General features: G+C 43.5%; 2 protein-coding genes and 1 long non-coding RNA gene across 3 annotated transcripts; 1 reads left to right on the plus strand and 2 right to left on the minus strand.

The window, feature by feature from the left end:
- Positions 1-21,504: 21,504 nt before the first annotated feature.
- Positions 21,505-26,988, minus strand: LOC136488802 (uncharacterized). The gene is made up of 6 exons (XM_066485613.1): positions 26,964-26,988; positions 26,831-26,913; positions 24,151-24,695; positions 23,947-24,013; positions 23,049-23,152; positions 21,505-22,782 (listed from the first exon to the last, which is right to left on the minus strand). Exons 1-6 carry the CDS (start codon positions 26,986-26,988, stop codon positions 22,755-22,757), a joined length of 852 nt encoding a protein of 283 aa, XP_066341710.1. The 3' UTR covers positions 21,505-22,754.
- Positions 26,989-28,259: 1,271 nt separating this feature from the next.
- Positions 28,260-32,427, plus strand: LOC136486696 (uncharacterized). Its single transcript, XR_010766921.1, has 4 exons — positions 28,260-28,650; positions 29,836-31,414; positions 31,493-31,570; positions 32,176-32,427. It is a non-coding gene; the product is annotated as an uncharacterized lncRNA (long non-coding RNA).
- Positions 32,428-60,109: 27,682 nt separating this feature from the next.
- LOC136484825 (transcription factor MYB52-like) lies at positions 60,110-62,473 on the minus strand. The gene is made up of 2 exons (XM_066481784.1): positions 62,121-62,473; positions 60,110-61,057 (listed from the first exon to the last, which is right to left on the minus strand). The coding sequence occupies exons 1-2, from the start codon at positions 62,281-62,283 to the stop codon at positions 60,393-60,395; spliced, it is 828 nt and encodes a 275-aa protein (XP_066337881.1). The 5' UTR covers positions 62,284-62,473; the 3' UTR covers positions 60,110-60,392.
- Positions 62,474-72,089: the final 9,616 nt, after the last annotated feature.

Here is a 72,089-nt window from a genome sequence, read left to right on the forward strand (position 1 = left end):
GGTTCCTAACCAAAACAAGAGTGCACGCGCATCCATGGTCTAAATATGATGGATAGGAACTCAAGAGTGAATTTACTTGATGATTAAGTTGACGAGCACGGGCATGAGTAATAGGACCAAAAACTGGTACTTGTGTTGGCGTGGATGTATCATTGGTGCTGATGTCCTCATCACCTAGTGTAGGAGTAGTGCATATGTGGGTGGTGTGTACATGATCTTAATTTGAAGAGCATGGCAAATCTTTCATAAGGGTCAACAAAGCTTGACAAAACTCACTGCAAAAGCAAGCAGCATATATGCAGAAGTTTTCCTAGTCTAAATAACATGTTTGGCTCTGGTGGGAATTCAAGCTTTGTCATATACGAACTCATCATGTAGCATTTTTATGTTTTTCAAAATATAAATTTCTAGAACTTTGGTGTCACTTTGTGGGGGGTACGACCCTAGATACCCATGGCAGACCACATGGGCTGCACCCCTAGGGCCGGCCCAGCCCACAGGACGAAGCCTTGCGGAGCACGGCGCTGCTCGGCGCGTCCTGCAAGACACCGGGAAGATATCCTGAAGACACTACGAGATCTGTTAGGATACGTATGATCCCATGATTCCTGTAATCTGTTATTACTTTCCAGTTATCTCCTAGATCTAACCGACTTGTAACCCTAGCCCTAGACTATATAAGGCGGGCAGGGACCCCCTCCAAACACACGCAATATCATATGATAGCCAATACAATCCAACAGACCACAGGAGTAGGGTATTACATCGCGCTGATGGCCCGAACCTGTCTAACTCTTGTGTCTCTGTTGCCTTCTTGTTCTCGATTACACGCATCTCTACCGATCAATCTACCTTCATGGGATACCCCTCGGAGGACTGTCAATGATATTCTGTTGATAGTTGGTGCACCAGGTAGGGGTGTGCGTGCTGTTTCCATGTCGAATAAGATGGTATGTTTTGTAGGCTCTTCGTCCCTCCCATAGCCTGGATCATCAACACTGACAGAGTCGGAGAGCTCATTGAGCCGGTGCAGATCGATTCTACGTCGATCACCCCAACACCTGCCACTGCAGATCTGATCTCGGAACCACCTCCGAGGTCGCCTTCATCGACAATTTGCCGCCCGCTCCCCCGCTACTCGAGGAGGCAAATCAACAATGATGATCTGATCGCATCCATCGATCAGGTTGTCCAGAAGCTCATCGATTGCCTCTCCATCGTGGAATCGGCTCTGACCACTCTGGTTCAGCGCCGACCACCCTCCGATTCAGATCTATCAGAGGCTGATCAGGAAACACCAAGGGTTATGACCCTGCCTTTTGGGCTCACCAGCGTCGTCGCCACCTATCAAGATGCCCTAAGGGGCAAATTTGTGGACCAGGTTGGAAATATCCATCCTCTCGCTGACCAGATCGCTGACCAACACTCGCCAACTGTCAACATGCTATACGTCGGCCGATGCCTCGAAAGCATCCCTCCAAACCATCCTCGACGAAAATCCAGACTTCGAGTCCCAGGACTCTATGGAGACTATCGCCGAAACCATGCCGTACAACCTCCTTTCTCTCCCTTCCATGGAGGCAGAATTTTCAATGTCAGCGTCGATAGCCCCCCATGGGTGGGGAAACCGAGGAGGACCATACCGCTCACATCAATAGGAACATCAACCATGCGCAGCACCAAGCAAATGAGGCTACCCTTTTGCTAGTTGAGGCTGCTCGCAACGATTAGCTCAACTCGCAAGGAAGGCCACGCCCACTCCAACACAACCCCGACGACAAATTTGTCCATGTTGACGGCCACGATGTCTACAAGACCCCAAGCGCCAACTTGGCCATGGCCGCCAATGAGCTTGCTCGGCTCCCGCAAACACCGGAGGTCGCCAAGGTCGTCGCCATGCTTAAAGCGGCGAACTGCCAGGTCAACGAGATCCTCCAGGATCAGAGACCTTCCTACTCGATGAGCTTGATTCGCCGATCCACCGCGCCAAGGTCTAATCGCCGCCCTAGCCAAAGTCGTTTTGCCGACCAGCACCGTGACGATGGACAACCTCTCTAGGGGGAGCTAGGGGCAACCGCATCAACCACCCTCGCCAACACGACCAGGAAGTCGACCAGGACGCCCGAGCGCACATCAATAATCTCCGAGACGCATGACATCATATTGACGAGCGCTGTTTCTCTCGCCATGATGAAGAAGTACGCCACTATCAAGAATATGAGCAAGAGTTCAGTAATCCGGACTCATCCCTCCAGCCAATCAACATCGGCAACGCCATAGATCACGACAGCGATGATCCCAAAGGGCCCCAAGCATTCACGAGGGCACTCCAAACACTCCAATGGCCCCGTGGTTTCAAAATCACTGGGGTTGAGCCCTACGAGGGATGGATGAACCCCACATAATGGCTACAAGCCTATGCCACTGCTATGCGCGCCGCTAGAGGAGATACAAGCATCATGGTGAACTATCTTCCCATCATGCTTATGCCAACTGTGATGAACTGGTTCACAAGCCTCGCCCCGGACTCCATTAGATCCTGGGAAGAGCTAAAGAAGGTCTTCACCAACAACTACATGGCTACGTGCACTCGGCCGGGCACCAAGCATGATCTGAATCGCATCTACCAGAAGTCGTCCGAGCTCCTCCATAGCTACATTAGATGCTTTTTCGAGATGATGAATTCTATTCCTAACATCACGGAAGCTGAGGTCATCACCGCCTTCGTCCGAGGACTCCATCACCGCGACCTTCACTCCAAGTTCAATCGCAAGCCACCAAAAGGGATTGGCGAGATGATTACGACCGCCGATTAGTACATCGATGCCGAAGAGGCCAAAGTACATTTCAACGAGGATGCAGTCACTCATTGCCCAACTCACCGCAGTGACGAGCGACCCAATGATCGATGCCACAGCGACCACAGTCACCATCGGGACCGTGATTGGCCTGAAGGGTCCAAATCTGGTCAATATCTCCACCGCCGACCAGACCACATCATCGCCACTATTGACGAACCTCACACCAAGCGCAACTACGATGAGCGGTATAAGAAGATCCTCAAAGGCCCGTGCCTTCTCCACAAAAACAGCAAGCATAAGGTGAAGGACTGCCTTGGCCTGGCTAAGGAATTCTAGGCTAAAAGCCGGACGACGATGACAACAACAGAGCCAGAGGCCGTCGACCACCTGGGGACAACAACAACACCTTCCAGGATCATGAAAAAGTGGTCACCACCATCTTCAGGGGCCTCGCTGCTACCGAGAGTAGAAGAGATCAGAAGCTCACCGCCCCCAGGTGCTTGCCGTCAACGTGGAAGACACCGTTGCCAACCCTAGCTTTCACCCCTGGTTTGAGGTCCCCATCACCTTTAGCAGGGCCGACCAGTGGGCGAACATCCCTTACACAGGGTGTTTCCCCCTTGTTCTTGATGCAACCGTCAGGAAAGTGCTTTTTAGGAAAGTACTCGTCGACGGCGGAAGCACCCTGAACCTCCTCTTCGCCGGAGCCCTAAAGGAGCTAGGCCTTGGGATAGGAGACCTCGCACCCTCCGACTCCTCCTTCTAGGGTGTGGTACCTGGCAAGGCATCCAAACCGCTTAGAGAGATCACCCTCCCAGTATAGTTCAGCATGACTAGCAACTACCGCGTTGAGCACATCAACTTCTACATCGCCGACTTCAACACCACCTACCACGCCATACTTGGTCGGCCAGCTTTGGCCATGTTCATGGCCATACCGCACTACGCCTATCTGGTGCTGAAGATGCCTTCGCCTGCAGGAGTCCTGGCCCTGTGGGCCAACCTCTCCATCGCCTATGCCTGCTAGATAGAGAGTCTCGCCCTCGCCGAAGCCACCAACCTCTCCATCCAGATGGCTAGCGTGGTCACCGATGCCAAGACGGTGCCCGCTGATGACCTGGAGATCCCAGTGATGGAGCCTCCATGCGCCTCCACCAAGTCCAAGGAAACTATGGTGGTCGGCCTTGGCCTCGATGACCCCACCAAGACCATGAAGATCACCTCAACCCCAAATAGGAAAGCATGCTCATCTCCTTCCTACGTGCCAATGCTGACGTGTTTGCTTGGAAACCTACAGACAGGCTGGGGGTACCACGGGAGAAGATCGAGCACTCCTTGAATGTCTCGCCGACTGCCGAACCGATCAAGCAGAAACTCCGACGATTCGCACCAGACAAGAAGGAGGCTATTAGGGTAGAAATAAAATGGCTCCTAGCTACCGGATTTATTAAAGAAGTGTATCATCCTGAGTGGTTAGCAAACCCTATTCTTGTTCAAAAAAAGAATAAAGAATGAAGAATGTGCATTGATTACACCAATCTCAACAAACACTGCCCTAAAGGCCCCTTCGGTCTGCCTTGGATAGACGAGGTTGTAGACTCCACCGCTGGCTACGAACTGCTCTCCTTCCTCGACTGTTACTCCGACTATCACTAGATATCCCTAAAAGAGGACGACCAGATCAAAACATTGTTCATCATGCCTTTTGGTGCGTATTGCTATACCACCATGTCCTTTGGGCCCAAGAACGCTAGGGCGACCTACCAAAGGGCCATCTAGATGTGCCTCAATCAACATATAGGCCACAACATTGAAGCTTACATCGACGATGTGGTCATCAAGTCCAAGACCGTCGACAACCTCATTGCCGACCTCAAAGAAACATTCACCAACCTAAAATGATATAGATGGAAGTTGAACCCTTCAAAGTGCATCTTTGGAGTTCCATCTGACATACTCCTAGGCTACATCGTCAGCGCCCATGGCATCGAACCCAACCCCAAAAAGGTATCCGCCATCACCAACATGAAACAGCCAACCTACGTAAAAGATATACAGAACCTTACAGGCTGCATGGCTGCTCTTAGCCGCTTTATATCGTGCCTCGACAAAAAGGGACTACCGTTCTTCAAACTCCTCAAGGCCTCCGAGCGCTTCTGGTCAGAGGAGGCAGATACAGCTTTCGAGCAGCTCAAGTTGTTTCTAACGAAGACTCCAATCATGACGGCGCCTCGACCAGACGAAACCCTACTGATCTACATCGCCGCCACTTCTTGCATCGTTAGCACAGCTATCATCATCGAACGCGAGGAGGCCGGACACACCTATAAGGTGCAACATTCCGTCTACTTCATCAGTGAGATCCTTAATGAGCCCAAAACTCATTATCCTCAAGTTCAGAAACTGCTATACGCTATTCTGATCACATCACGCAAGCTCTGTCATTACTTTGCATATTACAAGATCATTGTGGTCACCGAGTTCCCTCTGGGGGACATCCTCCGCAACAAAGAGGCCAACGGTCGCATCATCAAGTGGGCTGTTGAGCTCGACACTTACTCCATTGAATTTAGAAGTAGGCCTACCATCAAGTCACAGGCGCTCGCTGTCTTTGTCGCTGAGTGGACTGAGATCCAAGAGCCCATCCCCGCTACTTGCCCCAAGCACTGGGTGATGTACTTCGATGGTGCCCTCAACATCAACGGTGCTAGTGCTAGCATTTTATTCATTATGCCGACCAAAGACAAGCTCTGATACGTTCTCCAAATTCATTTTCCAGCCTCCAACAACGCCGCCAAATATGAAGCATGTCTCAACGGACTCTGTATAGCCGTCAAGCTCGGCGTCAAATGCCTCATGGTATATATAGACTCTACGCTGGTCATCAACCAACTCAACAAAGATTGGTCCTATTCCAGGGAGAAGATGGACGCATACTACGCCAAAATTAGGAAACTCAAAGCGAAGTTCTACGGTATCGAGTACCACCACGTGGTACGAGATCAAAATCAGCTCACCGACCACCTATCTAAGATAGGCTCTTCTCACGCCATGATTCAGCCTAGGGTCTTCATTCAAGACCTCTTTACGCCGTCTATTAAGGCAGAGAATGAAGTTCAAGAAATCCCCCCGTCGAGTAGTTGGTACTTATAGTACCTTCGCCGGCCACCGACTAGAGGGAACAGTTCATCAAGCACCTCACCAGCGCCGACGTACTAGCCAAGAAGACTAAAACTGAATGCATAATCCATCGCAGCAAGCATTACATGCAGGTAGATGGGAACTTGATGAGAAAAAGTGCCAAGGAAGGGATACTATAGAAATGCATCACCTAAGAAGAGGGAGTGGAACTACTCTTGAGATTCACTCTGGTTCCTGTGACAACCACGTGGCCTCGAGAAGCTTGGTCGGCAAAGCTTTCCAAGCTGGTTTTTACTGGCCCACGGTCATCACCGACGCAGAAGACCTCGTCCAATGTTGTGAAGGATGCCAATTTTTCGCCAAGCAAATACACGTGCCGGCGCAGGAGTTGCAGACCATCCTAGCATCTTGGCCTTTCGCATGCTGGGGACTGGACATGATCGAGCCTTTTAAGCCAGCGTCAGGTGGTTTTCGGTACGTGTACGTTGCCATTGACAAGTTCTCCAAGTGGATCGAATACAAACCGCTTGTTTTGGCTACTACAAAGAAGGCAGTCGAGCTCTTCGAAGATATCATCCATAGATTCGGTCTCCCAAACAGCATTATCACCGACCTCGGAGCTACATTCACTGGTCATCATTTTTGGGACTTCTACAAAGACCGATGCATCTCCATCAAATACGTCTCCATTGCCCATCCTAGAGCCAACGGCTAGGTCAAACGGGTGAATGGCATGATCCTTGATGCCCTCAAAAAGAGGCTATATAAAAAAGAGGAAAAGCATCTGGGCAGATGGCTCAAAGAGCTCCCAGCTATGGTCTAGGGACTACGCACTCAAGCTAGTCGCATCATCGATGTGTCTCTGTACTTTTTGGTCTACGGCTCAAAAGCCATACTTCTAGCAGACATTGCCTTCCGAGCACCTAGGGTGGAACATTATAATGAAGAGCAAGCCATAGCTGTTCAGACAGAGGATGTCGATAGGGCCAAAGAAGAACGCCAGATCACTTGCATCCACACAGCCAAATACCTAGAAGGCTTGCGAAGATACTACAACCGCAACATCAAAGGTCATTCATTTGCTATCGACGACCTCATTCTCCATAGAAAACAAAAAACCAAAGGGATGCACAAACTCTCCTCCCCCTGGGAAGGGCCTTACGTGGTCAAAGAGGTTATCCGACTAGGGTCTTACCGGCTATGTGACTTGGATGGAATCGATATCCCCAATTCATGGCACATCGAGCACCTTATACGTTTCTATCCTTGAAATGCTCTAGATATGTATTCTCCACTCCATAATGAATGAAGTTTTTGTCGCCATAATTTGTCTCCATTATTTTTCCATTACGGTTTAATCTCCTTTTGCGGTTAACAAACTCCAATACATGATCTCCATAAATGCTCCGCCATGTTTCTCCATATCTCCAAGATATTTTGCCTACCTCCGAGCAGCACACATTCCGCTCTGTGTTCTTTGGAGAAAACCCAGTCTCCGATCTCTCCCTACATGTGCTACGGGCTCCATGCTCTGCGTTATGGGTGGTCGGCTGTGGTTCCTTGGTCATGTCTGTTCCTCCTACACGTGCATGGGCTCCACGCTCAATGTTATGGAATCTGGGCTAGCCAAGGCCAAGAGCTCAGTAATGAATTAACTGCTTGGACGCTACTTATACCACGTATAATCACGTTAGGGTTAACGCTGCAACGATTTTTCACCGAAATACTGGCAAACTGCATAAACATGCACATGTCACTTTACAACATTTGTACACATAAATGAATGTTTGTCTACGCCCTCGTGTGTTTTAACTATCCTCTCCAGCTATTACAGATTACTCTCTGAGTAGGTCATTATGTTTGGCCCTCTCCATCCACCTCACCGAACAGGTCGACATCTTTGGCCAGCCTCTTCGCCATGTCCTCCATCTCATATTCCAGCTCTGGCTGCTTCGTCGCACCAGTCCCTTTGGCGAATCTAGCCCCTATCGCTTGTAGATCGATGGTAGGGTAATGAGACCAGACTACCGCTAGGACATGGGTCATGGCGGAGACAGTGGTGTCACGGTTGAAGCTTTTGAAGTTCTCCCACACCGCCTTGCACCTATTGATGATGGTGTCCGGACGAGGCGGCCTATCGTCGGGCTGAGGAGCTGCCTCCATGTCGATGTAGTCAAGCATCGGCCTGACTCCAGCCACCACAGTGTTGAGTTCTTGCCTCTGGGTTTGCCCCTCCAGCTCTAGCACGTCGAACTAGGCCTTGGTCCTTCGACGGTATTCTGCAGGAACCAAAAGGATCCGTCAAACAAAGAAGTCACTTCAGCAATAACTCCGACCATGAACTACTAACCTTTCAGCTCCTTAGCTAGTTTCTCTGCTTGCCTAGGCGCCTTCCCCTTCTCCTAGAGCTGACTGATGACCTGACGCAATTGGCTGAGCTCTGCATCTTGCTCTACAACAGTGATGATCATCAGTAACATTAAAGTTGTTCGGTAATACAGAACAAGTCCACCGATCTGCAGTACCTTTTTTCTGCTCAGAGAGACTTCTCAGCTGCTCAAAGTTGAGCTCTAGCTGCTTAGAGCTACCCCACAACTGCTCAGACATGGTCGCCAGCTACTCAGTTAAAGCCCTCTTTTGGTATTTCAGATCCCGCGCATTAGATTCAGCAAGATCCCGCTCATGCTGGGCCCTCTAGACGTTTTTCTCCATAAGCTTCACCGCCTCCTTCAGCTTTGTGTTCTCCTCGGTGAGGGGCTCCATCCTCTTAATCAGCTACCACTGTTATTTGGTAGTTCATGCTATGCCCTGCAAAATGACCAAGATTATGAAGAACTCCAATCTCCAACATCAAAGACGAACATTGATGACGCAATACTAACCTTGATCTGCTTCATCGTCATGGAAAGGGTGGACTCTAGCCTCCTAACCTCGCTGGTGGTATCCTCCTCTTCCATGACCACCACTTCATCACCCAGCTTGTGGAGGATCCGGACGGCTTGAGGTTGTGCTTCCTCACGCTCAATCTCTTCCACCTTGTCCTCCTTCGTAGCTAGTGACACCACCTGGGGGCTCGGTGGCCGCACAGCGTGTCCGACCACACCCTCCGATGTTTTAGGGAGTGTCGCCTGCTCCTCTAGCACCACTGGCTTCTCTGCTCTAGACTCTGACATGGCGGCGGCAACTCCAGCATCCACCTCTGAAGACCCAGTGGCTCCTGCCATTGCCCCTGGCATCGCCGTTGACTTGTTCGCTCATGTCATCAACTGTTCTCCGCCGCCAAGTCCATCCGCAGCGGTGGTTGACTCCTCTGCAGGCCGCCGAGCGCCCAGGGACTCTAGGACGGGGTCTACCGGCATTGCCTCTGCGCCAGGATCGGCCCCTGTTTGTTCGCTAGTTTGGACGGATGGATTCAGATCCTCCGTACGCCTCGCTCTGCATCAGATTAGCTCGTCAATCGCCGCAACTATAAGGACCCGATAGCAAACTGAATCCAAGGCAAGGAAACTTACACGTCGGCCTCCTGATACATGGTTCTGAACCAGCGCTGCCTTCCTAAGCCCCCAGGCATGGCTCTAGGGTCAACCCACGTGCCCTAGGCTGAAGGTCTCATGGCCCCCGCCTTTGGCCTCTCCTCCGCCTATTGCTTGGGGACTCCTTTTGCTTGCTGCTCGGGGACTCCCTTCACCTGCTGCTCGAGGACTCCCTCCTCTCCTTTTGACTGTACCTCTGCGTGTGTGTTGCGCAGCGGTGCCTCAGTGCTCAGAAGAGGAGCTACTAGAGCCCCATCATCGTCCGACCACTCAGACATCGCCGCACTCTACGTTCGAGTGGTCTGGTCACCGCCAAGTGAGATGCTGCCCGGCTTGCAAGTTGTTACACTAGCCGTCTTCCTCTTCTTGTGGTCCGACTCATCTACCGCCACCCTTTTCCCTAGACTTTCTCCAACACCAGGGGGGACTCTTTGTTCGACCAGCGTCTGTGCCTCCAGACTCCGATGAGGCGCTGACAGCAACTTCCTCAGGCTGAGTTGTTGGCAGGGCGTCCACTGCCTTTGGTCAATCGCTCCTCGGCATGCCCGAGAAGTACACCGCTCGTTCCTACGAATGGATCTTTCCACAAGTGAATCAGTTCACTGCTCAGCAACGGTATAGGATAAAAAGTATAAGGAACAAATAGTTGAGACTTTTACCTAAGGAGGCAGGTTCATACAATTGAAGGCTTTCGTCTGCCCTTACACGCTGAACAACACGTTTAGAGTGAATAGTTCAGCTGCTAGGCGTATCACATTGTCCCTCGATAGCTTCTTCGTCCACTCCCGGGTGCTGTCAGTGTCCTCCTTGAAGTCAAAGCCCACGTGGGCCCTCTCCTTGTAGGGCTAGACTCGGCGCACTATGAAGCTCGCCACCACCAGTGCGTCGTTCATATTCACGCCCTTTTTTAGGCCGAGGAGCTCCCTCACCTGCTCCATATCAGCATTGCTCGACTTCTCTGACTAGCTCCTCTGGTTCTCTAGAATGTGGTTGATGTCGCAGCGGATGGTAGGATGGCTCTACTTCATGTAGAACCACCTAGCGTTCCACCCCTTCAGTGAGGTGTTTAGCGGTACAGTGATGTACTCACCTGCCATCCCATCGCGGAGTTGTAGATACACACCGTCGACCACTCTGGACCGCCGCCGCCCTTCTTTAGCCAGAATAGGTGTCAAAAGAGATTGAAGTGGGGAAGAATCCGAGATACGCCTCGTAGAAATGGATAAAAATTGAGATGTGCAAGATGGTGTTTGGGTGGAGATTGCACAGACTAACTCTCCAGAACTCCAACAGATCCCTCAAGAAAGGATGAACATGAATTCTCAATCCACGCTAGAAGTAATCTTCAAAAACTATAGCTTCATCGATATGAGGCATTGGGTAGGGCTCACCGTTGGCCGACCGCCATCTGGCGGTGACACGGTCCAGAAGAACGCCTACCTCCACCATCCTGTTGATCTCCGCCTCTCCCATGAGCGACGACACCCACTCATTATCATGACTTGCTTCGGCGATCGCCTTCTTCGGGTTACCAGATCCCTTCTTTGACGCCATCTCTCAGATTTGGATTGGGACTAGTGACAGAAGAGCGTGTGGATGTGAATCGGGAAACGCTAGGGCTAAGGAGGAAGATAAAGTGGCGAAGTGGCAAAGGGGGGAGCGCGAAGTGCAGTGGCGCAGTTATCAAGCATTACCCCCACTTTTCACATTCAAGGGGTTTTGGGAAACCGCTCTACGATTTGTACCGCTCTGAATTCTCCAAAGCGGCAATATGCACCGTTATCTGGGCTTTCGCGCAACTGTAGCCCATATCGCCCATTTTTTCGCCACAATTTGTTACTACTCACCGAATATTTGCCAACTTCTCCGCAATCCATTAAGGCTCAGTAACTCCTACTGTACAACCATTACTCCAGTTTTTTCTCCACGATTTGATTTCTCCAAGATTTCCACTTGTGGCTCAGGGACTACGTCATCAATACGACTTGTTTCCTCACCACACTGGGGAATTTCTTCTGTTCACTGTTGTTTCTGACCCTGGCACCATGTGACCACGTCACCTACTGTCAGGCTCGTGGACTAAGTGTGCACACTTCACCTTGCAGTGAGTGTGCGTTTTTTCATTTTAGGGCTCTGCTTGGGGACTGACTGTCTGCTTGGCTGGTCTTTTGCTTTTCTTCTATTTTGGACCCTAGCACCACGTGACTGCGTCACCTACTGTCAGGCTCAGGGACTAAGTGGGCACACTTCACCTTACGGTGAGTGTGTTTGCTTTAATCTGGAAGACTCCGCGCCTAATGAAGTTGAATACTATCTCCCTTCCTTGTGGTTAGACTCTAAGTGGGCACACTTGGTCCACTACGAGGAAATTTTTGAATTTGAACTTGAGCTCCTTACATCCTTATGGCAAGCCTTACTTGGGATACACTGCTCGGCGACGGTTGATAACTGCTCGGCGATGCTTCACAACTGCTCAGCGACTCATTACGGTGGTCGGACCATGAGTCTGACTGCTCGGCTTTGTTCACACTTGCTTGGACAAGCTCAAGACGGCGTTGCACAACAGATACAAGGCGCTCGGGGACTAGCTGTGGGGGATACGGCCCCGGATACCCATGATAGACCACATGGGCTGTGCCCCCAGGGGCAGCCTAGCCCACAAGATGAAGTCTTGCAGAGCACGGTGCTGCTCGGCGTGTCCCACAAGACACCAGGAAGAAATCCTAAAGATACTACGAGATCTGTTAGGATACATATGATCCCATGATTCCTGTAATATGTTATTACTTTTTGGTTATCTCCTAGATCTAACCGACTTGTAACCCTGGCCCCCAGACTATATAAGGCGGGCAGGGACCCCCTCCAAACACACGCAATATCATATGATAGCCAATACAATCCAACAGATCACAGGAGTAGGGTATTATGTCGCACTGATGGCCCGAACCTATCTAACTCTTGTGTCTCTGTTGCCTTCCTTTTCTCGATTACACGCATCTCGCCGATCAATCTACCTTCGTGGGATACCCCTCTGAGGACTGTCGATGATATTCTATCGACACAGCCTTAGACACAACTCAAAACCAGCTCCTAAGTTCAAAATTCTAGTTCTCAATTTCGTAGTTTGAAATTCTCTTGGTGGAAGTAGTTTTGGAGTAAGAGAAAGGGTTAGAAAGTTTCAGAGTGAAATCTTGAGAAAGAGAGTGGAAGCGCTGCTAAAATTTGAGCAAGGAAAGAGATTTTAAGAGTGGTAGTGCTATCCAAATTAAGAGAGAAAAATTAATAGAATTAAGGTGGAAGTCATGCCAAAATCTTAATTAGAAATTCATTAGGCAATCTTGGACGACTGACTCTGGACGGCTAACCGCTAACATATTATTTTTTCTAATCCATTCCACAAGCTATGTTGTCTTTTGTTTATTTTGCAGGAAGATGAGCAAGTTAGTAGGCAAGACCAAGCGTGTGGCATCGTTTTGTTCGACGAGAAGCTCGTCTTCCTGAGCGATCACCGACATGGAGATTGACGCTCCATCTCCCACTATCGGAGCATCGTCCCAGTCATCCCCTACTGAGAGAAACATTCTTTTGCAAGAGAAGCAGCTCAAGCTCCGGGGCGAGACAGAGAAGAACATCTACAAGCAGCTGAAGACCCAGAGGTTCATTCTCACTCTTGTTTATGATCTAGCCCTGCTACAAGCAATAGGTATGAACACTAAATTTGAAACTATTTTTAAGGCCGTAGGATGGGAGAATGTTTGGGAAATTGATGAGCCGGGGTCCAAGCTTTTGACAGCTGAGTTTTTATGCACGTTGCAACCTACCGATTCTGAAGTTTCATTTAGACTTTTTGGAAAAGATGTTTCTATTGCATGGAAATAGTTTAGTGAACTTCTAGGATTTTATGCACAATGTGTGATTGATGTAGACACTGCTATACAAGACTTTGATAGGACAAAATTTTGGATTGAAATATCTAAATAACTTACTTGCTACCGTCCCTGAACAAATAAAATTCATCACCCTACTCTACGATTCATGCATAAATAGTTAGGTTTTTCTTTATTTCCTAGAAATAATTTTCGCACTATGAGGAATGATGAACTTAAGCTGCTCTATGTCATGGTTAAGAGAAGAAAAGTTTCACCTGTTCAGTTTATGATGAAACAATGGAAAGAAATCCCTGAATTTAAGGGAGATGTTGGGTGTACTTCTTTGGTCACCCGCATAGCTAAAATTTTGGGTCTTTTGGAAAATGTTTTTGTTGCTTACATTGATGAAATTCCTCGTTGGCATATCGATTATGAATACTTTGTCCAAGCTCACATGTTAAAGAAGAAAAAAAGATGGGAAACTTGTCCTGATGTATATGGACTATACAAACAAAATCTCGTTACCAGACCAAAATCTTGGTCTGTATGCGGTGCAGTCTTTTGTCTTTGATTTACAGGTGAAGGAGGCAGCGCCTTGCCAGAGCGCTTCTACGAGACTCACTCACAACCCGCAACCCCAGTACCTTGGCGACAATCCAATTCCTGAAGGACCTGCCATCACCAGCTATGTAGGCTAGCACCAGCTGGGTTGTTCCTGTCTGCATTAGCCTGAGCATGTCGGTTGGGAGCAACCCGCTCCTCAGCACGCTGAGAGCTCCTGGCATTAGAGCTCAAGTGCACAATGGCAGGATGACAACTTTAACTACTATCAGCAGCAGTCCTACGAAGAAGTTTCCAGTGGACACCAGGGAAGGCGCATGTCCTTTTCTAGTTATGGCTGCCATGACTAGCACATGGGCCACCATCAACCGCCCATAAGTGGTCATGAGCAGCAGGCAGAACACCCCCGCCTCGACACCAGGTTAACCACCATCAAGGAGACACAGCATGACACCCAGAACCAGCTTCACCAGCACTCCTAGTGGCAAGCAGAAATGGGAGAACACATCACCACCATCCAGCAGTACCAGGAGCAGGAGAACGAGAATTGGTGATACTTGTTCTAGGGTCTCCACATTGACCTGCCTTTCTGAGAGACTGCAGCAACACCTAGCTTGGGGGAGGAGCCCCCGTTTACCTAAGGTAAGTTTTCTTTCTGGTATTTTATTATTTTCTTCAATCTTTGAATTTGCTATTTATTAAAAAATGCATAACTAAGAAAACAAATAAAAATTTGTCTTAGTCTTTTATATATTAGTAGGTGTGATCTAAAAAATGAAAACCAAATAAAAAGAGTGTGTATATAGTGGCTTTAAGTTTGCTTAAAGTTTGTTTTAAATTTCTATTTTTTAAGAGCCAATAAATAAAAAGGAACTTGAAGAAGATGATTCACAATGGAAATGATGAATAGTTGATCTGTTATAATTCCTTTCAAGTACCTAGTTTTTAGCCTTGAATCCTCTCGAGTTTTGGATATGATTGTTTTGACATGAGAATTTGCTCTGAACTTGAAACTCGTGGGTAGCAATGCTTAATCTAAGTTTAGGTAATTGATGGATATGATATGAGAAGGTCTGAGCTGCTATTTATCTTGTTCCAAGTGATACTAAAATTCTGGAGATTTCCTTTGAAAAACATAAAAAGGCAATATGATGAGTTCCTGTATGACAAAGCTTGAATTCCTACCAGAGCCAAACATGATATTTAAGCTAGGAAAACTTCCACTACTTTTATGCTACTTGTTTTGCATTGAGTTTGGTCAAGCTTTGTTGACCCTTATGAGAGGTTTATCATGCTCTTAAAATCAAGATCACGTACACACCACCCACATATGCACTACTCCTACACTAGGGGTAGGCGCAAAAACTTGCATTTCATCTAGATCCACAAAAAATGTTTTACTCCTACACTGGGAGTAGGCACCAAAAATATTCTTGATAGGTTTTTTCATCCTCCAAATAAATGCTCCAAATTCCTGTTGCTATCTCTCAAAAGTTTTTTTTGCAGAAAAGAGACATGTGGCTATGCAAAAGTTATTCATAAAAAAGAAAGAAAGAAAAAAAGAGAGAAAAATGGACAAGTATCCGAGATATTTAAAACAATGGGTACTTAGATGCCCGCCTAAAAAAAGAGAAAAGAGATGAATAAGATAGCCCATGTTTTCTTCCAATTGTTTCCATTTCAAAAGAGAGATAAGTTTTCAAGGAGCATAGTAGAATTAGGCTAGCCACCATAAATATCCACCATATATTCCACTCACATGCACATCTTGATTTGATTGTATGACTCAACTCTCTTTGGATCCGAGGTTTGATTTTACAATATATGTATTGCAAGTATGCACTTTCATGTTATCACCATTCCTATGAGCTCCACATAAACTTTAGTTGTAGGAAGGAAGGCATAACATTATTTTTGCCTTGGTGAGGATCCACAAATACCACATATGTTGAGAGACTTGAGAGTATCATACAATAGAATCTCTGAGTTTTATTTTGAAACCATGCTAAAACTCCAAAATAATGGTTGAACAAAGAACTTAAGACATAGTGCTTGACTTGATCGTTCTGTCTTTCAATTGCTCAAGACCTTAGTGAAGGCTACAAGCCCCATAGTTGAAGGTAATATGGGTAAGTTTTAAAGTCAGAACAGTTTGTTCTAATCCGAAGGAGAATTCTTGTTTGAATGCCTGTGTACTTTTGAGGAGTGAAAACATTGATGCAACTCCTGATCCATTGCTAGGTTTGGCATTGCTCAGGGACGAGCAAAGGTTAAGCTTGGGGGAGTTTGTTGATGGTAGTTATCATCCATTATAAACCACCAATATAACTTGAAATCATGCATGAAAATAATCACCAACATAGACTTAGGGGTTTAAACTAACAAATTCCACAAGTTTTGGTGAATCTATGTTTTCAGCAGGATTTATCCAGAAAACTGTCAAGGGGGATCAAAACGTCAAATAAAATCTTGCTTATTCACAGCGAAATTAACTCCAGAAGGTTCCAGACAATGCTAGAAGCCACACCACCGAAGCAGACCTACAGAGGATGATATGTGGGGCTGACCAGCCCCACCTGTAGGCCAGCCGGCCCCTAGGCCCACCTGTCAGTCTCCGCCTCGCTACGTCGGTTCTCCACCGCCTTAAGGATTGCATCTACGTCGTTTATTCAAGTTGGTTTGATCCGAGGGCTCAGAATTGATGCTCTGGCCTATATATACCAGCCCCTGCCCCCCTCCCTGAAAGCATTGCATAAGTCAAGATCAGACCAGAAATTAGGGTTTTTAGAGAGAAAAGAATAGAGCTCCAATTCTTCAAAGTTCTAGTATAGGCTAGCTAGAAAGGTTCAAGTAGAGTTTGGGCTATTGCTCAGGATTCTGGATTCACCATTTGGAGACTAGTATAGCCATTGTATCTCTCTTATTTATGACTTTGTGCTACTTCAATATTATGTTGTTATTTATTATGTTTCTAGTTTGCTCTAGTTATATGCTTGATATAGTTATGATTGATTATGAATATATGCATATGTTCACAAAGTGCTTAGGTCAATACTCGAGTGAGTTAAGTGGTCAACATTATGTAAGCGTGGTGCTTAAATATTGTTTACCTGAGGATGCATTCTACACTCTGGGTCATGTGGTAGATCACGGATGTGACACTCCTGTTGAGTCCTTTGTAGTCCACTCCCTGTTTGTACAGCAAGTAGAACCCGGTTGTGAAGGGAGTCAAGCTCTGTTCTTGATCTTCCTTAGTAATGTTCCATATGCATAGATCCAAAGTTATTTATGCTATAGATGAGAGTATATATACTTGGGAGTACAAAAGACTTAGTAGATATAGAATGACTTAGGAATTTTCTGCTCTTAACTAATCTCCTACCTAGCCATACTACATTTATGAGTATCTATTTCTATCTCTGGAATACCATCAATACCTTACACTTATAATTTATTTATCACTTGACTTACCCCTGTAATAGCATGAGAGTGATGATCTTATCATAAGTATACATATTTGTCAATATCTCTGTGCCAACCCCATAGCTCCTCCCTGTGGATAAAATATAAATAACGATACCTGGTATACTCCCGAGTGAAATGCTACAATGGTATATTATATGTGCGCTTGGGGATACTTTATATATATATATATATATATATATATATATATATATACAAGTGTTCTTAATAATTACCAACAATGCATTTCTGGCATCATGCTAGGGATGACAACTTAGTAAAGAGTGATGCTAAAAAATGTCAACAAACATTTCTGTGGTTCCGCTACAAAGCTTGTTGGTATTTTTAAACGCACACAGATAAATCCGCAAGCGTACAGATACCATTGTAGCTTTCACCCGGGAATATTCCAGAGTATCGTATTTATCCACAGGGAAACAATGGTTAAAGAAGTTGATAGTTCACCATCATATATCTACTAACTAGTATACCGACTAAACTAAAGTGGGGGTAAGTGTTGATAATGATAGGAGTTATGAATAATAGCACACATAAGAGAATTCTATGGTAAAATAGAGGAGCAGTTTAGTTAAGTTGAGAGGACAACGGGTGAGTTCAAGGTTCCTAAATACTTCTCTATTACTTTGGTTCTTTAGGGTATAACTAATTCATGGGTAGATATAGTGATCACATGCAATAACACTTTGGAGCAACAGTACCTTTCCAACTCTCAAGGGGGATGAGAAAGCGTAGTTGGGGGAAGGCTGCCTAAAGCTCTATGAACACCAATCCTAACGTGGTGGATTACAATGGCCTGATAGAGTTGTCACCCCTGGGGCTACCACAACTAACCGTAGGATTGAGCATAATCTCAGGTAACCTATAGTCTAGACACCATGTCTATACTATGGATTACTACTCTAGTCACATATGATAACTAAAGCACTCGATGCGAGCGGAGATCCCATGCTAAGGTATGATAACTATACTAACCATACATATGAAAGGCATAAAAGTAGATAGAGAAGATAACTATATTAAAGCATAAGTCTTGCAAAGGTGAGATACAAAGATATACTCGACCTATGAAGATTTCTCTAGAAACTGAGCTCAGCTCAACTCTCCCTAACTCTCAACTAGAGCTATTCTACTTCTACATATTGAGAGCCGGCTCTGATTCTGATGAGGAGGATATGAATTAGGGTTTCAGGATGGCTCTAGTGAGGGGATAGGGGCTACTATATATAGGCCGAGGTGGAGTAGGGGCAAGGAATTGTGGTGGAGTAGGGGGTAAGGAATCGCCACATCATCGATCTGCGTCAACTCCCTCGATCACCGTTGGATGAATCGACCTAAAACTGCCTTAAAATCAAGCGTCCAGATCTTAGGAAGGCGTACAAGGTGGCGGAGGGCGAGGGGCCTTTGTAATGGGCCGGTCGGCCTCATCACTAGGCCAGCCAGCCTGCTACTATGGCAGGTGGGCCTCCCCTTTGGGTGGTGGGTCCTGGGCTCTGTCTTGAGTCATCTTTCATAGGTTCATGGGTTGAATCACTTGTTGATCTTAGTTTGCCTATTTAGAGTGTATGACGGTAGTCCCAGTTGCTATTTTCTGGATAAATCCTCCTGCATTTACATATTCACCAAAGCTCATGGAATTCATTAGTTTAAACCCCTATACCTATGTTTGGTGATGGAATTAGGTGTATATGTAGGATATATTAACGGTTTATGATTGACATTAACAACCGTCAACAATGATCTAGAAGCGCTTCTCCTTCTGCTATGGTTTTGTGGTCAAAGGACCCTCCGGTAGTGATATCAAGCTATAGGGCAGATTCCTTGCTTAAGACGTAACCAAAAATGTTGTATCAACACATGGTCTGGTATAAACAAGGCTAGGCCAGAGTGTGCTAAGATTGGAAATCTAGCCTAGGCTACACCTATGGTTTCCTTCTCATGTTGGCGGGAGCTGAGAATCTCTTGTCGTAGGAAAGCAATTTGAGATATAGAGAAGAATACGGAACATAATTTGTCCCTCAATTCTTCCCAATCTCTGTTTACCTTGCCTACGTTGTGGGTGGAGGTTGTTTTGCCCTCTCAAAAGAAGGGAAACAACTTCTACCAGAGGTTTTTCTGGTGCCCATGCCTAAGATTGTCTAGCACGCACAGAGCTGCTCAGCACTCCCATAGATGATGGCAAGAGTTTTTGTAAACTTAACCAAAGAAGGTTTGTTCCCAAACCATGGCTATAAAGCCAGGACGGAGTTCATAGCTAGAAGCTGTGATTGGCTTCGATGGTGGTGGCTCTAAGAGCTCGTCCTTAGGCGCAAAAAGATTTTGAGTTCAAGGCTTCATGATGAAAAGAAAAAGGGATATATTTTTTTGAAAGGTAAAACACAAAGATACACGGGTGAACTGGGTTCAGAGATAATTACGACAACCGTGTCACGGCAACGGCGCTAGAAATGCATGTTGGTATTTCTTAACGCATACAGAAATAATCCGCAAGCGCACGGAATTACCGTTGTAGCATTTCACCCGGAAGTATTCAGGGTATCGTATTTCCACGAGGAACGGAGGTGTAAGAGTCTCTTAAGCTAGTTCACCTAATGATAACAAGAAGAAGGATAGCCTGGGTAGTCAGGTTTTCTAGGGATAGAGATCCTAAGTTAAGATAGCTTTGCCACTATAGACTTGCTTCGGGCAACAGATAACACTTGGTCTGCCAAGCGTTGCCGGCCTATGGCTCTACGTCGTACCCGGACGTGGGGGATTACGAGGAAGGGACATGGCCGTCGCCACCTGTCGCCTCCCTCTCAACCGTGGAGTGCGAGGCAAACAAAGGTAGCCTCTAGCCTAGACACCACGTCTACACTATCGACTACTATTCTAACATCAATCAGGTTATCCGTCTTTATTAGGGCCCTTTACTAGAGTATTCGTCACAAGGACGAATGACGAACCCGCAAGTAAATAATGAACAAGCCTAACTTAAAGTAGGACTCACCACCAAAGATAAACATGAACCTTATACTCCAAGTAGCATTTGGATCGTAGAGGTACGAGTGGAGAGGAGCCGACGATTGCCGGCATTCCTTCTGCTAAGTGGCACTACAAGGATTCACCTCTAATGCCACGCCACATGATTGTAACACCACTAATTTGGTTGCCACAGGGGGTTGTATTGCAACCTTTATGTAAAATGGTTGCAATATGCGCCTATAATGCAACAAACTAAATGTGTTGCAATATGTGTGGTTAGTAGTTACAACAGGTGTGCGCTACTACAACCATTTAAAAATTGTGTTGCAATTAGTTGGCATTATTGCCATGGCGTTTTGGAGTTGCATTAGTCTTGATTTTCGTTGCAATTACTTGGTGTTATTGCAACTATATTGAATTTGGTTGCTTTTGCTTGTAACTATTACCACGATTGTTCTAAGTTGCAATAATCTTCAGTGGTGTTGCAATTGCTAGGTGGTTATTGCAATCAGAATTTTGAATGGATGCAATAGCATGTTCGTATTGCCACAGTTTTTTGGGGTTGTAATAATCTTCTGTGGCGTTGCAATTGTTAGGTACTTATTGCAACTAGAATCTTAAATGGACGCAATATCATGTTACTATTGCCACGGTTTTTTTTGTGTTGCTATAGACTAGTGTGTGCGTCGCAATAAGTTGTGGCCAAAAGGTTTGATACTCTGCTACGCTATGTGATCATACAGCCATACTAAACCGTTTATAAATGAGTGATTGAAAATATTAGTAGAAATACAACACTGAAGCCAACTTGAGAGAAGAAAAAAATAGAAAAGCACCAATAGAGGAGCAAAACAAAGAAGCACCAATAGAGGAGGCGTGTTTGGTAGGGCTTTTAGTGACTCTGACTCCATGTATCAGAGAAGCCAGGGTCAGAGGAGCCAAAAAATGTCAAACCTCCATAGTGGTTCCCATGATCATGTCACTATGCCAATTTTACATTACTTCATGCGTACCAACTTTCGGATTATATACCGACTTCATTTTTAAGTAAACATAGAAGACCTTCATATGCAAACATAATATTTTTCTATTCTCAAGTAAATAGAGAAGGTACCTTGTGAAGCAACCTTAAAATGAATTTCCCACATCATTAAAATGAATTGACCACAAAATTAATTTACAACCGTCAGGCAAATTGAAAATGGCCACATTGATTACATCTCTTGGTAAATCAGATTCATTCATAGTTTTTTTTACTCAAAGCTAGCTCTACAGCCTTGTTATTGAAACCAGAGACTCGACAACATCGCAAGTCACCAAACTTTTTACAAACTCTGGGAGGGGGTTTGTCCAAACACAAGACTCACCCGGGTCCCAACTCATTCCTAAACTAGCTAGAGCATGCGCAGCTGAATTACAAATTCTAGGCACAAGGAGAACATCATTGCAGAAGAAAAGCTCTTGAAGGAGAACACGTGTGTCCCTGATCAACATACCACTGGCCGCCAGGTCCATTGATGACGTGAGGAACGCCTGCTGTAGGAGTTATATGTTCAAATAATTGTCACATGCCAAACTCCACCCAAAATACATGACCTCACTTGTTACCAGGTCACATATCCAAGCCATTACCAAAATAAACAACTACATCCAAACCACACTACACCATGACACAATATTGACGACATGTTTGGTGTCACCAAAGATCCTATCAGCTACATACATCACATGTTTGTGCATAGAAGCTAGCAGGTCTGTGTACACTATCAATTGATTTTTAGAAGAAAAAAATCTCTTGAATCATCAGCAAGTCAGCTTGTTGTTAGTGTTTGCTCTTCCAACCCACCTCCTAGAATAATCTGTAAAACAGATCACCAAGCAGCAGCTTCTAGAAATTAAAACGAAGTATTTGAAGTTGAAAACTTTGATGATTACAGCTTTGGTCAATCAGAGAAAGACAACACAAAGTGCTTTGACAACATAGGCCTTGTTTAGATTGAAAAAAATTTCAACCCGATGAATAGTAGCACTTTCGTCTTATTTGGTAAATATTGTCCAATCGTGGACCAACTAAGCTCAAAAGATTCATCTCGTGATTTCCAACTAAACTGTACAATTAGTTATTTTTTTTACCTACATTTAATGCTCCATGCAAACGGCTAAAAATTGATGTGATGGAGAGAGTGAAAAAACTTGGAATTTTGAGGGTATCTAAACAAGGCCATAGCAAACTAAAACAAAATGTGATGAGTGTTGGTGTATGAGTGCATTGATCCTTAGATGGCAAATATTATATGAGATGGGACTAAAATCTGATGGTTTAACATGAGTAAAAATAATATAGACCAACTATTTTCATTGAAAGAGCCAATCATTTCTTACAGTATTCAAGAAGTGTCCCATAGCTAGCACTGGAAGTTATCTATGTCCACACTGTAAAAAACCACAGTTACATAATGTGAGCTACCTAGCTGCCCTACTCCAGCTAGCATAATATACTTCCAAATCCCCCACTACTTTTCAAATAGGATAGTACTATGTATTCTGATCACTAAACTTGTCCAAAGAGAAACAAGCCTAAATATTGTAATGTTGAAACAATAAATTCACAATGCCTATGCATCTGAACAGTGGGAAATTATGAAAGTAAACTTATTGGAAAAAAGTAAATTCAGAAAGGTATGGTAATTGTAGCTTACAACTCAACAGTCTCCAATGTAATCCAAAAACAGTGAAAGGAACCTGTTGTTGCATGGACGGTCATCATTAGGCCCTCAACAATGCCAAATTCCATGTTGATAACCTGCAGACCATGAATGTATACTAGCATGTCAAGTAATGAGTAGTGATACTGCAATGGCAGCACTGGAAGATACTCGGCATCCAAAGGGCATGGAACTCTAAGTACAAAGGACTTGCATCTTTTATAATTTTGCAATTACAGTATGTCAAATTATTCTATTTCATAATTTGAACTTACTAGCCAATCAATAAAGGATCAGATACATTTACGAATCAATATATATTCACTTTTTTACAGAAACTACGACAGCTTATGCAAGCTGTCTGAACTTTATCATTACACAGAGCAGAGCAGGTACGCTTTGAAACCTTGGACCTTCCTACTCTTACCTTTTGCTAGTAGCTGAGATTTGCTTCTCATTAATCTCCAAGGTTGACGCATCGAGAACCTTTCTGGAGCCTTTGAATGGATAGTGCGTTGAATCATCCAAGGTTTTGTACTCCCTCCGTTCCAAATTATAAGTCAGAACTGCTACTGAATGCACTTGTGAACTGCTACTGAATGCTGCCTGGGAGGCTGTGAACTGCTACTGAATGCACTTGTGAACTGCTACTGAATGCTGCCTGGGAGGCTGTGAACTGCTACTGAATGCACTTGTGAACTGTTGCTTCTTCTCAATCTGAACCACACATGCAGGGCCTCTTCTCTACTAAGGGTTATAGTAATTTGAAGTAAATATATAGATTAAGGACAATATCCAAACGCAGAAAAAGAACAGATGAGGACACGATCTACCTCAACTGAAATAACCGTGTACCTATGTGTGTGAGAGAGAAGGGTGATTCGTTCATCACCTGGGTGATGTGGACGCGGCATCCATGGGAGGACTCACGGACATATACGACTTGCCGGGTTTCACGCCTTCACCATAAGAAAGATTCAGAAAAAAAAAAAGATGGATCAGGCCATGGACAACGAATGGAGTTCTTGGGATGCAGCAGCTTCTCCCTCATGGCAAGATCTGCTGGCGACCATGATAATACCTGGGACCCTAATACCTGTAGTAGTCGCCCTTCATCTTGACCTTGGACTCAGAGGCGCTGGCGGATAGGACGAGGCAGGAGTCGAGCAATGCGAGGATGTCGTCGTAGATGCGGGCGAGCTCGGCCTCCTCCACGAGCAGTAGGTGCAGAGAGAGGGAGCACGCGTGCCTGCGTAACATGGAGCTAGCCGGCGGCGGCGCTGCCGCCGCCGCCGCTGCACCCGCGCCATGCCAACAGAAGGGACCGGAGCTGCCCGCACCCGCGCCGCACTGCCGCCCAGCCTTCCTTCCTTCCTTCCTGGCGTTTATGCAGCGGCAGTGGCAAGCAGATGGGGCAGAGTCCGTGCGGCTGGGGGAGGGCGCCGGTAGCGGAAGGGACTGGGGCGGCGGCGGCGAGGCTTGCGGTGGTGACTGGTGGGTGGATGGAGTGCGGTGGTGGGTGGACAAAGGAGGTGAATTTGGGACGAGTAGAGATGCAGACACGGGCGGTGGAGAATTTTCAATTGACCAATAGGCAGAGACGCGCGTGGCACGGCGGGAGAGGGAAAAAATTGGCGGCGGCTGAAAAATTTGGTGATAGGTAAAGGCAAAAAAAAATGATACCCCACGATTCAATGTCACACGATTTTTCATGACATATGATGACTTAGAAACCAAATTTGCAAAGTAGAGTACGCATACATTTGAATTTTCCTTCTAAATTCATCTTGAATCTTGAAATGTATTTGTATGTTCATAAATATATCTTTTTTCTACGACGTAGAGTACACATACATTTATAGGATTATGGCCCCGTTTGCTAGTCTGAATTTTGGCTAAAACTGGCTGAAAAACACTGTTCCGGCTGAATTGTTGTGAGAGAAAAACACTGTTCCGGCTGAAAAACAAGCCGAACAAGCCAAATTTAAGACAAGCGAACAAGCCCTATATGTCCTTGTGCATGATTGTGTATGGCATAGTGATCCACCATGGAATTCGACTAATCAGTAGTGTAGCCATGTGGGCACAGTGAAAGCTATTAGAGAAAGTTTGTGTGTGTTAGGCTTTGTTTGCATAAAAATTTTGGAACTAATTTGTTATTTTTATAGTCAATCGGCCTGTTCGCTGGTTGGTTTCTGGGCTGGTTTGGGCTGGCTGGTGCTGGTTTGTTGTGAGAGAAAAACACTGTTGGCTAACTGGTTTGGGCTGGCTGAAACCAACAAGCAAACAGGCTGAATGAATTTTTGCATGTTGGTGGAAAATAACTTCAAATTATACTGTGGGTACCTCTAACAAGTTTTAAACAAATCATAAAAAACATATTTAGGAACATAAGTTTCACTCTAGCCCATATTCTCGAGATACTTTCAACCAACAACCAACAAGCTATCAATGTTGTTGTTGACAAATGCTGAAAACTATCCTATATAATGAACAATGATTAATTTTTCAAGAGATCCTAACACTACTCTATCGATGGATCATGCCTGTCGAATTTTAACTGTAATTTATTAGAAGCTGACATTATTAAGAAATAACAGTAAAAGGAAAAAAATCCATGGCACCGATGGATATCAACCTAAGACTAATTTGTTGATACCAATTCGGGTTATACACAAGTAAAGGCTAGCACCTTCTAGGAACACTGGGGAGGGGTATATCAAGGTTACTAGGTCAGTAAGGCCACCTAGAACACCAAGGAATCTCGTCAAAAGAATCGTTGGCCAACATGAGGTTGGAGGAGCAAGGTTAGGAAGAAATGAGTAATAAATGTATTTTTGACGACCCTATGTTTTTCGACCACCTTGACGACAGAAACATAATTGTGAAGTATGTTATGCGCTTTGGCAATTTCTCACTGTTACCACAACCTTAATTAATAAAAAAATAAAAAAGGAAAAATAAAAGCTATGGCACCAATGTGGGTCGAACCTAAACCATGCGAATTCCAAAAATTAACTATACTTTATTAGAAAATGTTATTATTAAAAAATAACACAAGAAAGAAAAAATCTTATGTGGCAATTGGCGGAACCAGAAGAATAACTTAGGAGTGGTGAGACAAATGTAAGACATAGAGATAAAAGCACTTTTAACAACTCCTTCACATAGAAATAGTTACTGTTACTATGCTGCTACAGGAGTATTAAAAATTCATACGGGCCATGAAATATCGAGGCATCTCTGACAAATTTTAATCATTTTTACAAATTTTTAGGTGTGAACATGATATTTTTATCTTTAGGGTCGATTTTTAATGTGGGTTCTGCATATAGACTTAGAGATATCAATATGCATAATGTTGTCGTAGGCCGTGGCCTTCGAACACCAGGTGGTTGCCGAACTAACAAGAACTCGAAAAAAGTTTCGCGGGAGAGCGGGGTGGAACAAAAGGAGAACGACGAAGTGGATTCTAAAATAGAATATATCACTCTTCATCCTTCTTGCAACAACCGCTGTGGGTCTTATTTATATATACACGTAGACTTTACATGGGACCGAAAATGCCCTTTGCACCTACCGTAGATTCGAAGCATATCCTAGGTAACCAAGGTAAATCCGATCAAAACAGCCTACGCCACCCCTAGTCAACACAATCCCTAGTGATCACTTGGCCCTCGCCCGACGCAGGGAGGGGACCAACCCGGGCCAGACTGTCTTCGGTCTTCACGAACGACACCCTTCGACCTTCGGACAGGCTCTTCTGCCTCATCTACCATTTCACCCGGGGCGTCCCTTCCTTCAGTCATGATCCTCGTAAACCTGACGAAACCTGAAGATTTCCTACAGACGACGGATACTAATATATAACGACAAAATGGTACTTGAACACTCAGAAATGATGAATACCAATCGCGCCCATAAGGCTGCCCATTCGCCCTACGATGAACGCCCTTGTGGCGCACCCCGCACACGCCAGTGAAGTTGCCGCGTTGCTGAATGCTAGAGAAGCAGCCTACAAGACGACAGAGGGTGAGGGGTGGCAAAGAAGGATGCCTGCCCCCAACACATAAAGTATGTGACTTTTTCACTGAGTTATACTCACTTTATCAACAAAATGATGTAACTTTGAGATTTGCACAAAAGTCAGTATTACGGGCTTGATTGGTTTGCGACCAAATTTTTGTCATGTCAAAGATTTGGCAAATCAAAGTTAGGTAAAAAATTCGCCATAGATTTGGAAAGTTAAATGTGAAATGTTGGTAAGTTTTGGTAGCAAACCAAACAATAGCCTGAATTATGGCTTGCCAAATCCTTGCATATTTTGAAAGCCAACCAATAAGGCCCTACATTCTTTTTGTTGATAAAGGGAGTATTGAGTAAATTTTAGTCGATATTATCATAAAAAATTCATATTATGAGATCTTGTAACATATGTCCTTAAATATATTTTAATGAATTTTAAAAGTCTTATCTAAGGTACATATAGTTCAAATTTAAATTATTTTCAATCATTAAATACACATAAATTCAAAATTATTGACTATAAACATGGTCCTAACATCCGTACACTTTGGTCCCCACTCCTGTACAAAAAATAGTAAAATTCAAAAATTAATAAAACTCCAAAGTATATGTAGTATATTACATATAATAAATGGACCATGCTTTTTTTGACATCTAATTAGAAATTAAAAATTAGAAATATATAGAGAGAATAAAATGCCAACTATAACACGCACCCCAAAATTAGCTACTCCCACTGTCCGCCGCGCAAACCGCAGCCACCAGCCAAAATGTCCCGCGCTCGTGCTCGAAACAAAAATCCCAATCTCAAATCCGGCCCCTCACATCTACCATGAAAACGGATCGAATACGGACGGTTTAGTATTTTTGTCCGGATTTGTATTTAAATATAGATAGTGTCAATTATATCGGATAGAATATGATTGGATATTGACATCATAAATATGCGATTTGAGTATTCGGATACAGATACAGTATCAGATGTTGATATTCGAACTCAGAAACGAACAGATTTCAACCCCTCAAACGAATTCGGCCATAAATATGCGATTTGAGTATTCGGATACAGATATAGTATCAGATGATATCCAAACTCAGAAACGAACAGATTTCAACCCCTCTGAACAAATTCGGGAATACGTTAGAAAAATATCCGTACCTACGACATCTCCGCCCAAACACGCGGCCCCTCACATCCAGAAACCGACGCTCGGTCTTTTCCTGGCGATTCTTCCCCTCTCGCTCTCTCCTTCGGCAGTCGGCAAGACGGCGACTCCCACTGTCGGCGCCCCTCCTCTCCTCTCCCTGCTACGCTCGGAGGGGCAGGACGCCGCCGCCCTAGCAGGTACTGCTGGCCCCGCGCTGCCGCTGCCAGCCCGGGCTGGGCGGGCGAGCTGGCTGGCCACGTGCCGCCGCTGCCGTCCCTGGCCGAGTGGGCAAGCTGCTGCCGCTGCCGTGGCTTGGGTGGGCAGGCCCTGCTCGCCCCGGGCTGGGTTGGGCCTGGACCCGGTCCTGATCCATGTCGTCTCCGTCCGATCTGCGCCGTGCTGTGCTTCTTCACCCCTCAACGGTGAGATCCGGCACCGTTTTCTCTTGATGAATGTGTATGGAAGTTCTGTGAGATGTACTGTAAACTGTGGTTCTAGGGTTAGGGTTGGCCAACAATCCCTCTCCTGTTTGCTCTATTTTTCTTTTCTGTAATTTTGTATCAGGCGGTGCTTCAGTGATTAGTTTCAATCAGATTATGATTTATTTGCCAGTTCTCTTGGCTTATTTGATCTTGTCAGGATAAATTGATTTGTTTCAGTGCACCAGCTCAGCAGCGTACAATAGATTGATTATTGACCTAGGCATAAACGAAAACTACTTTGGATTCTTCTGCTGTTAGCACATACTTATTCTTGAATCAATGATTGTCACTTTAGTTGAGTCAAAGCTAGCTTACAGCAGCGATAGAGGTATATTACCATGTATTGGGTGGTATATAGATCATAGTGTTGTAAGATTCGCAACGTTTCAGTGACTGTTACCATGGATTTTGGCCTGCTACATGTGTATGTATTTGTTTTCAATTAGTAAGTATATGCTCACTTATATTTAGGGTGTGTTTAGTTCGCGAAATGAAAATTTTTGGATGTCACATCGGATGTTTTGGGGATGTCGGAAAGGGTTTTTGGATACTAATAAAAAAAACTAATTACATAGCTCGCCTGGAAACTGCAAGACGAATTTATTAAGCCTAATTAATCCATCATTAGCGCATGTTAGTTACTGTAGCACTTATCGGTAGCACTTATGGCTAATCATGTACTAATTAGTCTTAAAACATTCGTCTCGTGATTTCCAACCAAACTGTGCAATTAGTTTTTTTTCGTCTATATTTAATACTCCATGCATATGCCGCAAGATTCGATGTGATAGTTTGAGGTGAAAATTTTTGGGAACTAAACCAGGCCTTACACCTGGATCTATAGCAATCATTATGTTGGCAAATATTAGCTACTCAGTCTGTAACTCTATAGCATATCAGTGGCCTTGTTACCACTGATTTTGGGCTCCTAGCTTGGGGGGAAAGCTAATTTGCTCAACAGCATGTAAGGTGTTCCTTTTCAGGGATGACTATAAGATTAAATTTCTGTACCATTCTTGCTCTTTAGTTGTGAATTTGTGACCCTATCTGAGATTGGTGCACTTGCTGCTGTTGCTTTCCTTCATAGTAGATTAAGATTGCACTTACAAATTGCCCCTGTTTCAGAACATATTCTTCCCTTAGAGGACCTGTCAGTTCATCTACTTTGGTTTCCCTGTGATGCTAGCTGATGGTACGTCTGTTTTCCTATATATACTTTGGTTCCCCTGGCAGTTCACTTCATTTACTAACTGGTTAAATTTTTGCAATCCTTTTGAGTACCTGAGTGTGACTGGAAGTGCCACAAATTTGAGTTTGACATTTGGTGTTGAAGAAACCTTCCTCTATGTTAATTGAGATGTTGGTAGTCTGTTATAAATTGATTGACTTGCCTCTTCTTTTTTCTTGGTAATGTGTTTTCTCTGACAATTGGTGAGACAAGAAAGGGAAATTTTGGCTATAGCTGTATTTTGCCACAAGATGTAGCTTAATTGTTATTGTTCAGAGATGGTAATTTTATAGCTCTCTGTTCTCTGTTACAGATTAAGCTCAAGATAATCAGTGGACATGTCCTGATCATGCTTGTAATTCAGTGCTTCATTGTTTAACGAGTTGTGATGCAATATTTGCCAAGTTTATATTGATACACACCACTTTTGATCTATTTCTGCCATGTTAAAACTATTTTCCTCGACTGCTTGTTTGCTTCATGGTGTCCCAGATTGTTGGATAAATTCCTGTTCGGCATAGCAAGATGCGTATAAGTTCTATATAATCTGTGAATATCTTTTGGCATGAGATAAATCTGATATTTAATCATTGTTTTACAATCTTGCTGGTAGGGCGCCGCGAAGCAGCATTCTTTTCTAGTCAGTACTGAAAAGACATACCATGACACCATAGCTGGAGTAACAGAATATATAGTAGCAAACATATATTATTACATTAATAAGGGAATCATCGATTCTTAGGTTCCATGGTCATTTTTTGGTGCGCATTAACTATGTTCTCAGAGGACACTTTTTAGAAATATTGCCTAATAAGCACGCCTTCTCTTTTTCCTGCATGAGAGAGCATTTGTTCTGAAATTCTCAGCAATTGAAACATACTATCGATGTTGTGTTCAGAACTGTCTACCTACTTCTCCATGGTATGCACATCCTCTGTCCTTTCCCTGCTTAGTAGATTATTGTGTTTGCCTCAATACCTAAACTTTTCCTAGAAATGTTGCACAATTGATAACGAAACAGACCAACTCAGTTATGCGAGAATGACATGCTAAATGAATTTATGTAGTGATTGTGATTTAGAATCATTGCACACAAGTGCTTGTAATGATTTATAAATAAACAAAGAAATCTGCTACTGCTACTCTATTATGTAAAATGTAAATAACCAAACATATTCAGTATTTCAGTGTTGGCTATTCAGATTCAGATATTCAGTGTACACTGCTTCTTAAATTAAAACAACGAATTAACAAAAGAATCATGTAGTTTCTTCCTTGTGCTATACTTTCTGGAAATTTTTCTTTCCAGTTGCTCTGTCGATCTCGTTTTTTGTTGATTATTAAAAGGGCGTACCCAGTGCAGTGAGCTTCCGCTCTGTGCGGGGTCTGGGGAAGGGTGTTAGTGGCAAGCCTTACCCTCGCCTGTGCAATGCGAGGAGACCGCGACTCGAACCCAGGACCTTCCGGTCACAGGCGGTAAGACTCTACCGCTTGCACCAGGCCCGCCCTTCGTTTTTTGTTGATTATTAGTTGTACTTATTATTCAAAGTGCAGGCTACTGAGGGGCAGGAGGAGGCATAGTTTGCTAACGCTTTGGTATCCAACACACAGCTGCATCGTCTTCACATGGAGGTGAATTTAGTTCTGGTTTGGGGTGGACTAGCTTAATTAGCAAGGCTTAGCTTCAAGCTTAAATTGTGCAAGTGGTTTTGCCGTGTTCTCTGTAGCAATCCTATGCATGCTATGATGAGATGCATCTGAATCTACTTCATTATATCATGTGATTATCATCTAAGTCTAGTGCAAACAAGTTGCCATATGATTATCATCTAAGTCTAGTGCAAACAAGTTGCCATAAACATACTTCTGACTGTGCTTGGTGATTATCATCTACTGGATTAACAAGACACATTCTGTTTTTGACAAATGGTCTATACCCTGTAGCTCAATATTCTGTTCTATCAAATTTGGTATCATCTCTATAAATTATTGTTGCTGCAGGGTACATTCCATTAAGCCCAGCAGCCGATAGCAAAACACATTGCCATTGCTGTAAGAAAAAAATTGATCACATCGTCTTTTGATGGATCATTTTTTACTTTTGAGTGATTCTGCAAATTTATTTGCAAACCTGCTAGTCTTTCGTTTAAGATTCCAAATTGCTGACTTTGTCAACTCAATGCTGATGTTGCCAAAATAATAAAATTTCAGTTTGCCTGATGCATATACCTTTTTAGGAGCAAGATGGAGTTTGAGTGGAGGCACGAATGCACGATTGATGGGATGATCAACATCAAGACAACCTTTGCTGCAGTGCTACATAGCTCATTACATTTTGATGTGTTCAAACTAGCTAGTGTGTGTTGGATACCTTATGTGTGTTTAGTTGTGCGTGTGTTATCGACTAAGTTTGACATTGGATAGTTTCATTAATGATTTGTACGAACAAAATATATTTTGGTTTAATGGATGTCTAAATGCTTCATTCATCGTATATTGTTCGGCGTGTAATTTTTGTTTGAAGCCACCAAACAAAACTTTGCAATTTGGACTATTGGCATAATCATTTTGTGTTGCAATATATGCTATAGCAAGTTAACAACAAACAAATGGTGTGGCAAGAAATCTCATACCAATGAAACAATGGGCGTGGCAATAGAGTCTCCAAACTAGAGCAACACAATAGTAAGCGTGGCAATAGAGGGTCCAAGTATAGCAACCAAGTATTGATCGTGGCAATAGAGACTTTCACCTATAGCAACTAAACATTTGTCGTGGCAATAGAGGGTTTTATCTATAGCAACCACATATTTAGTGTGGCAATAGAGAGGCCACCTCTGGCAACCAAATATTTGTTGTGGCAATAGAGGATTTCAGCTATAGCAACCACAAAGATAATGTGGCAATAGAGGATTTTACCTATAGTAACCATAGAGATAGTGTGGTAATAGAGGGTACATCTACTGCAATGCAATTGATGCGTGGCAATAAGGTCTATTGCAACACCCATTGTCGTTGCTAGTACAACTATTGCCACTCTTTGGGTATGTGGCAACAGGTATCTCTAGCAACAACGGATGTGTTGCAATAGTTGCTATTGCAACACCCACTGTGATTGCTTATAATATGGCTTGCAACACTATATGGTGTTGCAATAATACTCTATTGTGTTGCAAAAGGGGAAAACCTATTGCAACACCAAATTGAACCATGGTGCAAACTTTAGACCACGGTTACTGTGGCAACGCCTCCCAATGAATTTTTTGTGTTGCAATTTTGTCTATTGCAACCATTTTTGGCATATTGCAATATTTTTAGGCCGTTGCATCAGGGGTAAAACCTTGTTGTGTGTACAAGGAGCCCCAAGCACACAAGTGGAGGTAGCCGACAACTCCGGTACTTCCCCACTCTTACTCACTCCCTATACTAGAACTAGCTAGAGAGCTAAGATATGAATGGAGCTCTTCTCTTCTTGTCACATTGTGTCTCTCTTGTGTTGTGTGTTGTTGTCTTGAATGAGAGGGAGTGAGGGGGTATTTATAGGTGGAGAGGGGGAATGGTGGCCTCTCAATGCGCCATGTCAGCGATCCATGTGCCTCTTCACCTTAGCCCTGGGATCAAACCATCATAAGATGAATGGTGGAGATGGAGTGGAGTTGTGCTTCCTTGCATGCCTTCCTATCTTAAGCAAACCACCATTCCTCCATACAATTCCTCTAGAATACACATGGCACCAACGTTGGAGAGGCAGTAAGAGGCAGCACATGAAGTTTGGGCCTAAACGGGCTAGGTAGGGGGGTGGCCGATCCCAGGGGTTGGCCGACCCTTGACCGAACCCTCTTGTCACCGCCTTCACGTGGTGGACTGCTGAGTGGATGTGGGCTGCTTCTTGGGTGGTCTTGTGCCCAGATAACTTGAGTTGATGGGCCTTTCTATTTATTCTTTGTGCATGTCTGCTTTACGCTTCATCGGAAAGCGCCTTCTTGGTGTATTTTCATGTATTTGTGTTTATGTCCTGCAGAATAATAATCTCCAAATACATGTGGAATTTGGTCAATGGTCAATGCATATGTGTTTAAGATTGCTTAGCCACCGGTGTTTGTTTTGTTGTATTTCTTGTCCACTTTAGGTACATTTCTTGTGCTATTTCGATATGTCCTTCTACAATTGGTCAAACACCAAAACTTGTGGAAATTGTTAGTTCTAAAGCCCTATGTCTAAGTTTGGTGTTTATTTGAGCATATTTTATATGAAAGTTGGTGATTAGAAATTGGAGTTAAGGACCGCCAACACCCATCTCATCCACACACATTCTCCCATCCCAATCACACACATCTCACTCTCTCTAGGCAGCAAGGACAACTCTCTCTCGTGCCTTGCCTCAACGACTCATGCCGGATCCACACAAATACCCAAGGGAAGAAAAGAAGGGACTCCTCTCTCTAGTCAAGTGAAGCAGTAACGTAGGAAAGGTCCATAGCCATGAAGAAACGACATATGTATCGATCGATCAACCAAAACTCTGCAGAGGTTTTACATCCACCAAATACGCCATCATTAGCAGTGCCCCACCTAGGCTGATTTGTGCTTACATTCTAAACTAGGAGGATACCATCCTGCCACTCAGCCCTGAGACACCCTAGATCAAACAATGGCACGTTGAGACTGTGAAACGTAAATACCGGGCCAATGGCAATACACACCTAGAAAGGATTGGGTCCCAATGCCCTCACCTCCCACACTATCAACTACAACCTAGCAGTGATAACATCGCCCAAGCTTAGGCCGCAGTCGTCTCCTTATCCCATGGAGCAAGTGGGTGTAGGTTCCTATGTACTAGTTCCCAGAACATATTAGTGCTTAGGGTGACTGACGAGATCCTAACATATGGGTATGTTAAGCCTCGGGATCTATGGTTCCCGACCAAAGAGACTCCCCGGCCGACCCCTCTAGGATTGTCTAGGGGCTCAGGGGCTATACCCATTAGGTACGCTCGCACGCACCCTCAGACTAAGGAACTTGCCTGAGTCTGAGCATGCCAGGGCCTCTGCTTAGAGCTCGGGGGCTCGCCCGAGCCTTAGGCTCTCGATTGACGGGAAACCTGAGCCTGGCCCTCGGCTCTTGCCTAGCCTACGACGCCAGCCAAGGTCCGGGCATAAGAAGACATGCCCCAAGCCATCGAGCTTGGGGACTCCTCGACGTAGCACCTTGTGCGCCTTGCCAGCCGCTCCCCCGATAGGGTCACGCACGGGGCGTGACACAAGAAGACAAGTTCCCCCTTGACCTCTAGGGGTAAGGATGGCCAACAGGCTGGCCCGGCCTAGCACGACATGGCCCCGTGCTAGCATGGCCTGGTAGCCAATGGGCCAGCATGACACGCCGTGCCTCATAGGGCCACGGGCCTGGCCTTCGGCCCAGGCATGGCCTAATGGGCTGATTTCCATGCCGGGCTAGCTCGAGAAGCACGACCATTTTCACAAGCCATGCCAGCTCGAGGCCCACTGAGCGGCAGCATGGGGAGGCGAGGAGGAGGTGGCCATCGGGGCTAGGAGTGGCGGAGCTCCGGATCTCGGGGGCAGGAGCTGCGCAGGTGGTGCCCTCCCTCAAGCGATGGAGAGGAGGGGATGAAGAGGGGGTGAGCGAGATGGAGACTAGAGAAAACAAGGAGGGGAGGGAGTCGCCGGATCTGCCCACCCGCCCGCTCCTAGCCGCACACCATCGAGGGAGACTGGGGGAGGGAGGGAGGCAGGGACGGGGAGGAGGCACCATGCTAGCGTCGAGGCAAGGGTGTGGAGCTAGATCCATGGTGGAGAAGACCCAACGTGGCCAGATCCACGGAGGCGATCTAGCGTCGCCGTGGAGGTGAGGGATGGTGAGGAGGACGACGAGCGTCGCAAATCTGGTGGAGGCGGGATCAAGGAAGGAGGCAGCATGAGGCTAAAGATGGTAGTGGTCGCCACCCACCAACGAGCTTGTCTTGGCACCGGATCTACATCGGAGCAGAGCTCGGGGCCAGCGCGCTCGCTCCCACAGTGGCATTGCTCAAGGAGAGGGAGGGGTAGGGGCGTCGGTGTCCACACTCGGCCATCGGCGCTGCGAGGAGAGGAGAGGTCGCATGAGGAGCCAAGGACACCGAGGAGAGGGAGGAGGCATCCTAGACTCCTAGTCCCTGTCCGCTCTCACCTCGCCTGACGTGAGGGAAGGGGAGGGGGTGTCCGCGGCGCCAGCTCTAGGGTTCGGGGTGAGGCGTGAGGGAGAGCCGCCGTGGGCGTGCCTGCTTATATATGAGAGGGGAGGTAGGCCAGGGACAGCGGGGAGTGCGTGGGCCACGCTGGGCCTTGGGTAGGGGAGGAGGAGTGAGGAGGAGGGGGGAGGCTGGGCCACTACTGGGCCGACCGACATGGGCTGGGCCATGTCATGCCAGCCCATGGGCCTAAGCAGCGGCCCAGGCATGGCCTGCTCCCTCAGGCTAGGCCAGCCTAGGCCCGCACATCACCGGGCCGGGCCGTGCTCGTGTCGATCTAAAAAAGCGGGATTCGTGCCGTGCCATCGTGCCTCGGGCTACATGGACATTTATATCCAGGGGCTCAGGGGCTCCCTGGCCCACACATCAGCCCCTAGAGCCGACCTCCTTCGCCACCAAGAAGACTCTAGAAGGTCCACCTGGGGGAGGCCGGTCCAAGCCGACATAGCCTGACACGCAGAGTGTCAGAACAGAGTAGCCGAACAACGTCTAGGGCTTATTTAGCTCCACGACATCGCCACGGTCCACAGAGCACCGCTGCAAGACCCTCCTGGACTCCGACGCATGTAGACCATAGGCTCAACCCCCCAAACCACCATGTACCTGACCTATCTCTATATATAAGGGGTAAGGTCAGATCCTAGAGGGGGAAGGACAATCCTAGACAGATCATTCCATTTCTCATTCATCTGCTCCTGCTCGGCACCAAGAGCAGAACAACCCAGAGAGAGAGGGGCACCAAGATCTCCTCCACTACACCCGTCGTCTTCCCCCTCTCCGACAAGGGGAAGACTCCACCGGCGATGAGGCAACCTTAGGATTAGTACCAAGCTAACCCCCTACCAGATCTCTTCATTCCTCCTGTACACTCTATTGTAACCCCCCAATTTTAGGTGCTCTTAAGTATAAGGATCATCAACTGCTGGACGTAGGGCATTGATCGGCCCAAACTAGGATAAACCATTGCGTCCTCTCTATGATTTTTGTGTTCTTGAGTCCACCCGAGCCACCAGAGATATGTACTTTGACACCAACTCGAACAACAATGCTTGTCGCTGTTTTGACACTGCGACAGCTAACGCGCCAGGTAGGGGGCAGTGTCAAGTGTGATTCAGGCTCTACGGTGGCCGGAGCCACCCGCCTCATCACTAGAGCAAGCGACACTGCCCCAGACGATGGTGTTCACTTCACTTGCAAGTTCTTCATCACGGCCGGTGCCTTCGCTCCAGGCCAAGTCCTCTACTTTTGGAGCTTGGTGTAACACCCTAAAAATTTGACCTAATTTGAAAATCACTAAAAATTTAAACTTTTTAAAACTTGGCATAGGAACTAGAATATATAACCAACATAGATAACATTTACCAAATAAATTAACATAGGAAATAAAACTCGACGAGTGAAACTTTGTGTGTGAATGTTTGCTTGACTTGTTGAACTTATGGTCGTACACCTTGCATACTAGTGCATTCAAATTTGAATTCAAATCATATAAACATACGCATATATATAATCTGGGAAATAGAAAAGAGAAAGGAAAATAAGAAAAGCCACTTGGGCTCAATCTCCCCTCTCCCTCTTTCAGACCGCAGCAGCAGCCCACCTCCCTCCCCTCTCCTTCCCTTCTCCCACACGAGCCGGCTCTGTCCCGATGCGCCCCCATGCCCCTCCCTTTCCCCTCTCCTTCTTGCTGACGCCTAGGCCCTGTGTGTCAGCTTCGTCGTCCACCTCTGAAGCCGGTAGCCGTACACGGCGCAGCGCTGCGCGTCAACACCCGTTAGCGCCACCCTGGTGCCCGTGGATGTAAACGGTGACATGATTCGACATGAGACCCCACGACACCCCTTTTTCTCCTGTCCCCTCTCCTCCATCACTATGAACTCATCAACGCTGATGTGATGGTCACCACCACGCCGAGCCACCAGAGTAGCCACCAAGGCACTTCAACATGCATGTGGGCAAGCTCCAACTATGGTGAAGTGACCTAACAAGGTCAACCATGAGCACACATGGTGGATAAGAGTGGCTAGGGAAATATCTTGTCATAGGGACACCGACCTAGCCGGCCTATAAATAGGCCCAGTGGGCAACGCTCTCGCCTCGACCTCTCTACCATCCACTCCATCGAGGGTGGGAACACACCATCTCCCCCTTCATTCCACCTCTCTACCTTCCCTCTTCTTCTTCTCCACTGTGTCCTTGACCGATTGGAGTGATCGGTGAGTCCCAGAGCCCCTCCCTATCTCTTTTGGTAGCCGGCGAGCCCTACTCTGCCAAGTCGCCATGACCATCGGCCATCACCAGCAAGGTTGCCCAGGGCACCACACCACCTCCACCACACTCATCGCTCACCTGCACTCACGTACACGCTAGCTGTTGCGATGGTAGACGCTCGTAAGGCTAGGTCCACAACACAGCGCTGCCGCAGTCCCTCCGCCGAGCCACCACCATCGCTATGAGCACCCGTTGTCGATGGCAACCCCACCATCGGCTGCGGTGTGACCCTGCAAGCACCATACACCCATCATCTTTCATCACCAAGGGTCGACGCCACCGATGTGACCAACTCTAGTGAGCCGAGCCTTCCTCCTTCCCTGTTCTAACATCACAGTAGTTACCCCTGCCCGCCACCATTTCCCCTCTCCCCTTCACTGTCTCTGACGTGTGGCCCAGGCACGTGACGGCATTACCATCGCCTCCCGTCCGTCCCTCCCCCTCTCTTTCTCTTTCACTGACCTATGGGCCCAAGGCCAAAACACCGCTGCCACCATCTCCGCTGACGTAGGCAGGGTGGCCCACCTATCATTCGCACACACACACACACACTACACACACAACACGGGGTATGCTTTAGAAAATGCTGGGTACACCCGCCTAGTGTACAAAGAGAGCTAAAATTGCATCTTCCTAGCTTAGAAAAATTCCTAGAAAATTTGTAAATAAACTAGATGCACTAGGGGATTCAATCATGTAGTATGCACATATTTTCATGCACCAGAAAATGCATATAAAATTCCACCTAGTTAAATAGCTATAGGATAAACTTATAAAATATATAACTTTTAAACCCTAACTCCTTTTTACATGAAACCACCTCTAAAATTCATCTAAAATCCAACCCCCATTATTTGCACCTAGTACCACCATATTGTTCTATGGTTGCTTTTGCCTTTTCTTTTGTGGTTAGTGGTAGTATTATTTCGATTGATACGCCTGATAGACGACGGTAATCGTCAGGAGGACAAGGACCCGAATTTTGTAGACGTGTCGGAAGGTGACAACGACAAAGCAAGTCCTAGCTCCCCTCCCTACCATCTTGCTTTAAACCACTAAAATGCTAAAACATGACTATAAGATTATTACCCTAGAATATGAGCTTGGTCATTATGATTATTGTTAAATTAACATAAAGGATTATCTTGCTATTTCATGAGCTCCACACTATGACTAGATTTAGGGATAATAATGGAACTTAAAATTGTTAAACCTGAAACTAAACCCCGACATGGGGCGAGTGGTGGTATACTATGGAGGTAGTATACCATGGCAGGGATGCCTGGAGAGTATTCCTATAGGAGATACTCGCCTCAGTCACATAAGGACTAGATCGTAGTCCCTCTCACGTAGTGAGATATTACATACAACCACATGTCTATATGGGTAGGCTTGATCTCACACCCCATTAGATAGAAGTATAATTTCTACTAGGAGGCCGGTGTAGGCAGTGGAATATTAGGAGCCGACATGGGGGATAGGTTTTCTTCTATGGTCCGGTTAGCGTGGATGCTATGTGATCTTCCACGTTAAGCTTTTGGTTTTTGGCCGCATTTGAGCCCTTGATTTTCTTGGCCGTGTTCGAGCCATGTTTTATTTTGTGATGATTTGGTATCATCACATTGGGGGGATTTGGTATCTTCCCGGTTTTCGTGTTTCCAACCCCTCAGAAGTCGTAGTAGAGTTATATGGACATCTAAGGTCGCGTACATTCGGGTATGAGGTCTCGTTAGGTCTATTTTGTCCACTGATCATGGATGAAGTTGCACCTATCATGTTGGGAAATTTGTACACCTCTGCAGAGTTACTTAAACCTTTTCGAATAGCCATGTCCTTGGAATGGGCAAATGCTAGGATGGATACTATGATTAGTTTTACTTTTATGTGGAATGAAACTGGTAATGGAATTGACGCTAATCTGGGTACTAGTGGGAATGGTAATACTCCACTAGGGCCCAACCCCTAATTATAATCACCACTACACTTCTATTTCCACCCTATGGTCGGGGCTTGCTGAGTACGTATGTACTCACCTGTTGTTGACACACAGACCTCGGCACTGAAGAAGACTATGACTTCGACGAGGAAGCATACCGCGAGGATTAGGAGTCCCATAAGGAGATACGTTTGTAGGAGTATGACATCGAGGCTAGGGTTTTGGCCGTGCCCAAGTTGCCTGTGGAATAGGACACCGCTTCACTGTATAATAATTCCGTTGTAGAGACCACCAATAATGTCATTTCACGGCCATAGTCTTTGGCTAGATATGTAGCCTATGACCATGCCCATTCGGGCTACTATTGTAAGACCTTAATTCTAGATATCAATAAAAGCTCAGAACCTTTTATTATATATCTGTGTACCATTGCTGTGATTTAGTGCGTATTTGTGCGTGATCCTGGCGCAAATACAGATGCACTTAGGACTCTCAAATTGAGGGGCCGACAGAGTGGTATCAAAGTCGAGCTTGACCGTAGGATGAATCCCTAGGATTAGAACGCGTTAGATTGTTTTATAGCAATACTAATAACCAAAAACCTAATAATAGTAAAGTTGACAAACTTTCCCCAGTGTCATTTCTCATTTGCAAAAATGTTTGTAACCCTTATGGTGAATTTTTGCAGCAATGGATGACATATGGGAGCGTTCGGACTATTTGATCGTTGGAGGATTCCCACCACTCCTTCAGGAGACACTCCAGCGCTTAGGGTTACACTGAGCCTCCCATGTACTACTGTTTACACCAAAATTTGGAAGAAGAGTCACAGGGACTCAAAAGCTCCCAAGATAATGTCAGCAGGGAATCAATTGCGTGCAGATTGGAATTAGCTAATTCGAATGCAACACAAGAATCAACTTTCTTCAAGCAGCGCCGGCAGATAATGACAAATGCTACGATCGGCGCCAGGATGAGACATGATGGACTCTACAAAAAGGGAAAGATTAGAGTCCAAGTTATCTTAAATTAAGAATGTTTTCTCTTAGGGCCAAAGATTGTGATGAGTCGTGCTTAGATGGGAGTCATACGTAGGTCTCGGGTATAAATATCAAACCCCGGACTATTGTAAAGGACACACAATCAATCAAATACCAAGTTATTTACTTTTTTTGGCTCCTGACCACCCCTTAGGAGTAGGAGTAGAGTAGATCCCAGCAAGTTCTTAGCAAGTACGGTTGCATCGATCCGATCGATCTCCACTGCTTGTCTGTAAGTACCGTCATGGCTTATAGCTCTATTCGTACAGCTGCATCGATCCAGTCGACCTCCACTGCGACTCTGGTATGAGTTAGTTATGGACTCTTGTCTAGTTCAAGTACGGCTGCATCGATCCGGTCGACCTCCACTACTCGAACTAGATTAAGGTCAAGTTATCGACTATATCTATGGGTGGCGTTCCTTCGGATAGATTCATTAAGTTACTGATATTGCCTATTGCTTCTATTATTTATTTAATTATAGCAATATCACTTCGCCCAATTGGGATTGATCTAGATCGGCCTTATATCTTTCTTAACCCATCATTTGTTAATTTAAACTGATCTAATCTACACTTTAAATGATGAGTTATGTTTTATTGGCTGTTTTACATCAATCTTGATCGTGCATAGCGTGCGGTTAAGGCGTGTTTGATCTTGAGTAGATCTATTGGCTAGCGAAAACTGTTCCATGGCCCGTTATCATGGCCTGTGTGATTCTGCCTCTCACTCCACTGTTAGCACCGTGGAGTGGGGATCGTTACTTGGTAGATCTATTTCCTAGGAGGACATGACCTTAACTGTGCGCTATGCCTGAATCGACTGTTTTAGCTGATATCGAGCGCTTTCATGAATAGTTTGCATCACAAGATTGTTGAAGTAGCGATAGGTTGAAAGATATTTTAGCCCCATTATCTTATTATTGTATTACGGCCTGCATGATTCTGCCTCATGCCCCACTGATATTAGTAATAAGTTAGGGTTATCGAGTCTATTGTCGTCTCTACGGCCTGCATGATTCTGCCTCATGCCCCACTGGTCATAGCGATAGATGAGATCTAATATGTTCATTAGATTTATCTCTATTAAATTGTTGAATGATGATGAACTGTTTCTTTTATAAAGGAGTTCGGTTACTTGTAGTGATTGGCTTAGCATGAGCTAATTATTGTTAATATCTTGTTGCCATTGACCAATATTTGTTTAAAGAATGATATTCATCCTGAATGATAACCGATTCTTCTTACATAACCCCATGAGCTTTAACCAATTTATTCTTATGAATATGCTGGAATTGGCTATTTAGTCGATCTCCTTTCATATCGGTTCTCAAAGCCGCACATTTGGGACTGTCTGGCTAATACCGGCATGTTCCACCCTTAATTACTGATAAGCTCTTCGAACTAGACTTCTCCTCATGAAGTTTATTAATCGAGTACCTTTGTTTGCTCTGAAGATGAGGGTTCTTGTTATGATGCCTCTAATGGCGATGTCACCTTCTTCTACCAAACCCATCTTGGTTCCGAGTTTGGATTTTTGTTTGACAGGTTTAGAACACTTGTAGAAATTTGGAGAATCAAATGACTCCCCCATACTTTGCTTGAAGTGTGTTCTGCTCATAAAGACAAGGTAGAGATCAAGTGCATGGACTTTATTGGTGGGAAAACACCAACATAACCAAAACTTTATTTATTCTTCTCTAACCTCAGGCACATTGGATAAGATGAAGTTGGTATTTTGCTTTGTTCAATTATAACATGGGTGGTAAGATCAGAAGGTTGACCATGAATGTAACATTTGAGTTTATTTAGCAAAAAGGATTGTCTATCTTTACATAATGTATCAAACTTTACATGATTATAACTATCATCTTCTAGAGATAAGATGTGCACTTTTTAACTCATTTGGTTAAGACTATGAGATCAAGAAAGTGGTGTTAGGAACATACTAAACATGTTGAGTTAATCAGGTTAGATCAAGTAGAACTGTAACTTAAACATGTTTGTTTCTTATTTGTGTGCCTACCAGAGTCAAGGAAAAACTTTTAAATAATGACCATTTACCTTAGGATGTTACCTTTGTCATTGGAGCATGATGACACCATATGACAAAGGGTAGATGACTCATAATGGTCCTTCCCTTTTTACTTGAAGTTTTCCTTATTCGGTTAGCCTTGTAGCTCGGGATGTTCATGGACTTCTTTCTCCTAGATTGCATCCTTTCTTTCTCATCTTTTTGTCATACCAATCTTGCTATTTTGTTGGACCTTCCACCTCACCCTTTGTTTTATGCCTCAATGATTTGTTTTCACAAATGATCTCCTATTGTTGAGGGCTTATTAGGTCCAATGATCAAGACATCTCCTTGCATTTAGCTTTTCTTTGCATCATCTGAATCCAGGAGATGAGGATGCGACAAGTTGCATGTTCTTCTCTTGTCAACCTCTCTTTGATTTTCATTGATTATTGGTTGACGAGATGCTATTCATTGGAGCTACAGACTTGAGTTCCTCTATCCATGATGAATGAGTTGTGTCTTCTTTTCACAAAGTTAATGTAATTCATCATGTGCCTTGCTTCATCTTCGATTTGAATTTATCTCGTGACTTACCCAAATTGAATTGAGGGTTTCCTTGCAGGGGTTAGTCCAACAAAATATCCAATATCTACTAAAGCATACTATCAGCTCAAAAATCAACCTAGACATCATGTCTAATTTGATTTAGGAAGGCATTTTAACAGAAGCACCACGCTTAATTTAAAAAGCCTTTGGAAGTAAAATTAGCACACCTATTGGTTCAAGAATCAAACTAGATACCGTATCTAATTTAATTCAGGAAAACTGCTTAAACTAAGCACCATGCCTAATTTAAAAAGGTGTATGAACATACTCTAAACCTTAAGCATACTATAGCAAACAAAGATAGTATGAAAGCATTATAGAGATTTACTCAAATGGAGATGAAAAGGACATGATTATTATTTAGCAAATTGAGCATAGCTTAAAGGTAGAGTCAACTAAGATGAATTAGCAACATGATAAGAGATGTTTTTAGGGAAGTATATCCCCCTAGCTTGAATTTTGCAAGGCAAAATCAAGTTTGGATGGATATGCTTAAATGTTGCATGATATTTGTTTGGACATACCTACGTCATCATCCTTCATTCTTCTTGCTTCAAACCTAGAATGGTTAGTGATAAAAATACCCAAAGGAATATTTTCACAATTATATTTCTATGCTCATTTCACAAGGGCATTACAGCAAAAAGTGAAAGCTCATGTTATCTCCCATCAATGCTTGTTTTGGGGAGAAAAACTCACCCTTGGGAAACCTTCGAATTGTTTCTAATTGGTGAAGTGGTTTCCCCTCCAACACCAACCTTTGGGTGCCTATCTCAAGATTTATGCCAATGAGATTTGCAATATTTATGATAAACATATGCATCTACAACCACCCTTTCAAAGTCTTTATGAACATGGAGTATGAGGGGGTTGAAGATCTCGTGTGTGGCAATGTTGGAGAGACCAATTGATTCAGGAGATTTCTCATACGAGCATGGATTTGATGAGGTGTCCATGAAATAACTTCTATGCTCAGTCTATGTCATCTTCATTTTCAAGCTCTAAGGGTGTTTCTTCATGAATGTCCATAGGTAGAAAACTTTGTCTCCATCATTCCATGCTTGTGACATTCATTGGATGTTTTATTGTCTAGGATTTCCCATGGATCGGTGACTCTCAGGGTTGATCTCATCTAAGGACTCCTCCAAACTTGGGTGAGTCATATTTATTAAGGAGATTGACTTAAGCTCATCCGTTTGGATCTAAATTAAGTTTGGATTCTACCCATAAGATTTTGTCCTTGTCCATCCATTCTTTAGCAATGGCATATGAGTTCTTAATACATTCCAGCCATTGTAGTTGCTCTTGTTCGTCATCCTTGTGGCCTTCATGACTCCTATACTTTGGTTGTCTTAGTGGATTTCTAGGGTCATCATGAGACTTAGGAGAAAGAGCATAAGAGAGATCATTGGGGTCAAGGATGGGTTGAGAGATGGGTTCAGATTAGACATCTAATGTGGGCATAGAAGGGGAGAAGATAGGATTAGGCTAAATGACTCAGCTCTCCTTCTATAGCATCACTTGACATGTCACCTTTGAGTTCTTCCTAATGTCCTATATGAGAATAAGGACACTTTCTAAGAGATCCCTTCTTGAGAGGATTTGAATTATATTCGCTCGAAGGTCTCTTGTGAGGCTGGAAGTTTAAGGTTTCCCCAAAATCAGCATAAAAAAGATCATCCTTAATTTCAAAAGGGATTTCCAAAGGTTGAATTTCTTCTTCCCTTGGAGGATTTTGGCGTATTGATAGTTTGAGATTGATAGCTAAACCTTGGGATTGGAGTGGTTCTGATTTGGCTATCAAAACTTCTTCTTCTTATTTGGGAGATAATTCCTTCTCTTCCTCGGGGAGTTTATTATGAATGCTAGTGTAGGGAGTCTTTCCACTAATTCTATCAAGCATAGATCTTGCTTCACTAATAGACAAATGAAGGAAAGCTCCTCTAGAGGCTTGATCAAGGGTTTACGCAGAATCCTCGCTAAGACCCATATAAAAATGTTGAAGGAGCATCGGGTCTAAAATAGTAAGGTCTGGGCTAGTGGTAATAAGATCATTAATACGTTCCCATGATGTGGCAAGAGATTCTTCTTCTAGTTGTCTAAAAGATAGAACCTCTTTTCAAAGGCTGACTACTTTAGAGATGGGAAAGAAATGTAAACAAAATTTAGAGTATAATGTTTCCCAATCTCCTTGCATACTTCCTACGATTTGACTATACCATTATTTAGCTCTTTCAGCTAAAGAGAATGGAAACAACTTTGATCTTAAGGTTTCGTCAGACATGCCCACGATACTGTAGGCATGCGCAGGTCTATTCAAACTCTCATAGGTGTGAGTATGGGTTTTTATCGCCTTCTCCCAAGAAGGATTGTTCTCGAATTAATTTTATAAAATATGGGCACAACTCATAGCTAGGTGTTAGGATAGGCTCTGAAGATTTTAGTGGTTTTAGGCTTATGCTAATGGGTTTAGCAAATTGATAGATAGGAGTGAAATCCATAGTGAAAAGGAAAAAAATAAAAGATAAAAGATAAAAGATACAAAGTTAAGCTAGGTTCGTAGTTAATTCAGCAACCTATTTCCCTAGGCAACGATGCCAGAAAGCTTGTTGGTATTTATTAATACACATAGATAAATCCGCAAGCGCACATATTCCAAGTATTGTATCCATAGAGAAACATGTGAGACTAACTATGATCTAACTTAACTAGGGGTAGCAACAAGGTTAGGATAAACAGGTGCATAGAGAGGATAACTGAGGTTCTCTAGTTCTGACTTGGGTAAGCTATATCTTCTACTATTCAACTAGGGATATTACTTAAGGAAAGACACCTAGCAGAGGATGCTTTCCATAGTAACTAGGGTCCTACTTGGCCTACAAATGGGAGGTGGACTACAAAAGATTCAACGAGGCTACAAGAAGTCACCCTCGTGAGCTACCACCGATCTAGAATGTAGAGTGCATCCATGATTAACCTAAGTCTATGCACCACAGCTTACACTTACGATTAATACTTTACTCTCTCTAGAACAGGAATAAAGCACTCAAAAGAATCATGAACCTGAAGAACAATATAAACAAGATGCTTACTTGAATCAGAAGTTGATTACCAGAGAAGTCTTAGAAGCAAGCTCAAATAGAACTTGATCCTGCCAAGGTACAAGCAGTAGAGAGAGCACCAACGGGCCAGCACCTCCTCCAAACTCTTCCCTCACTCTCCATCTCACTATTTCTATTTATAAGACTAGATCCTACGGAGGACTAATCTTCTCTTGATAGCTGACTCGATCCTAAAGATATGAATTAGGGTTTTAGGGATAGGCTCTAAGGGAGGGGGATCTAGGGTTGTATATATAGGGGGTAGCATCAATTTTGGACCCTCGGATCAAACCAACTTGAATAAATGGTGTAGATGCGATCTTTAAGGCGGTAGGAAATCGACATAGCGAGGAGGGGCTGACCCAGTGGGACCCATAGGCCGGCCGGCCTACAAGTGCACCCCCCCGTGTTAGCCTCTCATGGTCATCTTCAGTGGAGAGTCCTCTGGTGTTCTCTGGAACCTTCTAGGAGTTGCTTACGCCCTGAAAAAAACATGATTTGCTTTGAGGAATAGGTCCTCCTTGATGGTTTTCTGGATAAACCATGCTGAAAACACAGATTCACTAAAATTCGTGGAATTTGTTAGTTTAAACACCTATACCTATGTTTGGTGATGGAATTGAGCATATATGCAGGTTATGTTGATGATTTATAATTGATGTTAGTGACCATCAATAGGGGGCTCAACTGGGGCAGAAAGGGTCTCTACAGCATCACGGGGTTATGGCATGTGCATCAAGGGGCTAAAGGCGGGGACCTTGAGGATCTAGGCGGCTGATGTCAGCGTCGCGATAGCTCTCGGTAGCAGTGGTGATGACGGCAGGGTCCTTCAGGCATCGGTGAGGCTCTAGTAGGGCTCCTTCGGCTTCCTTAGGCTCCAACGAGTGTAGCTAAGGTACTAGTCACGGCTGTTGTAGCATGGCGGTGATGGCGGGATGCGGCGAGGGGGCTATGGCATCAATTCAAGCCAAAGGTGGCTCCTTTCCTTCGATTATGGTCTTGGGCGAGCCAAAAGACCCGATGACGGTGACCAAAAGCCATGGCGAAGTCCGCACCATGACAAGGCATGCGGTGGAGCTTTGGCGAACTAGGGCAAAGTGGGGCCTTTCTGTTCAACCAACTACATGGCAAGGTGTGTGAGGTCACGATGAAGCTCGATAGCCGGTCCTCATCGCGTGAGGTGACCGGAGTCTATCGAAACACATCCGATATGGTGGCGACATGGCCCATGACCACGCCGGTGTTGCAAAGGCGGCTAGCACCTCTAGGGCTCCTAGGCTAGCACTGCTAGGGCTAAGCATGTCCCACGGCGGCAGTCCAACCTCTACCATCCTAGCTCCGCTAGGACGGAGCTTCACCATAGCGAGGTATGGCCGCGGCAAGCGTGCACTCATGTAGTGCGCTGACATAGGCATTCTTGAGCCTAGGTGGCTCGATGTCGCTACTGCTATGGCTGTTGTGCAGTGTACGTGCATGCGTGGTGTCCTGGAGATAGCGAAAGGTGACACCTTGTGCTCCCAAGTGGGGAGAATGCAGCGGTGGCCATGGCAGTTCATGTCGGTGAGGTAGGACGGGGGTGTAGGGGCTCACCGTCGGTCTCATTGGGGCTAGGATAGCAGTGCGATGGCAAGGCAAGGCAGTGACATGGTGGTGCAGTGTCGTGCTGAACTACTACACTAGTGTAGACGATTAGGGCATCAGTCTCTGGCTCTAGGTGGAGGCTCCTCGACAGCGGCAGGCTCAGTCCTCCTCCCTTCTCCTTCTCTTCTCTCTTCCTTCCTCCTTGGACTCGATGTGGGTGAGTTGGGAAGCCACCAGTGGCGACGGGGTTGATGGGAGAGGCTAGAGTGCTAGACTTGGGGCTTTTATAGCCTAAGCTAACCCATGGTAGGTGGTGGATAGTGGGGAACAGGCAAGGACACGTGTAGGGTGATCGGGGGGCTTAGGCTAGGGTTTTGGGCAGCGCGGGGGCATGCAGGGTGCCTTAGCGCTCCTATTTTTGAACGGCGGTCGGTCAAGGGCGATATGATGTGTAACACCCCTATGTTAAGCTTTGCATTTGGTATTTGCATTTCATGAGCACAAGTATCATCCAAGCACTCATGAACATGAGCATATGAAATTTCATATCATTCCTATACTTTGTCACATGAAATGTTGATATATATATATATATGTTTATGCTTGCAATCATGTATGACCAATATATAAAATGTTTGTGGGACCCTAGGAGTACCTTAAACATGTTTAGAATGTCACATGGAACAACTTTGGTATTCATGACTTCGACCCATTTGGCCTCTAAGTCATGGTTAGTGTAGGCCTTTCATTTTCAAGTTGTATATTTGACCTAAGTTGAACTATAGCATAGAGTGTTTGCATGGCTATATGACCTAAATAAAAGTTGTAGTACTTGACTAGGGCAACAACTTTTATTTTTGGGTCAAGGTCTAATTTAGTGCATAGCATGTTCAAAAATAGCTCACAAGTATCAACAGAACGCTATTTTGAGAATTGCAAAATTTTCTAAGTGTTAAAACGAATTTTAGTTTCAAAGTACCTCACTTTGGAGCAGTATAGTTTGTTAACCATTGAGAATTAGATGATGGTTCTTAAAGGCAAAGTTGGAGATCTCATGTAGCTCTTCAACTTTCATTAAGGAAGTTTTTGCCAATTCGCCATGGATTAGGAGTTATTGAGTCACTAAGTCGCTCTATCAGTCGGTCATCGGGGCCTGATGGCCTGCGGACTGCCACGCCATTAGTGGCCGATCGGGGGTAGGCCAGGGCACACCATGTGGCGGCCTTATGCGGCTCCAGCATGGCCAGTTAGGCCAGCTCTCGCGCATAAATGTCACGCCCCTCGCCTCTTCGCAACGCCGCTCTAAGCTCGCCACCGCACCACCGTAGCTCTGCTGCAGCCGCTCGCCAGTCGACATAGCTCCACTGGCTGATTCGACTCGGCCATAGCTACTATGCCATCAACTCCACCTCCTTGAGCCACCGGCACCACCTATCGAACCCTAGGTAGAGCGGCATTTTGCCTCGGCGCAGCCGTCGTCGCCACCGGAGCGCCACCACGCTCGCGGCTCACCAGTGGCCCTGCCGTTCTGCCGCACCGCATGCCTTCATTTTCTTTGGTCCAGCACCGTGCTAGAGTCTAGCAACTTAGGCCGGAGTTAGGGATGACACCACCTTGTGATGGCACCAGAACGAGTCATCGCCCCATGCCGTGCCCGCCATGGCCGCCGTGGCACCTGAGCTCGCCATCGTCGAGTTGGTTCACCATCTCCCTCCTTTCTCATGCACCTTAGGTCGAGTAATCCTAGGCCTCGCTAATGGCATGATGGAGACTCGCCTTTCACCACCATTTAGCCAGAACAGCGTGAGCACCACCGTGCTCCTGTGCGCCGTCGCATAGCCATGCACGCAGTCGAGCTCACCGACGCCACCCTTGAGCCCTCACCTACGCCGTGTAGCTTCGCTAGGTCACCAGGATAGAGTAGCTATCCTCGCCTAAGTGTACCATAGCCGAATATAGCCGATGTACTACCGCTGACCTTCGTCGTCTGCCATGGTCGCCGTGGAGCTTGCTTCGGCGAGCCACCGGGCCAACTAGGCCTACCAGTTGATGCGCATGGTTGAGGAGAGTCCAATGGTGAAGACGCTACCACCGGAGACCTCGCTGTTGGTGAGTTCTCGCCGATGAGTGTCGTCCCCTATTTTGTGTCACTGACGCGTGGGGTCCCATTGACCGTGGGCCCCAGCTGTCAGCCTGTGTAATATTGATTTTCTGATTTGTTTTTCATAGATTTGAATGCATGTTTCAAAAATTCATATCTCATGCTAGGTGTGTCCAATTTTGGTGAACCAAATTTTGTTAGTTTCATATTGAAGTAGTAGTATTTGATAAAAATATGAGATGCACTATTTCTGGTATTTTCTAGAAGAATAAAATATAAATGCTTTTTAAATGGTTTCTATCTTATTAAATGCATAACTTGAGCTAGAAAGGTGATAAAATTGTGATTCTAATTTTGTTGGTCTTATGTTGACATGCTATAGCTAGGAAAAATACTAAACTTGTAGTGGTCATAGTTTGAATATGGTCTTCATATTTAATCCTAATTAATTGCTAGTTTCTAGTGAAATTAATTGGGGTAAAAATACATAACATATGATTATGCAATTTTTATACAGTATTCTTAGGATTGTAGGAATGTAAGAAAAATATTGAATCTATTGTTTGACACTTTTTACTATGCTAAACTATTTTTGCTAAAATAAGCCTATGTAACTTATCATTTTTGTAGAGGCAGTTGTACCTATCCAAATGGCATGAAATTTGAATAGTAGACTAGTGAGGGCATTTGTAGGCTACTGTAATTTTATCAGAATGTATTGAGCTTTGGAATTATTTATCCTTTAAATCATCCTATTATTTAAGGAAAATAATAAATAGATATAAATAAGTTAGTTATGTTTAACCATGATGTTTTCTATGGTGCTTCAGATGCATAGGATCAGTTGATGTCATTAGTTGGGCTTAAAAGCAATGGGTTGTATGCGACTAGTTAATTATTGCTTTATAATTCAACTAGATGGCTACATGTATAGTTTTAGGTTGAGTTGATAATTTTATGATGATAATGGTTTTTTCTGTAAAACTTGTTAATAACAAAGTTATAGATAACTTACTTATATACCTTGAGTTAAATTTTCATAGTCATAGGCCTTATGGTTTAAGAATTATGGACTGTTAGAAGTCTGCTATCAGAAATGCTTGCTCTCTAGATAGATTGGAATGATTGAATTGTTTGACCTAGATAACTACCTGAATCACCCTAAGTGTATTAAAAGAAAGTTGTAGGCAATTTCATAAACGTTTCTAGAATGTCCACAATCATATTATTTTGATATGTATAACTCTAGTTATGGTCAAAACAAGTGATTGTTGTCTTATAGTCCAGAAAATGATTTACATAAGTGTTTGTTAGTTATTCGAAAAGAGATATGCACCTACTCAGTAAAATATGATACAACTTGTTATTACTTTAATGCAAAGCTATTGAAAACACTTGGGAAGATGCATTCATCATATTATATCATATTATATATGTCATCATATATGCATTCGTGATATCTTATATCATGCTCATGCATATAGGATCGTCCTGAAGAGATAACGCTGCTTGGAGTTCAACGAAGAAGAGGAGAATCAGCAGGAGACTGCCTCATGCCATAGCTCTAGGAGAAGAGGAACAGACTCTCGAAGGTCTCCCTGAAGTGCCTAGATCACTGGCCAACCTCTTTCCTCAAAGGCAAGCCCCAGAGCATTCTAAGTCTCCCATATTTTACAAAATATCACTTGAGTCCTTTATGTTTGATGCATTAGGTTATAAGAGTTGATTGCAAATACTTGATGCATAGAACTACCTTATCCAGATACATATACCTTTAACCCAATGTAGGTTCAGGATTGAATATATGCTTAGCCATGCTTAGATCGGTAGAAGTCGGGTGATTTCTAGTCACCTACGAGATATAGGTGGATACCAAAGCACGGTTGACTATATTTGCTATCGTGGAAAATAATCATAAGGTAATGTAAATGGCAACCGAATGGAGTCTATATGTAAGTTAACTCATGTGATTCCGTCTGTGCCGGTTAAGGACCGTACCATTGTTGGCGCTTCTAACAAGATTGAACGCATGCCTCTCACTTAGCTCACCGGATAACTCATTCCGGCCGCAAAGCCGAGTAGCTCAACTCAAGTCAGGCCCCATTCTATAAAAGTGCACACTCTGGATGGTAGTAAGGATATGCGGGGAGCCAAACGTGAGCCCAAGGGCTAGGTAGTCCTGATCGTCCTGGTAGCTGCTCGTCCCTGATTATGCGGCGCTAGGTCGAACCCACAAAATGTGTACCCTGAGTTGTACCAAAGGTGATCTAAGGCTACCATGGCTAGTAGACCTGGGTTTGTGTTAGGAATAAATTCCTAGCTGGTTGAAATCGATTCGAATCGCCAGTCTCTCCCGGACAGTGAGAAACTTGGCTAGTCCCAACATCGTAGTAACTGTGATATGAAACATGATGGTTCGGATAAACATGGAATTACTACAACGGCTATGGTTACTATTGTATGCTACTAAATGATATACTACATGTTTGGCATAGGTTAGTTGCTAATCTAGAGATGAATAGCTATAATTAACTTGATGACCGAATGATAATTGTACAAATGAGTTAGTCGCTTTTATGGAAAATGTTGTCAAGCTACTATCCACTTATAAAGCCTTGCATAATCCTTAGAGTTACTTTATTTTTGGTTTATGACGGGTAAGTCTAGCTAAGTACCTTCTCATACTTAGGGTTTTATTCCCTTTGTTGTAGATGGTACAATTTATCATGGCTATTACAAGAAGTACTTCTATCCCGCCATGGATAAGGAGTGAGCCCTGGGCAGGAATCTATTATTAATGCTTCTTACATGCTTTTGTGGGAGTGTGATCATGAGTTGGCACTGTATTTGAACTATGATGACAAATGTTAGCTTCAAACTTTAAATTTGCTTCCGCTACTATTTACTGAACTTGGTTTGTAATAACCTTAGTTGTACTCTGATGAATGAACTATATTTGTGAACTTTATGTAACATGTGACATGTATGTTGAATCATGTACTGATCTTGGTTGTATGTTGATGGTTAATCGAGACCCTATCATGGTACTCGACTGGACTATCAGTTTTATATGGGCTCAAGTATGATAGTGCGACCACTTGCGGGCTACCATTGTACTTATGCTCTTATAAATTGGCCTGGTTCTGCTACATGGTGGTGGCAGAGGGGCACTGGTAGGGGCGCGGGCCATGGCGCTTGGCACCAGCTAGGGCATGTGATGGCGCGGATCATCGACATGGCAGCCATCCACAGTGCGCACGAGGCGGTAGTGGACGGGAACGGTCATGATGGCCTATGCCATCTTTGGCTAAACGCCGACGTTGGGCGTGGCTAAAGCAGAGGAGGGGAAAGGAAGGGGATCATAGGCGGGTCCTGTGGGGTCCACTTGTTAGTGACGCGGAGAGAGAGGCGAGACGCGGGTGCAAGCTGGGCCGTAGCCTCGAGCTCGGCCGGCTCGGTGGTGCTGGCGCACGCATGGGCGCGAGCGAGTGGGACGCTTGGCTTGGGCCGTTTCGGCTAGTGGGTTGCTTTCTCTTTTTCCATTTCCTCCTCTATTTCTATTTCTATTTCTATTTCTATTTCTATTTCTATTTCTATTTCTATTTCTATTTCTATTTCTATTTCTATTTCTATTTCTATTTCTATTTCTATTTCTATTTCTATTTCTATTTCTATTTCTATTTCCACTTCTCCAACCCTAATGTATATGCATGCATCACATACATGTATACACCATTACTGGTGTCCACCTAGGTCAACCTTCGGGGCTTTAGGGTCAAGCCAGGGCCTGGGCCCACACACACAAGCATTTTAGCCTAGGGTTGCTTATGATTTTATTATCATCACATGAAATCCTAGAAGAAGCAAATAAAGGTTGGGTTAAGATGCAATGCTCACACATCTATGATGGCAACTTGTGTAACTAGGGTGTGGTTTCCTAGTATGCTCACTTACCAAGCAAAGGTTTCTAGAAAAGTTTTTGAAAGTTGTGATTTTTGGGTTTGGGATTTTCAGGGATGTATACCACCCGCCCTAGATTTATCATGCTACTCCCACTATTTGGTGGTGAAGAAACCAAGGGCAGAGACAATGGGGATGAGCAAGGGCTCAGGCCCCTATGAATGTGAATTTTCCCATTGATTTTTTTGAAATCCAAATAATTTTTGAAAATTTAACACTGCTTGCCCCCCTAACATTCAAAAAATCAACTTCTTAGCTCCGCCCCTGAAAGAAACCGACTACCAAGCGGGCCACAGCTCAGCAGCACCAACTAGCCAACGTGGAAGTCTATGTAAGCAACATCTTACTATTACCAATTAGAGGCCCCAACGGAGGCACCACATTAATTCTCATCAGACGTGCTAGGAAAAAAGATAAATCCTATAAATTCTCACAATAATAGAAAACATTGGGCCTTAGATTTGGTAGACTCTAATTATCATCAACGATAATAGCCATTGGATCTATTGTCGTTTATTAAAAATTACCCACCACTGTCATTATGAAAATACATAAAGTAACCCCCTAATTTTACTAATTAGAGCCCTAATGGAGGCACCATGTTAATTCTCACTAGACGCGCTAGGAAAAAAGATAAATCCTATAAATTCTCACAATAATCAGAAACATCAGGGCCTTAGATTTGGTAGACTCTAATCATCATCAATGATAATAGCCATTGGATCTATTGTCGTTTATTAAAAATTAACCACCACTGTCCATTATGAAAATACATAAAGTAGCCCCCTAATTTTGCATCTAAATTACCCACATCTACCATTACAAGATATAATTCAAAATAATCCCTGTACTTGTATAAAAATTACCCACATCAGCCATTATGAAAATTAATTAGAATAATCCCCTAAATTTGCATCTAAATTATCCACCTTAGCCATTATGAAACAAATATAATTTAAAATAACCCCTAACATCGCGTCTAAATTACCCTATTTTTGGTCACTATGAAAGATAATTTGAAATAATCCTTTAACTTTGTATCTAAGTGACCCGCATCTACCATTATGAAAAAAAATTAAAAAAATATGCTAATGATTTTATAAATTATCCACCTTTGTCATCATGAAGGATAATGCAAAGTAATATTCTAAGCTTACATTTAACCGATCCATATATGTCGTTGTGAAAGATCATATAAGGTATGACCTTTATATTTGTGTGTAAATTAGACATTATAAAAAAATAAACAAAAAATCTCTGAAATCTACACATAATAGTAATAAATATTATTGAAAAAAATAAATCAATATGCATAAAGTATGATACATATATATATTTCTAAATTACATACTTCTGTAGTTGTGAAATAAAATAACTATGATGCTATGTTCCACCATGTATTTCAAATAAACGACTTATGAAACCACGTAGAAATAACACTTTATATTAGTACTCCATGATAATAAATTTCATAAGTTATTATATTAAATTAGTTTGTACATTTTTCGGAAACATTATGTCATATCAATATTATTAATTTTATTCTATGCACTCTATGATGTGATGTATAAATAATACTACACCCATGTTTAGTGTTGACATGGAAGCCGAGTTTCAACTTATGTGGAAAACAATACTAGGACCTAGACTTTGTTTAATGAAAAATAGTTTTCAAATAAAAGATGAAGAAACTTAAATTTCTAATTAACATGTGAAAAGATTGCAACAACTTGATTAAAAGTTAAAAGACAAACTATAGATTTATGAAGTCACAAGAAGGTTGTATCAAGAGTATATATATCTTAAGACTAGATTTCAACTAAATACATATCACACTAGAAAAAAAGATAAATATTAGATATTCTAGCTATAGGTCCTCACTGGAATCTACATGTTAATCCTCACAAGACTTGATAGGAAAACAAAAGATAGACCCTAGAAATAATCATAAAAATGAAAAACATCTAACCATCAATTAGGTATAACCTAATCCCCATTGATAATAATAATAGCTATGGGTTCTATTCTATTTTCTAAATATCTATCCACTTCTGCTATTGTGTGAAACAATATAAACTAACTCATGACTATAATTTATATTACCCATGTATGTTGTTAAGAAACATGATCTAAAGTAGACCTAATTTTGCATTTAATTATCGACATCCTCTTATTATATGTGATTGATAATTTACATAACTCAATTTTCATCTCATTATTAGAAAAATTAAATATCACCTCAAATCAACATCTCCTATTACAAAAAGTTATTTACATAACAAATAGAACATATATATATATATATATATATATACACACACACACACACACACACATATGTTTCTAAATTACCTCACCTCTATCAATATTAATATAGTAATATTTGTTTAAAGTAAATATACACGTTGTGCCAACATGCATGGGTAATAAAATGCATATGTTTTGTTTCATCAAATAGAAATTCATAAAACCATATTAGTAACCATAACATATAATTTATATAGATTGCTACTTTAGATATATTTATGTATTTTAACTAAAATGTGTGACATGTCTGTAATGATAGTATAACCATAACTGCAAATGTAATTCCTTGACAGGAAAATTCAATCATCTTGAAGAAGTGTGAGAGACCTATTGGTGGCTATATTTTCTTGACCCTTTAAGAATACTTTAGAGTAAAAAGTCAATCATTATAAGGTTTAAATATTAAAATTCTCTTGAGGTTAGCATTGCTACCCTGTCTGATATCTCACTTCAAGCTCTATGACTTAAGCGATATGATGCATGTTTCAAATAATGGCTTATGTTATTGTAGTACTTAAGAACGTACTCTATGACCTAAAATACTTATGTAAAAAAAGTATAAAAAGGACAGTTAATGGAAGATACAATAAGCACAAGAGCTTTAACTTAACTTGAGGAGAGAAAAAAATCCGAAGTAATCGATAAGAATAAAATTTGAAAAATCAAAATTTAGATTCATGACTTCATAAGATACATGATGCAACAAGAGCCACCATGATTAATGGTAAGGTTTCAAATTAATTACATATTTAAAATATATAAAGATGCCACACAAAGGAAAAATATGAATATGGATAAAAATATATAGATTAGTTCCTTAAAATAGTAGTTAATAAGTTTATGATAACTAGATATAGACTAAAGAGTATCTATCATGTCTCTTATGTTAGAAAATAAACAAAGAAAAAATATATTTTAATATAAGTAATTCTTTATTAGTCAGATTTACTCCTTCATTCCAAATTATAAGACAGTTTTGAGTTTTCTAAATACATAGCTTTTGCTATACACTTAGATATACTGTCTAGATACATAGTAAAAATAATATATCTAGAAAAAGACAAAACGTCTTATAATTTTGAAATCAAGGGATTATTAAACATTACCTAATACTTATATCTTCTAAAGTTCTAGCCTGTGCTAGAGCACGGGTTGATGGACTAGTATGGTCTAATGTAATAGACAGAGTGGTAACCAGTACCATAACTTAAAATACGCATTGTGGATACGATGGTACTAGTTACAAACAAATTGTGAAAATCAGAATATTTGTATATGCATGATTCCTTATGTGGAAAATATCATTTTTCATATTCGATTCTTAAGCCCTCATATTGTATTTTAGTGGTTCTTTAACTGGACTTGATTGTACGTGCTTTAAAATTTAGTATGCCATTTCAACAACAATCATCTGCTTTGTATTTTTAGAACTGATCGACTATAGATGCTGGTTTGCTAGCAGTAGAGATGGGGTGTTGGGATCAACTATCAAGGCTCATATAAGGGGCACGGGAACATAGAGCCGCTTAGACGTAGATTGTGGCGTGATTACAATTTCAAAAAAAAGGTTGAATGGCACTGGGCTGGTATGGGTCTTTGTAGGTGGTTGTGTGCCTGTTGAAAAGCATAGTCCGGAAGTAGTTTTTCAAAGCTTTGTATCAACTCGATGTATTGCTTTTGAGAAAGTAATAAAAGCTTCGTTTATCCAAAAAAAAAAAAAAACTTCAGTTGCAGATTTTTCATAGCTTGCATGGATCGAATAGGCCAGAGACCATTGCTACCTAAATGTACTAGCTATCTAGCTCTATTTTTGTCTGACCAGTTCAAACATATTTTGTATCCATAATTAAACTCACATGTTAGAAACAACATATATTTTTGAAAGCTAAAGCATCACACTCCTTAATTGCATTGCAAGGAAGATAGTTACCAAAGCTTGCCAGACAAATAAGCAAGCAATCAGGTTGGGTTACACGCCAAATTAACATCTCAACAATGTCATATTCTTTTTCACCAACTGTCTTGCCTTTTCACTGGGATGATAGAACTTATAAATTCAGTTATACACTTATATCATGATCGATGTCTACATCCGATAGCCAATGTTATAACCGACATCTTTAAACACTCTGTCTAGTTACTTATAAAACAGCCGGTTTTGTTGCCCAATCTAGCTTTCTCGTTGCTTGCAGGAACCAAAGACAAGTAGCTACTATATGTGTTAAAAGTGGCAAGGAGTTGCAACAACCTAAATATAAGTGCCAAAGAATTGAAGAGAGCAGCAATTACAATCCTCCGGATTTGTAGCGCTCAGCTGTATAGATGTTTGGTCAGTTGTACTTTTACTCGAATCGGTAGCTAGAACAAACAGAAGGTAGGTACAGTGCATAACTATTTGAGCCGGAGCTGAGGTTAGAGTTAGACGAAAAAAGTTTCTTGCATTGGGGTTGCATGTCAAATGATTGACGCAACTGTACGCTGTGTCTTCCCATAAGAGAAAATGTAACACAACTTTGATAGTATATCATTATTTGAAATGCAATGAAAGTAAGTAGGATGGTATATATTTGTAAGTAATAAAGGATAATTATGTGGAATGCTTTGTTTCGGTTTGTACATGTTCTTCTGATGAGATAACGTATGTACAATCATGTCTTGGAGCATGACTAACTGACTAAATTGTTCGTCCTTTCTCAGCAATAGACATTTTGTGGAAGCTATATATAAGCCTCAAAGTAGAACTTGTTCAATCAAACACAAAACAAAAAAAATACTAGATTAATCATTCCTGGGGCAAACAATATATTTTTTTAATAAGCCACTATTTAAACATATGAATTAGAATCTATATTTTGCATTTATTGGCAAGAACATTAAACCGGAATTATAGACAGTACCATTCATCTTTAGTTCTGCATATATAAAGTCCATCTAACTATCAGATGTCAAATAATCTAGAGTACGTCCGTGAGAGACTAACACATTGGATCTGATGATGACCAGCTAGCTCATCACAAGAAAGACAGGACAAGATCGAATTCAGTAGATTATTATTAGTAAATAACTTTTAAGAAAATAACCATGTGTGATGTATCTGGAGCCTTATTTGATTCGTGAATCAGCTAGCACATGATCATCTAGAACGCCGTAACCATCAATGATGAACTCTAACCCTGCATACTTATCAACTACTGCTGCATGCAGTTTGCCCTAATAACAAACAAACACTGATCAATACACTTGATTGATCAACATCGATTGGTACGTATTTCAAGAATGCAATATTATTAATTACGAGGACACACCGACGCCGAGGAAATCAATGAAGGGCACGTCCTTCTTCTTCAGTGGCTCATCTGCGCTGTCGCTGGCATGATGATAATCCTTCTGGTGATGTTCATGGCGTCCATGGAGGCTGATATCCATGCCTAGCGCTTCTCTTGGAGAGGAGAAGGTGATGGAGAGAGGAGCCGTCGGCTGTTTGCCGCTGTAGCTGTACCGCCCTGACGCCTCGAAACTCGCCCCCAGGAAGCCCTTACTACCAGTGGCTGTGCCAAAGCTCTTGAACAGTGAAGTAGGAGGTGCAGCCACAGGCGAGCTGAACAGGCCGCCGCTGCTGCCGCCGCCACCTAGCTTGGAGAAGCCGAAGCAGAGCGAGCTCGTCGCCGGCATGCCAGTGCCAAAGAGGTACCCACCAGTGGACGGCGAGGAGGCGGCGGAGCTCGCGGCCCTGGCAAGGAGCCTGGAGCGCTCGCGGCTGCGGCGCGCCATGACGACGTGCCAGTGGTTCTTGACGGCGTTGTCCGTGCGGCCGGGGAAGTGGCGGGCGATGAGCGCCCACTTGTTGCCGTGGGCGCGGTGGGCGTTGAGCAGTCGCTCTTCCTCCACCTCTGTGAAGGGCCGCTTGTTGATCCGAGGGTCCAGCTGGTTGAACCACCGGAGCCGGCAGCTCTTGCCTTGGCAATATTAATAAAATAATTCCACACGAATTAGTATGATGAAAATAACTAATTTAATCAACATGTCAGGAAATTATCTGAAATTAACCATCTAGTAGTTGTTAATAAAGACGGACAGGATTAAAAGAGAGAGGGCACAGAAAGATGTTTGCTCGCAGATTTAATTGCAAGCATGGCATGAGAGTTTTCCAGTAGGTGATCCACTCTTGACACCGCAGGCACTTGTTGTGCATGGGTCAGATGAGCGGCAACAGCGCTTGCATGTTGAATTTATATTTTTAGATAAGAGTTTCACAGCAACATGCTCTATCTTTTCCTTCTTCTCGTCTATACATATATAAGTTTCATCTTGGAAATAAAAAACAAATTAGAGGCTAATTTTGATTTAGATGTGGGGAACTATAAAGATGGTTGGGTACTGGTCAAAATTGAGCAAAATTAGAACATGTCTGATTTTAATTACTTCTAGAGATCATCTGTATAATCGAATAATATCGATTTCTATCATCCACGTTACTCTTAATTCATCTTGACTAATTAAATATATATATTATATAGCCTCTAGTTATATACTATATGAAACTGAAGAACTCAGAACTACTCATCACCACAAACTTTTTTATTCTTTTATCTTTAGGTTATCTCCTCAAATTAATTAAAAAACTAATATGGCTAGATCACACAAGATTATGCACAAGTCATCTGCTTGAACAAGAACTAATTTAGCTAGCTTTCTTGATGTGCTTGAACAAAATTATTTTCCCACAAACTAACACACACGCATGATATCAAATCTTTGCCCCACAAAATAACACATATAAACAAGTCAAACTTCATCCCCTCTAAAAAGTATGCATGAAAAAAATAAGAAAACCTGAATAAAATCCAAGGATGCACATGCATGATCTCGATCGGACACAAAATCAACACATGCACGAAGTAAAACTACATGCATATGGTGGATCGGCGCAACTTCTTTAATTTCCTTCAGAAAGAAAGCGAGGTAGGAGAACAAGCACAGGAAACACAGAGGATCAAAGAAACCAACCAAGCAACCAACCTGATCTACCCTCCAGCTTTTCGGCAATGGAGTTCCAGTTCTGGGGCCCATACTTCTCGACGAGCTGCTTCAGCTTCTCGTCCTCCCCGGGCCGCCAGTGCCCTCTCGGGCAAGATGACGACTTAGCACCATCTGATGTATTGGTGGCCGACGAGGATGCCATCTCTCTGCCACAGGAGGAAAAAGAAAGGCGATGTCTGCCGACGAACTTGGATATAGTAACCTTGATGAGCAAGATGAGCAGTTGTGTATGATTGGGCTGGCTATGTGGCTACTATCTACAGACTAGTCAAATAAAAGCTGGGGTGTCTTTAGAGACACGGGATAGATAGAGATGAGAGAGCGTGTGTGTGTGAGAGAGAGAGAGAAGGCCAGCACCAGCAGGGTGCTTGCACACGCATATATATGTACATACATTGGTCGATATAGCCTCTAGGGCTTGGACGAAAGGTCCCTTTAGTTTAGTTTTACACGACAAGAGGGCTGTGAGAGATGCTTATATGTAATAACGTGTCAACATGTCATCGCTCTCTCTCACCAACTTGTCTGCTGTTTGGCTATTTGCCAAAGACCACTCTTCTCACAGCTCTCATCCAACACAAACCTGTCCCCGATTACGTACAGCTTCTATAATGTACTTCTTGTCTAACTTCCCTAACAATATTCGCTTCAATGAAAGATGCCGTCAGTGTTTCATTGAACTGTAGATCCACACAGTTATAAGAAAACTAAATGGGCTATGATTACATCAGCTGTTTACGCTGTTCTATACATATTAATTAGAGCAAGGATCATGCATGACTCATAAGAAAACTAAATGGGCTAGCTATGATTACGTGCAACACACTACTGGAAACCGGCACTTTGCCGAGTGCCGCACTCGGCAAAGGGCACTCGGCAAAAAATTAATCGGCAAAGAAGCCTTTGTCGAGTGCTTTTTGTCGGGCACTCGGCAAAGCCTTTGCCGAGTGCCGGAAAAGCACTCAGCAAAATGAAAATGCGAAAATAAAACCCAAAAATAATAGCAAATTTTTTTTTCGGGGGAGGCCGCCATCGGCCAGCGCCCGTCCGTCTCCATCGAAGTCGCTGCATTTTTTGTCCGTCTCCATCAAAGTCGCTGCATTTTTTGTGCAAAATTCGCGGCTAACGCGGCCGGCGGGGATTCGAACTCACGACCTCTCCCTCGCGTGTATGCTGCTCTACCACTGCACTACACTATCACTTGTGTCTAGATTCCGTTATCTATCCTCATATATTATACTAAACCGAGAGTAAATTGCTTGTTTGAGGCCCTAAACGAATTCAAATAAAAAAGTGGTCAACTATAAAGTTTCATAACTTTTCGAGATCTACAATTTTCATTTAGGAAGTTTTTCCTTCTGAGGTCGTTTGAAAAATTCGAATTTCAAATTTGAGAGATTCAAACATAGTTTTGCAAGATAAGATGATTTCAAATCAAAAAGTTGGCAACTACATAGTTTCATAACTTTTGGAGATCTACAATTTTCATTTAGGAAGTTTTTCCATCCGAGGTCTTTTGAAAAATTTAAATTTTAAAATTTTCAAATTCAAACGTCGTTTTTGCATGATAAGATGATTTCAAATCAAAATGTTGTCAACTACAAAATTTCATAACTTCTCAAGATCTACAAAGTTTATTTTGGTCATTTGTTCATCCGACATAGTGGTAGTAACATTGTTCACAAATCTTATATATCTCTCTTCTACTTTCATGAAACTAATATGAGAGATATGAGAGAGATGTAGATTTTAGGAACAACGTTATTGTCACTTTGTCAAATGAAGAAATGACCAAAATAAACTTTGTAGATCTTGAGAAGTTATACAATTTTATAGTTGAAAAGTTTTTCATTTGAATTCATTTAGGGCCTAAAAAATTGCTTTGAAAAAATGATTTGCCGAGGGCAAAAAAATGCACACGGCAAAATGCCTCTTTGCCGAGTGTCAAAACAAAGGCACTCGGCAAAGACGCATTTTGCCAAGTGCCAAAAAATGACACTCGATAAAATACATCTTTGCCGAGTGCCAGAAAAAGGCACTCGGCAAAGACGCATTTTGCCTAGTGCCGAAAAATGGCACTAGGCAAAATACAACTTTGCCGAGTGCCGAAAAAAACACTCGACAAAGCCATCTTTGTCGAGTATTTTTTTTGCCGAGTGTATTTTATTTGGCACTCGGCAAAGATCGTCTTTGCCGAGTGCCCAATAAAATACACTCGGCAAAGTGCCGGTTTCCAGTAGTGACAGGCGATTAATGGTACGGTACAATAAAGATATGTATAGATAATATGTTTATCCGTTAGGCGATAGATAGAAAATACAAAACAATTATTTTGATACAATACAATGTCATGAGTATTTTTATACTCATAAGTATTTTTGGTAGTAGGACACAACCTGTTGCCAAATCATTGTACACAAACCGTAGTAAGGAAGTGATCATCAAATAATACTCACGTATACAATTTTGATGTCCAAGACTTATAGTTATTATAAATGTAATTCGAGGGCATTAAATTGTATACGTGAAGGTGAGTATTAGTTGATTGCCTACTTTATTCCTTACTTTTATTTCTATGGTTCCATACATTTTTTTTGCCTATTAAGATATCTACTTAAATAATATATATATTTCATTATTATATCCCTATTTATGTTGATCGACATTTGAAACAGGATGTGAATTTTTTTTCAAGAAAAGTTACATGACAAAGAAATTGGTAGGACAAATATTTGTTATGGTCAACAACTAGGTCCATCCCATGAGGCAAACCGTTCTAGCTAGCTCTGCCATTACATCCATACACAAAAATAGCAAGAATAGTAATGGCTACTGAGCTAGCATTCACGAAAGGTGGTTGGCTGCATCCTGATCAGATGCCCCAGATTAGAAGTCTTGGAGCATGGGATGCTATACAGAAGGGGAATGCATTCAAGAATCCATGTTGCTCACAATTCATTGTGTATGGCAGATATGAAGTAACACATGCACCGTGGTGACTTGATACTTTATAGTGAGCCTGCTGCCTGCAGAGAGATGTGCTGGTCCACAGCATGTACTAGGATTGACATAACTTGTAACTATATATGAGGAAAAACGATCTTGGAACTAGGAACCAAATTAATTTCTGTATGTAATTTTTTCTAAGAAATGTCAAACTTGCAGCTCAATTATGCAAATCCACATTTTAACAAGGATCTTCATGATCGTAACACAAAGAAAATGACCACAACTAGAGAGGACGACTTCACTCGTGCCGTATCGCTACAGGTTACTATAATAGGACAGGTAGAGATGATATGTATCCATCTCGGTTTGTATTATGAGCAGGATCAGAGTGATACTCTGGTATATATCACCAGCTTGTAACATGATGGATATTATAAATTAAATGGGGAGTGATATTCAGTTTTGAATCCCGGTTCGTATTACAAACTAGGAGGTGATACCATGAGATGAGCCATAGGCATTTACATGTCCCTAACCTAGCCAGCACTAGAAATTTTATCATTTCCTGTGGAGAACTCTTTTATCCTTATTCATCAATCTTCTCTCTCTCTCTCTCTCTCTCTCTCTCTCTCTCTCTCTCTCTCTCTCTCTCTCTCTCTCTCTCTCTCTCTCTCTCTCTCTCAGTCATATTGTCCTGCTTCTTTCTATTCATTTGTCTATCCCCATGGGACTCCATGAACATGCGGGAGCTGGTGTCAGGCTCTAAGGGCAGCAACCAGGCAGTTGCCGATGGCGTGCACTATTGCAGCATCAGGCACCATGGGCTACCGTGCTTGTGGTTGCCAATGACGGGCTCCACGGGTACGTACCCTTGATCTATGCATCTCTCAATATATGTAGTTCAACAATTTGGTTCTATCCATTTGTTATAATTTGATACATTGCTTCAGATCTGGTGAGAAGAATCAATATGGATCATGGAACTTCCATTGGTGTGTGAATTTGTTTTTCACTTTAAATAAAACGGTCCACTTTAAATAAAATAGAAAAAATCAAAATAAAAGAAATAGTAAATAATGAAATAGGATATTATGTTTCCTAATTCTGAAATAGAGTTCTTTTTTAGTATTACTCCTCATTAGGATGTATATATTAACCATCCTATTTTAATTAGGTTCTAATCTAATTAGTAGTAAGTGTTTTATTTTTTATTTAATAGTCTCTGACTATCATTAAATAAAGGGTAGAGTAACTAGAGATTCTAGAGAAAGTGAGACAAAGTGAAGTGAAAGAGATTTCTTGTATAAGAATTAAGTCTATGTCATATCTAAATAGAAGGGAAATCTAAAAGAAGGGTGTAACACCCTAAAATTTTGCCTCCTTTGGAAAATAGGTTTAAAATGATTTAATTCTGTATTTTGTGCTCATGAAATGTAGAAATAAATAAATAAATAAATTTCTCATGAATTTAAAATTTATCATAAAGTAGCAACATGTATGTGCATTCATGCCGCTGCATATAATTTTGTGAATGATTGGTATTGATCAAAATTTCAAAGAGAATTGGAATTTGAATTGGAATTGGTTTTGAAAATATGTTTTAGGAAATAGAAAAGGAGTTTTATTAATATTTTTTCTTTCCCCTTCTCTGTTTTCGGCCTGAGCAGCCGCGCAGCCCACCTCCCACTCCCGCTGGCCTGGCCTGCTGGCCCATTCCTCCGCGCCGGCCCAGTTGCGCTGCTTTCCTCCCTTCGCCCGCGCCCAGCCTCGCGCGGCCCGCAAGGCGTCGGCCCAGCAACCGCCGCCGCTCCCTTGGCCCAGCACCGAGCCGCAGCCGCGCTGCCCGCCTCAACTGCCGTCACGCCCTCAGCCGCTGACAGCCCGGGGCCACAATTCAGCGCCATCCCCCACCTCTGCCCCACGCCCGGTCCAGCCAGTCATGGCCGCAACCGCCTCCGCGCCCACGTCCGCATCGTGGGAGCGCCTCCCCGTGCCCCTGCCTCTACAAAAAGGAAGCCCCGCCCGAGCCGCTTCCCCCTGCTGCTTGCCCCCGCTCCCGTCTTCGCGCTCGCCGTGCGCGGAAGCCGCAACCACAGCAGCAGGGAAGACCACGAGCTCGCGAGCCGCCATTGTTCTTCATTCATCATCTCCGGTTCATCCCCGCCCTGATTGAAGTCATGGTGAGCTTCGCCTTGTTCCCCTCTATCTCTCGATGCCTTCAATTGGTCGAACCGTGGCCTCTAGGGCCTTAGACAAGTGCGCCGGCGAGCTCCTCCTCGCTGTCGGTCATGGCGGGCGCCGCGCGAGCCATCCTCCGGCCATGTTTTGTCCCGGGGTGGACTCGCCATCTTCCCCGCATCATCCCCGTGGCCTCGGTTGGGCACACCGTGGCCCGTGGGCTGAGTTTCCCACGCATCGGCGAGCTCCTCGTCGTCGGCAATGGCGCCCCGCCGCGGAAGCTACTGTTCTGGCCGCCATCTCCTCTCTCCCTCCTCTGATCTAATCCGAGCCATTCATTTCAAATCCAACGGCTCTCTGTGGCTGATACCCCTTCGCGGGTTATTTTTCAAAAGAGCCCCTCGGTTTTCATCTATTTGAACCCGCAATCCATAGCGTAAATCCCCGAATACGCATTCTCATTTTGAAAGCGTAAAGTTCACTGCTTTAGTTTAAAATACATTTTCAGTATTTACAGAAATGCCATTTGAACTGTTTTGCTTATAAAATTGTCGTTTTAGCTCCGAATTGATCCATTCAAATCGCGTTAGCTTCATAATTTCATAATCTACATGTTAGAATCACTGTTAGTCAAGTTTGGAAATTTTTAATTTCATGGTTAGATTTAATTAAATATATTGCTATAGGAAATCCCGTTTAAATCATAACTTTCGCATTTTAGCTCCGTTTTTCGTAAACTTCGCGTTGACGTGATCGTAGCGAGACGTAGATTATTTTCACAAACATTTTATCTTATTTTCTATACTATTGGTGTACTGTTCTAATGATAGAAATATTTGCTTTGCATGAATGCTTTTGGGAATGTTGTATGTTGCCGTGTTGGTCGCGTTCAGATGGCGAGGAGAACGTTAGAGACCAAGAATTCTTCGACGACCAGCAGGACCAGCAAGAGTTTGTGAACCAAGGCAAGTATAGCATGGGCCTACCTTGATGTCCTATTTCACTTTAATCAATTACTCATATGCATGTGTCTAATTTTGATAACCCTAAGGACATTCTAGACATTTGATGACTTGTTCCCTTGACTCCTATGGGGTAATTGCATATGGGTAGATTGCTAGTGCTCTAACTGAACTTGATCTACATGATGATGAATGATTCTATGGAACTAAGAGTTTAACATGATTTATAACAACGGTTCCATAGGGCGAAGGTGCAAATGACCTTTGATCATGTTGCTCCCGGCCCTCCATAAGGACTTATCTGTCGGCAAAAGCTAGGACTAACAGTGCAACCGGGAGAGTCATATGGCTCTGACTTTAGCTCAGTAATAGGATCTTTTCTAGCTAGTTAGAGGTTACTTTGTTGGCACAAATGGGGCTTGCCACGTTGGGTATAGGGCTGCCTCTGTTTCTATATGTATAGCCGCGATGGATATGTGCCATAGGAAAGGGGGATTCCTACATCTGCCTGCCAAGGAAACCTAGCGGCCCTAACTTGTTAGAGAAACCTATGAAATGGCTTCATAGTGTACCCTGCCCGCTCACCTTGGCAGTGACATGGGAGTAATTAACCCGGGCATATGGGAATCACGACTCACGGTGAATGTGCACCACCTCTGCAGAGGGTAACAAACTGTTATAATAGCCATGCTCACGGTTACGAGCGGCCCGGAAAACTCATAGAATAACTGGCTACTTGTTGATGATCATTTAAGATGTTCTATGATGTTATATGATACACTTGACCATGATATCTGTTCATATGGGATTAAAAGGGAGCTTAAGCATAATTTGATAATACCTGAGAATAAAAGCTTGACTTACTAAAAATACTAACTGCAGTAAACCAGAGTCAACCTTTTTGAGCTTCATTACCCCATGTTAACTTGTTAAGTACGGGATGTACTTACGCTTGTTTATTTTCTTTATTTGGATAAAAATCCCGGATGGGTAACAGATGACAACGAGTATGAGGAATTCCCAGAGGATTTTTAGGCTTGTGGTCAACCAGTTGACCTTCCCTGTGATGAAGCCCCTCAAGGGAGTTACCTTTTATTTCCCGCTGTGATGTATAAGACTAAGTTATATTATGATTCTGATGTATGAGACACCGTGATGATACTTTATGTAATTTGTCAGCTTGTGTATGTGATTGATTCCTGGGCACACATGAGTTTTGCGCATTCAATTTTGTCCTTAAAATTGGGTGTGACAAATTGGTATCAGAGCAGTGTTGACTGTAGGACGCAAGCCTAGTAGAAATTGGTCATTTTAAGGTTTAGATGTTGCTATAAAATCCTTGCTCTATGAAACTTCATATTTTCTTCTCTACTATATCTCTACCTTTGCTATACATCTCTACTTGGTGCTTATTTTAAAGTCTTTGTTCTCATCTTCACTCCTTGATTTGACATGCCTTTAGAACTGTTCCTCACCACCTTCTTGCGTAATCTGAAGATAAGTTTTAGGATTGTTATCCCTATTATAATGAGAACAATAGTATCGCAAGTTGAGTTAATGATTGAGTTGTGCGTCTTTATTACTTTGTTGATTTGTCATTATGCTTATGATTGTTTTGAATCTTTGTAATGATTGCAATGATCTTGTTGGGTGTTCCCACAATTTCATTTAGTTATAGGCCTAAGGCATAAGGATTAATGAAATAAATAGTCGGGTTTTGGTTTTCTTCTGTTTTTCCTATCTTGTCTTTTCGGAGCAGTCTGCACTCTTCGGCTATATCTCTGATTTTGGATGACAAAAAAAATCATGAGAAATTTTGGACAATAGTAGACTTCAATATCTTTCTCTGAGCGAAAGAATCACCTTTGTAGCTATTTTGGTTATGGAGATACGAAAATCACAAGGCAATGCATCTGTGCTGTTTGGAATCTGGAGTAGTTTCGGTTGTGTACTGTTTTTGACCAAGTTAACTCTAGAAAATTGGAAAAGTGTTCTATAAGGAAGTTGTGGATAATTTTATAAGCTTTCTAACGGTATAAGCTACAACTTCATTAGATTAACAAAATGGGAGTTACAACTGTTTTACTGCACTGCTGTTTTTCATCTCGCGAGAAACTTCATGTTTCTTACCCTTGTACAAGAGTATCGTTGGGATGTCAGAACATCTTGATACCAGTTAGCTCATCTACAAGAAGTAGATGAAAGCTATATTTTGGTGTCCCCTAGTCTATCTTTTCTTAAGGGGGGTAGCCAAGTTGAAGAATTTGGAAGCTGAAGTGTCCTACGTTCTTGTTTGCGCAGCGGAAGCGTGGTGGTACCCAAAGATGTGAGAGAAACTCAGAGTCTCAGTGAGGTTTGGTTAAAGGTTCAACGAAGGTTTATTCAAGACCATCAAGATTTTGGTAGAGCTACCGGAGAAGTTTTCAAGTTAGTTTGGATCAAGAGACCTTAGCTAAGTGTCGGAAGGAGTTCAAGAAGAGTTTAAAGACGGGGTATACCTATCTCCAAGTCGACGTCACCCGAATCTCGAGGACGAGATTCATCTTAAGGGGGGTAGAATTGTAACACCCTAAAATTTTGCCTCCTTTGGAAAATAGGTTTAAAATGATTTAATTCTGTATTTTGTGCTCATGAAATGTAGAAATAAATAAATAAATAAATTTCTCATGAATTTAAAATTTATCATAAAGTAGCAACATGTATGTGCATTCATGCCGCTGCATATAATTTTGTGAATGATTGGTATTGATCAAAATTTCAAAGAGAATTGGAATTTGAATTGGAATTGGTTTTGAAAATATGTTTTAGGAAATAGAAAAGGAGTTTTATTAATATTTTTTTCTTTCCCCTTCTCTGTTTTCGGCCCGAGCAGCCGCGCAGCCCAGCTCCCACTCCCGCTGGCTTGGCCTGCTGGCCCATTCCTCCGCGCCGGCCCAGCTGCGCTGCTTTCCTCCCTCCGCCCGCGCCCAGCCTCGCGCGGCCTGCAAGGCGTCGGCCCAGCAACCGCCGCCGCTCCCTTGGCCCAGCACTGAGCCACAGCCGCGCTGCCCGCCTCAACTGCCGTTGCGCCCTCAGCCGCTGACAGCCCGGGGCCACAAGTCAGCGCCATCCCCCACCTCTGCCCCGCGCCTGGTCCAGCCAGTCATGGCCGCAACCGCCTCTGCGCCCACGTCCGCATCGTGGGAGCGCCTCCCCATGCCCCTGCCTCTACAAAAAGGAAGCCCCGCCCGAGCCGCTTCCCCCTGCTGCTTGCCCCCGCTCCCGTCTTCGCGCTCGCCGTGCGCGGAAGCCGCAACCACAGCAGCAGGGAAGACCGCGAGCTCGCGAGCCGCCATTGTTCTTCATTCATCATCTCCGGTTCATCCCCGCCCTGATTGAAGTCATGGTGAGCTTTGCCTTGTTCTCCTCTATCTCTCGGTGCCTTCAATTGGTCGAACCGTGGCCTCTAGGGCCTTAGACAAGTGCACCGGCGAGCTCCTCCTCGCTGCCGATCATGGCGGGCGCCGCGCGAACCATCCCTCGGCCGTGTTTTGTCCCGGGGTGGACTCGCCATCTTCCCCGCATCATCCCTGTGGCCTCGGGTGGGCTGAGTTTCCCACGCGCCGGTGAGCTCCTCGTCGTCGGCAATGGCGCCCCGCCGTGGAAGCTACTGTTCCGGCCGTCATCTCCTCTCTCCCTCCTCTGATCTAATCCGAGCCGTTCATTTCAAATCCGACGGCTCTCTGTGGCTGATACCCCTTCGCGGGTTATTTTTCTAAAGAGCCCCTCGGTTTTCATCTATTTGAACCCGCAATCCATAGCGTAAATCCCCAAATACGCATTCTCGTTTTGAAAGCGTAAAGTTCACTGCTTTAGTCTA

This window comes from Miscanthus floridulus, chromosome 10 (assembly GCF_019320115.1).
Source record: "Miscanthus floridulus cultivar M001 chromosome 10, ASM1932011v1, whole genome shotgun sequence".
Lineage (NCBI taxonomy): Eukaryota > Viridiplantae > Streptophyta > Magnoliopsida > Poales > Poaceae > Miscanthus > Miscanthus floridulus.

Coding starts and splice junctions, on each gene's coding strand:
- LOC136488802 (XM_066485613.1), bottom strand. CDS start 26,988: ATGGGCAGCCTTATGGGCGCGATTG. Junction 24,696..26,830: donor GGGACGCCCCGGGTGAAATG/GTAGATGAGGCA, acceptor CAAATTTTTCAG/CCGCCGCCAATTTTTTCCCT. Junction 23,153..23,946: donor GCCGCGTCCACATCACCCAG/GTGATGAACGAA, acceptor CATGGTCTGCAG/GTTATCAACATGGAATTTGG.
- LOC136484825 (XM_066481784.1), bottom strand. CDS start 62,283: ATGGCATCCTCGTCGGCCACCAATACATCAGATGGTGCTAAGTCGTCA. Junction 61,058..62,120: donor AAAGCTGGAGGGTAGATCAG/GTTGGTTGCTTG, acceptor AATATTGCCAAG/GCAAGAGCTGCCGGCTCCGG.